This window comes from Mobula birostris, chromosome 13 (genome assembly GCF_030028105.1).
Source record: "Mobula birostris isolate sMobBir1 chromosome 13, sMobBir1.hap1, whole genome shotgun sequence".
Taxonomy (NCBI): Eukaryota; Metazoa; Chordata; class Chondrichthyes; order Myliobatiformes; family Myliobatidae; genus Mobula; species Mobula birostris.
Window position 1 is genome coordinate 91,660,564 of NC_092382.1, and position 72,089 is coordinate 91,732,652.

The window sequence follows — 72,089 nt, forward strand, 5'->3', positions numbered from 1 at the left end:
ATGTTGTTGGCTGGTGCCCAAGATGGAACTGACTAAATTCACAACCCTCTGCAGCTCTGTAAATTGTCTTTCCAGGACCTCTTTGCTTTTGCTTTCTATGTCATTGGTACCAATATGTACGAAGACATCTGTCTGCTCTCCATCCCTCTCCAAAATGTTGTGGATGCAATTCGAGACATTCCTGACATCTGGGAGGCAACATACCATTCTGGTATCCTATTCACGTCCACAGAACCTCCTGTCTGTTCCCCTGACTATTGAGCCCCCGATCACTACTACTCCCCTCTCCTCCCCCTTCCCCTCCTGCACCACGGACCCATGCTCAATACCAGTAACCCGGTCTCTGTGACATTCCCCTGGGAGGTCATTCCCCACAACAGTATCCAAAATGGTATACTTATCATTGAGGGAAGTGTCCACAGGGGTGCTCTGTGCTAACTGCCTATTCACATTTCCATTTCTCCTGACAGTCACCCAGCTACTCACCTCCTGCAATTTCAGGGTGCCTACGTCCCTGTAATTCTGATCGATTATCTCCTCACTCTCTTGTACAAGCTGAAGGCCATCCAGCTGCTGCTCCAGATCCCTAACACGGTCTTCAAGGAGTTGCAGCCACATGCACTTCACGCAGATGTAGTTCCCTGGGAGACTGCGGGTCTCCCAAGACTGCAACATCCAGCATGAAGAACACACAACAGCCATTTACAACACTAGGTACAGTAAAAGAAAACAAAAATGGAACCTTAATGGAAGCTTACCCAGAGCCAATGCCTGTTGATGTAGAAAATTGGAGGATCATCTCTTTTCAATGAATTCATAAGAATAAATACTCATCTCTCTGTAAGGTCCAAATATCTGGAAGATTTTCAACAGACCAAACCAAAATGAAGACAAAAGTTAGGGAAATGACTACAGAGAAGCACAAATCAGGGGGAGGGTGCAAGACCATCCCAAAGGCACTGAACATACCTTGGAGCTCAGGGCAGTCCATCGTGAAACCACAGCTACACTGCACAAGTCCAGCCGCCCCTCAGAACCTAGTCACTGGAGAAGAATGGCACTTGTAAGAGAGGCTCCTGTCAAGCCAACAAAAACAATGTTTAAAGTACATTTACTATCAAAGTATGTATAAATTATAAAGCTTGAGGTTTGTCTCTGTACAGGCAGCCACAGAACAAGAAACCCACAAGAAAGCCAGAACAAAAATACAAACCAACACTCAGGTCACAGAGAGAGAAAAAAAAGACACAATTCGTGCGAACAATAAAAGCAAGCAACAGCATTCAGAATGAAAGTGAGTCCATGGACACAAAACCAGAGCAGCCCCACAGCCACAGTCTCAGTCCATCACACGACGGGGTTCATAGACACGAAGCCCAGAGCAGCTGGAGCCGGCCCACAGCCTCAGTCTCAATGCAGCGGAGAGCAGAGCAAATGTTGTGGAGCAGCGAACAGAACCAGCCCAACCCTCACCTCCGGTCCCAATACCCTGTCTTTTCAAACCATCTGGCCCAGTGTTTAAATCATCCAATCTCCAGACCCAATACCCTGTCTTTTCAAACCATCTGGCCCAGTGTTTAAATTGTCCAATCTCCGGTCCCAATACTCTATCTTTTCAAACCATCTGGCCCGGTGTTTAAATTGTCCACTCTCTGGGTCGTGACCCACACTGTGGCCGGGACCCTGTCACATCGATACCATAAGATACAGAAGCAGAATGAGGCAGTTTTACCCATTGAGTCTACTCTGCCATTTCATCATGGCTGATCCAATTTTTCTCTCAGCCCCAATCTCCTGCCTTCTCCCCGAATCCCCTCCCAATCAAGAATCTATCAATATCTGCCTTAAATATACATAAATATTGGGCCTCCACAGCTGCCTGTGGCAAAGAATTCCACAGATTCACTTCTCTCTGGCTGAAGAAATTCTTCCTCATATCCGTTGAAAAAGGAATATGATCCCCTTATTCTGAGGCTGTCTCCTCTGGTCTTAGACTCTCCCACCGGAGGAAACATCCTCTCCATATCCACTCTATCAAGACCTTTCACCATTCAATAGGTTTCAATGAGGTCACCATTCATTCTTCTGAATTCGAGTGAATACAACACCAATGCCACCAAACGTTATTTATATGATGAGCCATTTAATCCTGCAGTCATTTTTTTGAACCTGCTTTGAACCTTCTCCAGTTTCAGCACATCATTTCTAAAGTAAGGGGTCCAAAACTGCTCACAATACTCCAATGGAGGCCTCACCAGTGCTTTATAAAGTCTCCACATTACATCCTTTCTTATATTCTAATTCTCTTGAAATGAAAGCTAACATTGCATTTGCCGCCTTCATCACAGACTCAACCTGCAAATTAACTTCTATGGAATCCTGCACAATGACTCCCAAATCCCTTTGAACCTCAGATTTTGAACTTCCTCTGCATTTAGAAAATAGTCAATCCTTTCGTTCCTTCTACCGAAGTGCATGACCATTCATTTCCCGACACAATATTCCATCTGCCATTTCTTTACGCATTCTCTTAATCTGAGTCCTTCTGCAGCCTTTCCACCTCTTCAAAGCTACCTGCCCCTCCATCTATCTTCACATCGCTTGCAAACTTTGCAACAAAGTCATCAATTCCATCATTCAAATCAATGAGATAAAATGTAAAAAGACTCGGTCCCAACACAGATCCCTGACTGATACGGCATGTACTCTACATTGCCAATAGGCCACGCACTCAGATTGATCAGACCTCACTCTTAGTTTAGGTGGATGGGCTCCGAAACTCCTCCGCTCCGACTTTACTCTACTCAGCATGCCTCGACCTCACTCCGACTATTTCTCCTCAAATATGACTCGACCTCTCTCCAAATCTGTCTCGCACTCACACAGCTCAACTCTCGAGTCAGCCTTGCCTTTGCTCGCTTCTTCATTATTTACGGTGATCTTTTATCACAATTTTCCACAGAAGAAGTGTTATTAATAAAGAATTTGGTTGTATGTATCGCTGTATAAACCACAGGGAAGCTGTTGCATGCCTTCAGTAGAGCCACCTTAAACTACAAGCCACCCTGTCACTCTGAGTGAGCTGCAGAATTCAGTGGCTGCAACTGGAGGGGAATTTCATAGAAACATAGAAAACCTACAGGCCCTTCCACCACAAAGTTGTGCCGAACATGTCCCTACCTTAGAAATTCCCAGGGTTACCCATGGCTCCACAATCTCTAGAGCCTTCCACATAAAAGGTACTTATGGAAGAGCGACAAGGAAGAAGCCTTGGCTTTTAAATAAAAACATATCCTTGCCCGCAAAGCAAATAAAGACATCCTATATTGTCAATATTACCAGCTGTTGGAGATGGTTCAGCTAGCTGCAGGGCAAAGGGGGATGAATACTTTTGATCTGCAGACATTTCAGTTTTAGAATTGTTATTTTTCCATGCTTTACGATTTTCCCCATTTTTTCGGCTATGCTCTGAAAAAAAAGGAGCATGTGATTCACAAATAAAAATTCTCAGTTAAATTGATCAAAATTCTTCATTTATGTGAACAAGGTGTTGGGGGCTGAATACTTTTTCAAGGCACCGTAGAAAGACAGATAGATACATAAATAAATATTACTGAGAACATGGGATGTAGATTCCTTGAAAGTGAGTCCACAGGTTGTGGAATCAATTCCGGATTGAGGTGAGTGAAATTATCCTCACTAGACCAGCAGCCTGATGGTTGAAGTGTAATAATAGTTCCTGAACCTGGTGGTGTGAGACCCAAGGCTCCCATTCCTCCTGTCCAATGGAAGCAGTGAGTAGAGAGCATGGTGTGGATGGTGGGGGTCACTGATGATGGATGCTGGTTTCTTGTGTCAATACTCCTTGTAGGTGTGCCCAATGGTGGGGAGAGCTTCTCCTGTGCTGGACTGGGCAGAATCCACCACTTTTAACAGGCTTCTCCATTCTTGTGTACTAGCGTGGGACTGGAACAAATCAACCTTAAAAGGCTGAGGGACATTTTCTGCTCCTGGTGTGTTGTCTTCTTGCATAATGAGATGCAGGGGCCTCAGGAAGTAACTCCAGAGCACAGTGTCCTGGTTTCGTTCCATACCCTGATCAGTAGATTAAATGACCACAGAAAACTGCCTCTGGGGGAATGTGGAGGCAATGACATGGGATCAGCATAGGATCGGTGTCAATGGTGCTTGATGGTCAGCACGTACCCAATGGGTCAAAGGGCCTGTTTCTGTTTTGTACTACTCTGTGACCCTCTCTCTCTCCCCTTTCAACTCTACTGCCTTTCACTTTCTCACTCTCCCCATTCCCCACAACACCTCACATTGTGCCAATGCTTCCAGTTTTGACCTGTGAACTTCAGAATCAGATTTAATGTCACCGGCAGATGTCACGAAATTTGTTAACTTTACAGCAGCAGTACAATGAAATAGAGGATAAATAGATATAAGGGAGTGAAAAAAACTGACAGTAATTATATAGATGTCTATTAAATGATTAAGGTAAAACAAGTAATACAAAAGAAATAGAGATTAAAAAGTAGTGAGTTACTGTTCATGGGTTCCCTGTCCATTTAGGAATCATATCATTTCAGGGAAGCAGGTGTTCCTGAATCGCTGAGTGAGTGCCTTCAGGCTTCTGTATCTCTTCCCAACAGTAACAATGAGAAGAGGGCACGCCTTGGGTGGTGAGGATCCACAATGATGGACGCTGCCTTCCTAAGGCACTGCTCCATGAAGATGTCTTGGAGACTACAGAGGCTGGTACACATGATGGAGTTGACTAATTTTATCAGCTTCTGCAACATAGTTTGGTCTTGTGTGGTGGCCACCCCACGCCAATACCAGATAGTGAGTCAGAATGCTCTCCTCAGAACATTTATAGAAGTTTGAGTGTTTTAGTTGACAAATCAAATCTCCTCAACTTTCACCAAATGTGACCAGTGTCTATGATGTGAAAACCCCTCTGTTCTCAGTCTGTTTGTATCCAGTGGCAAACAGGAGAACAAAACAGGGCAGAATTAACCAGAGGGATGTTCCTGTTGCAACTGTAATGGCCACAGAAGCAAGAGTGAATAATTTGGAATGTTTTGCAGAGAAACTGAATATTCAGCCCCACAAACTACATGGCATCTCTCTCACCCTCTCTCACACCAACCACCCCCCCACCCCCCCTTTCTGTCTCACTTTCCCTGTATCAGCTCACCACCCTATTCCAGGAACTCCTCTCAGTTCTGTCTCTGGGTGAATTTGCATCTGTGGCTTTCAACACGTGATACCTGCGTGAGTGAAATAAACAGTCCTTTGTTCACAATCTGTGTGTTTTTTGTTACCTATCATTTCCTGTTGTTTGCCTCCCACCCTTCTTAAAGAGTGGAGTCACATTTACAATTTTCCATTCCTTCAAAACCATCACAGAATCTAGTGATTTGAAAGATCTCTACAATCCTCCACAATCACTTCAGGCACCTCTTTCAGGACCCTGGGGTGTAGTCCATCTGGTCCAACTGACTTATACTTCTGCTTAGCAATAGCAATGACACTCACTTCTGCTCCCTGACACTTGAATTTCTGGCATATTGATGGTGTCTTTCACAGTGAAGACAAATACAAAATACTTACTAAGTTTGTCCTCCTTTCTTAATTCTGCATTATGACCTCTCCAGGGTCACTTTCCACTCTTGTCTCTATTTTACTTTTTGCATACCTGAAAAAGCTTTTGCTTTCTTCTTTTATATTACTGGCTAATTAACCTTCATATTTCATCTTTTCTTGTTATCGCTTTTTGATTGCCTTCACTAAGTTTTTAAAATCCTCCAGCTTCCCACTAATTATCTCTTTATTGTTGTCCTCTCTTTTGATTTTATGCTGTCTTTGACTTCCTTTTACAGCCACAGTTACCTCATCCTCCCTTTACAATGTTTCTTCATCTTTGTATTTATCTATCCTGTACCTTCCAAATTAATCCCAGAAAATCCAGCTCCTGTCTCTATATTTCCCTTTACTCCACTGTAATACAGATTCATCTGATTTTAGCTCCTCCCTCTCAAACTGCAGGGTGAATTCCATCATATTATGATCACTGCGTCATTACACAACACCAAATCCAGACTTGCCTTTTCCCTGGTGTGCTCAAACACGAACTGCTTTAAAAACCCGTCTCACAGGCATTCTACAAATTCCGTCTTTTGGGATCAAGCACCAACATGATTTTTCCAACCTACCCGCAAATTGAAGTCCCACATGGCTATCATTACATTGCCCTTTCTAGCTCCTGGTGTAATTTGTCATCCACATCTTAGTTACTGTTGCTAGGCCTGTATAAATTGAATTGAATTGACTTTTTTCTTACATCCTTACATTTTTACATGAGGAGTTACATTAAATCTCTGTCTAAATGTGCAATTTATAGTAGTTTATAATAAATATTATGTGCAATATAGTCAATATAACACAGAAATACAGTTATGTCAGCATGAATTGAGCAGTCTGATGGCCTGGTGTCCCAGTGTCTTTTGGTCCTGGCTTTTATGCTGCGGTACCGTTTCCCGGATGGTAGCAGCTGGGACAGTTTGTGGTTGCGGTGACTCGGGTCCCCAGTGATCCTTCAGGCTGTTATTACACATCTGTCTTTGTAAATTTCCTGAATAGTGGGAAGTTCACATCCACAGATGTGCTGGGCTGAAAGAGGTGCTGTTGTGACTTTTTCACCACACAGCTGGCGTGTACAGACCACATAAGATCATCAGTGATGTTTATGTCAAGGAATTTAAAACTGTTCACTCTCTCAACCCAGATCCATTGATGTCAATAGGGGCTAGACTGTTTCCATTCCTCCTGTAGTCCACAACCAGCTCCTTTGTTTTTTGCCACATTGAGGGAGAGGTTGTTTTCTTGACACCACTGTGTCAGTGTGATACAACTCTCAGAGTCTTCTTACCATTGCAGATTCTTAATTTTACTCACAAGGGTGCCACATATTCTCAATCCTATACAAACTCCCTCTCAGAATTCAATTCCCACCCCAACTTTCTGCTTACCCTCCTGTCCATTCGATACAATGTGTATCCTTGCATGTTAAACTCCCAACTATGATTTTCTTTCAACCACAACTCAGTGATGCCCACGATGTCATACCTGAGCATTAAAAGATAACACTTTCAGTGCTGTGTTCACCACCCTTTTCAATTTTACCCCCATGTTACCAGAAGTTAAATTTATATCCCTTTCTGGAGACTTTTGTCACCTCTCCTGCACTCTCCTTCCCTTTTACTTCATCCTCACTCGTCCAAACTGTTGAAATGTTGAACCTGTTATTGAGTTTAACGACAAACTTCACCCAATCCCACTGATTGCAATTTTGACATGTCATCAGCCTAAATTCCACCAGCATGTTGGTTTTGGCAGCAGAGGTGAAAAATCACTAGACCTGGTTTATACAGGAGCAGATAAAGCCATTCCCCACCCCACATTCAATTGACTGCTTCTCTTGCTGCTTCTCCCTACGTGTTCTACGAGCCACCCTTTCCACCATGAGGAGATAACTGGTGACCCTGACCGAGTCGTTGCCACAGCTCCAGGATTCTCTCTCCTCTGCATGCAATGGGCCTCTCCAACACTTGAGCCTCAGCTCGATCCACACTTTCAATCACTGATCCTTTGCCTTCCTCACGTCCAGCAAGGATCGGACAATAGCCTATCTGCAGACCACGGAACCCACCATCCTGGACACCCTGGCACCACAGTTCCTGCTGCCGCCCGCTAGGACCTCGATACGATCAGATGCCGCCAGATTACGAATCTCTCCGAATCCATCCCTAGCCCCGAAGGCTTTAGACATCTCTGCACCAATGACACTAATATCACCAACTCCAGTTCCAATGTTCCCCAGAGGATTCAGAACCGGTTTCCACTGCCGTCAATGCTGGTTCCAATGACCCTGGACACCTTCAAACTGCTAATTGCAAAACCTCTGATCCGACTCTAGCCTGGACATTGACAACGGCACCTCCAGGCCGAGACTTTACACGCTGCCACTGGAACCCCAGTCTCCCCTTCCCCCACCACCACTCTGCAATCCCGGGTCTCTCAGGCTCCACTATCAACTCTTGGGTCCATGGAGCCTCCATCTTCCTCCAACCCCACCCTCCCTGGACACCCCAACCCTCCTCTCTGCTCAGTCACTACCAACCCTCTTCCCCCTCCAATCCCAGCTCTCATCCGTGCCAGATATTCACAATTCCCTCCGGCCTTCTCCTCTCTGAGGCAGAACATTCTGTCCTCAGTAAGGGCCTCACATTTGTTCCCTTGCACCCACACCTCAGTGAGTTCCATGCCCACCGTGACGTTGAGTCTTCTTCCATCGCCTCCATCTCCGTGCCTACGTCTTTGGCAAGGACCCTCCAGCCCTCAGTAATGACCCCGTCTCCCTTCTTCAACCCTCCTCCTCTTCCTGGACACCCCACTCTGAGCTTCTGCCTGCTCTGCATTTTATAGCTAACTGCCTGTGAGACATCAACCATCTCAACTTTAACCCTCTTCACTCCAATTCTAACCTTGCTCCCTCTGAACGCGCTGCTCTCCCCCCTCTCCACACTAATCCTAACCTCACTATTAATCCCGCAGATAAGGGGGCGCTGTAGCAGTCTCGTGGGCTGACCACTACCTTGCTGAGTCCAGGAAACAACTCTCAGACACCTCCTCTTACTTACCCCTTGAACAGGACCCCACTAAGGAGCACCAGACTGTTGTCTCCCACACCATCACCAACCTCATCGACTCTGGGGATCTCCCATCCACTGCCACCAACTGAATAACTCCCTTAACCTGCACCTCCTGTTTCTACCTCCCACCCAAGATCCACAAACCTGACTGTCCAGGTAGATCCAGCGTTTCAGCCTGTTCCTACCCCACTGAACTTTCATCTGCATAACTTGACTCTTGTTTTATTCCCCCTTGTTCAGTCCCTTCCTACCTACATCCATCACACTTCACGTGCTCTTGATCTTTTCAATGTCTTTAAGCTCCCTGGTCCTGATCATCTCATTTTCACGATGGATGTCCAGACCCTACACACTTCCATTCAGCATCAGGTGGGCATTAAAGCTCTCTGCTTCCTTCTGCACAACAGAGTCAACCAGTTCCCCTCTACCACCACTCTCCTCCATCTGCTGGAACTGGTCTTCATCCTCAATAATTTCTCCTTCGGTTCCTCCCACTACCTTCAAACCAAAGGTGTAGCCATGGGCACTCACAGGGGTCCCAGCTGTGCCTCCCTTTTTGTCGGCTACATTTAACATTCTTGTTCAAAGCGTACACCGGTATTGCTCCCCAACTCTTCCTACCCTACATCGATGACTGCATTGGTGCTGATTCCTGCACCCGTGCTGAGCTCGTCAACTTCATCTTTGTGCTTCCATCTCTGCAGATAGTTGACCAACTGATATCTTTTATAAACCCACTGACTCTCACAGCTACCTGGACTATACCTTGTTCCAGCCTGTTACTTTAAAAAATACCATCACCCTTCATTCCAGAACTACTGAGATGTCTTCCTCCTGCAAAGAAAAGGGGTTCCCTTCCTCCTCAATCAACGCTGCCCTCACCCACATCTCTTCCATTTCGCACACATCTGCCCTCACCCCATCCTCCCGCCGCCACACCAGGGATAGAGTTCCTTTTTCCCTCACCTACCGTCCCACCTGCTTTCACGTACAGCACATAATTCTACGTAACTTCTGCCAGTTCCAACTTGACCCCACCACCAAGTTAATCATTCCCCCTCCCGCCACCCCCCCCCCAACTTTCCACAGGGATCACTCCGGACACAACTCCCTTGTCCTCTCATCCCTCCCCACTGATCTCCTCCTGGCACTTATCCTTGCAAGTGGAACAAGAGTCACAACTTCCCCTACACCTCCTCCCTCACGACCATTCAGGGCCCCAAACAGTCCTTCAAGGTGAGCTCACATTGCACCCGTGAGTCTGTTGGGGCCATCTACTGTATCCGGTGCTCCTGGAGTGGCCTCCTGTATATCAGAGAGACCCAATTAAAATTGGGAGACTGCTTCACTGAGCAGCCACGCTGCATCTGCCAGAAAAAGCAGGATTTTTCCAGTGGCCACCCAGTTCAACTCTGCTTCCCATTCAAACATGTCAGTCCATGGCCTCCTCTACTGTCACGATGAGGCCACAATCAGGTTGGAGGAGCAACATCTGTCTGGATAGCATCCAACCAGTTGGCATGAACATCGATTTCTCGAGCTCCTGGTAATTGCCCCCACTCCCCTTCACCATTCCCTTTTCCCTCTTTCACCTTATCTCCTTACCTGCCCATCACTGCCTCAGTTGCTCCTACCCCCTCCCTTTCTCCCACGGTCTTCTACCCTCTATCAGATTCCCCTTCTCCAGCCCTTTATCTCTTTCATCAAACTTCCCAGTTCTTTACTTCACCTCCTCCCCCTCTCCCTCTCCCGGTTTCATCGATCACCCACCACCTTGTACTTCTTCCTCCACTCCCTCCACCTTCTGAATTGGACTTCTCTTCTTTCTTTTCAGTCCTGATGAAGGGTCTCAGCCTGAAACGACAACTGTTTACTCTTTTCCACAGATGCTGCCGGACCTGCTGAGTTCCTCCAGCATTTTGTGTGTGTTGCTTTGGATTTCCAGCATCTGCAGATTGTCTCGTGTCTGTGAGTCTTCTCCTGCTCCTATTTCTATGTTCTGACATTATTCGTTGTACAAGATGTTGGTAAGGCCAGATTTGGAATACTATGTTCAGGTTTAGTCACACTGCTACAGGAACAATATCATGAAGCTGGACGGAGTGCAGAGGAGATTTACCAGGATGTTGCCAGGACTCGTGGGACTGAGTTATGGACAGAGGTTGATCAGGTTGGTACTTTTTGTTTTGTCCCCGTTGGAGAGTAGGAGAATGAGTGGTCATCTTATAGAGGTGTAGACAATCATGAGGGACATACACTCAGTGGTGGAGGGGTCTCGGGAGGTAATTCTAGAGCAGAGGGTCAAGGTGGACAGTGCTGTAGACTAATTCAGGATAATAGGGGCAGGGATGGGACAGCAGTGATATCTCAGTGGGGAGTAAGACCAGAGGAAATGTTCACCCTCCCAGTCTCAGCTCCATCTCTCACCTCAGCCTGGTTTCCATCTGTTGTTCAATGTTCCCCGGTGGCTCCTCACCAGACGTTGCCTCTGCCTCTGACACGGAGAGTCCATCGCTCTCAGTCTGACACCTTCCTGTAACAGACCCATCATCAGTGGACTCTGACCATTGGGACTCTGCCCACCTCACACCCTCAGATTTGTCCCTCACCCTCGTGAGCTCCCTCTCAACAAACCATCCCTCACCTAAAGGGAGCTCCCTCACAACACACCTTCGCTCACCCAAGGGAGCTCCCTCACACCAAGGGTGAGCTCCCTCTCAGCACACCGTCCCTCACCCAAGGGAGCTCCCTCACACCAGAGTGTACCAGTACCTCCGAAGCCCCCTCAAGATTGGTCCTCAGACCCGGCTATCTCTCACCCTAGGGATATCCCTCATGTCAGATGGTCCCTCTATCTCAGGAGCTCCCTCAGGTCAATTGCTCACCCAAGGGTGCTCCTTCACCTCAATCTATCCCACATCCTCAATCCTTACCTCACCCGAAGGAGTTCCACCACTTCAGCCTATCTGTCTACCTCAGGAGAACCTTCAGCCCATCCCTGGAGCTCCTTCAGCTGAGATGTTCCCTTTGCCACCTGAGTTCCCTCCGTCCATCCCTCACCCTGGAGTGTTCCCTCACCTCAGACCCATCTCTACCTCAGGAGCTACTCAGAACATCACTCATCCTAAAGAGCTCCCACCTCAGCTTCAGACCCTCACTTACTGAAACTAACCTCACCCTCAGACCCTCCCTCACTGAGACCCTCCTGATCCTCACAACCTCCCTCCCCGAGACCCTCCTCAACCTCATTCCCTCCCTCCCCGAGACTCTCTTCAACCTCAGACCCTCCTCGTCCTCAGAACCTCCCTCAACTTCTGACCTTCCCTCACCATCATATTCCCTCACTGAGACTAACCTCAATCTCAGACCCTCCCTCGCCGAGACCCTCTTAACCCTCAGACCTTCCCTCGCCGAGACCCTCCTCACCCTCAAACCCTCCCTCACCGAGACCCTCCTGACCCTCAGACCCTCCCTCACCGAGACCTTCCTCACCCTCATTCCCTCCCTCCCCGAGACCCTCCTCAACATTCCCTCCGTCCCCGAGACTCTCTTCAACCTCAGACCCTCCTCACCCTCAGACTCTCCCTCACCGAGACCCTACTCGCCCTCAGACCCTCCCTCGCCGAGACCCTCCTCACCCTCAGACCCTCCCTCACCGAGACCCTCCTCACCCTCAGACCCTCGCCGAGACCCTCCTCACCCTCAGACCCTCCAAACAGACACTCCGACACCCTCAGGCGGAGCTCGAACCTCGGGCAGGTTAATCGACCAATGACGGACGGAGGAAGGCGGGACTATCAGGATTGGCGTTCTGACTGACCAATAAAGAAACGAGGAAGGTGGGTCTCGCGCGACGGGGAAACGAATCGACCAGAGGCGGGGGGAGGAGCTCGCGAGCCGATGGTGTCACCTGAGCAATAACGGTGCTCAGAGTGGGCGGGGTTACCTGAGCAGTGACGCAGCCGAGTGCGCGCGGCGAGCAGGCGGATTGACCAATGACAGGACGGAAGGTGCGGCTCGCGCGGCGGGGAGATGAACTGACCTGTGACCTCAGCCCGGTGTCCGACACTGACACATTGCCGGTGCGGGGGGATTTATACCGTGAACTGTCCCTCTCTCACCCTCTCTGTCCATTATATTCCCGTGAACTCAGCCCGGTGTCCGACACCGACACATTGCCGGTGTGGGGGGATTTATCCCGTGAACTGTCCCTCTCTCACCCTCTCTGTCCATTATATTCCCGTGAACTCAGCCCGGTGTCCGACACTGACACATTGCCGGTGTGGGGGGATTTATCCCGTGAACTGTCCCTCTCTCACCCTCTCTGTCCATTATATTCCCGTGAACTCAGCCCGGTGTCCGACACCGACACATTGCCGGTGTGGGGGGATTTATCCTGTGAACTGTCCCTCTCTCACCCTCTCTGTCCATTATATTCCCGTGAACTCAGCCCGGTGTCCGACACTGACACATTGCCGGTGCGGGGGGATTTATCCCGTGAACTGTCCCTCTCTCACCCTCTCTGTCCATTATATTCCCGTGAACTCAGCCCGGTGTCCGACACCGACACATTGCCGGTGTGTGGGGGGATTTATCCCGTGAACTGTCCCTCTCTCACCCTCTCTGTCCATTATATTCCCGTGAACTCAGCCCGGTGTCCGACACTGACACATTGCCGGTGTGGGGGGATTTATCCCGTGAACTGTCTCTCTCTCACCCTCTCTGTCCATTATATTCCCGTGAACTCAGCCCGGTGTCCGACACTGACACATTGTCGGTGTGGGGGGATTTATCCCGTGAACTGTCCCTCTCTCAACCTCTCTGTCCATTATATTCCCGTGAACTCAGCCCGGTGTCCGACACTGACACATTGCCGGTGCGGGGGGGATTTATCCCGTGAACTGTCCCTCTCTCACCCTCTCTGTCCATTATATTCCCGTGACCTCAGCCCGGTGTCCGACACCGACACATTGCCGGTGTGGGGGGGATTTATCCCGTGAACTGTCCCTCTCTCACCCTCTCTGTCCATTATATTCCCGTGACCTCAGCCCGGTGTCCGACACCGACACATTGCCGGTGTGGGGGGATTTATCCTGTGAACTGTCCCTCTCTCACCCTCTCTGTCCATTATATTCCCGTGAACTCAGCCCGGTGTCCGACACTGACACATTGCCGGTGTGGGGGGATTTATCCCGTGAACTGTTCCTCTCTCACCCTCTCTGTCCATTATATTCCCGTGAACTCAGCCCGGTGTCCGACACTGACACATTGCCGGTGTGGGGGGATTTATCCCGTGAACTGTCCCTCTCTCACCCTCTCTGTCCATTATATTCCCGTGAACTCAGCCCGGTGTCCGACACTGACACATTGCCGGTGCGGGGGGATTTATCCTGTGAACTGTCCCTCTCTCACCCTCTCTGTCCATTATATTCCCGTTAACTCAGCCCGGTGTCCGACACTGACACATTGCCGGTGTGGGGGGATTTATCCTGTGAACTGTCCCTCTCTCACCCTCTCTGTCCATTATATTCCCGTGAACTCAGCCCGGTGTCCGACACCGACACATTGCCGGTGTGGGGGGATTTATCCTGTGAACTGTCCCTCTCTCACCCTCTCTGTCCATTATATTCCCGTGAACTCAGCCCGGTGTCCGACACCGACACATTGCCGGTGTGGGGGGATTTATCCCGTGAACTGTCCCTCTCTCACCCTCTCTGTCCATTATATACCCGTGAACTCAGCCCGCTGTCCGACACCGACACTTTGCCGGTGTGGGGGGATTTATCCTGTGAACTGTCCCTCTCTCACCCTCTCTGTCCATTATATTCCCGTGAACTCAGCCCGCTGTCCGACACCGACACAGTGCCGGTGTGGGGGGATTTATCCTGTGAACTGTCCCTCTCTCACCCTCTCTGTCCATTATATTCCCGTGACCTCAGCCCGCTGTCCGACACCGACACATTGCCGGTGTGGGGGGATTTATCCTGTGAACTGTCCCTCTCTCACCCTCTCTGTCCATTATATTCCCGTGAACTCAGCCCGGTGTCCGACACTGACACATTGCCGGTGTGGGGGGATTTATCCCGTGAACTGTTCCTCTCTCACCCTCTCTGTCCATTATATTCCCGTGAACTCAGCCCGGTGTCCGACACTGACACATTGCCGGTGTGGGGGGATTTATCCCGTGAACTGTCCCTCTCTCACCCTCTCTGTCCATTATATTCCCGTGAACTCAGCCCGGTGTCCGACACTGACACATTGCCGGTGCGGGGGGATTTATCCTGTGAACTGTCCCTCTCTCACCCTCTCTGTCCATTATATTCCCGTTAACTCAGCCCGGTGTCCGACACTGACACATTGCCGGTGTGGGGGGATTTATCCTGTGAACTGTCCCTCTCTCACCCTCTCTGTCCATTATATTCCCGTGAACTCAGCCCGGTGTCCGACACTGACACATTGCCGGTGTGGGGGTATTTATCCTGTGAACTGTCCCTCGCTCTCTCTGACCATTTACTTCTGAAAGAGCAGTTGAAATTGCTGTGGAATGGAAACAGCATAGACACAATCATGTCGCAGTCAGAAATGAAATGAAATGTGATCAACTTTGCAACGACAAAAGAGAACTGTCCTGGCTGAATAAAAGTGTGTTACTGGTGTGACAAGTACTCACGTACATCAGCCCGTTGTAGGCTTAAAGGTAAAATTTGCAGAAATGCAAAGAAGAGCATGAAACATCGGACAGTAGAGCACAGCAGCTGGCCCTTCAGCTCTCAATGTTGTGTCGAACCAGCTGAAAACTAAATCAAAAACACCCAAAAACTAATCTCTCCTTCTTACACAATGTCTTTATCCCTCATATCCCCTCTGAACCTATGCCCTCTCATCTTCAATGTCTGCCCTCTGGTATTAGACATTTCAACCCTGGGAAACAGATGCTCCCTGTCTTCTCTATCTCTGCCTCTCATAATCATATAAACCTCTATCAGATATCCTCTCAGCCTCTGACGCTCTGTAGAAAACAACTTAAGTTTACCCAGCCTTTCATGTTAACACATTCCTTCCAAACTAGACAGCATCCTGGTAAACCTCTTGTGCAACCTCTCCAAAGCCTCAACATACTTCCTTTATTGGGACAAGTAGAACTGCACACAGTACTCCAGATGTGGCCGAACCAGACTTTATACACACAGCACTGATCTCCTGGTCCTCCATGTCCTTTCCCTTGGTGAACACTTGAGCAATGTACTGATTAACACCTCACTCACATTCTCCGCACTCAAACAAATGTTCCCCCCTTTATCCTGGAGTGGTCCTTCCCTCTCCTTAGTTATCCTCTTGCTCGATGTATGTATAGGATCCCTTGGAATGCTATTTTCCAAGGACTTTTCATGGCCTCTCCTGGCTTTCCTAAATCCCTTCTTTAGTACTTTCCTGCCCTCTTTATACTCCTCATATGCTTCATTTGATCCTGACTTCCGAAAGTTTACATACTTTTCCTTTTTCACCTTACCTGAATACGACACCTCTCTGGATATCCAGACTCTCTTCTCCTTCCATTCCTGTCCTCCTTTCAAACAGGAACACACCTTTCCTGGACTCTGTGTAATTGATCTTTAAACACCCTCCACGTGCCTGATGTGGACTTGCCAGAAAAATGGATTTTCCCAATTAACCCTTCTTAGCTCCTGCCTAATCCCCTCGTAATTTGCCCTCCTATTTAACCCTCCTGGAAGGACCGTACCTATCCTTATCTATAGCTATCCTGACAGTTAAGGAGTTGTGGTCACTGTTCCCTAACTGGTCACCCACTGAAAGGTCAGTCACCTGGCTAGGATCATTACCCAACAACAGGTCCAGTACAGCCCCTCCTCTCGATGGACAGTCCACATGTTGATTTAAGAAACCCTCCCGGATACAGTTGACAAATTCTGCCCATACAAAGATCATGCCAGACAGAGAAAAACAAATGGACTGCACAGGGAAGGACAAAATGTAAATAGTGCAGTTGTAGTTACAAAAAGAGCATGAATCTGCACGATGAAAATCCGATCATCACGAGAGAGACACAGGAACACACACAAAATGCGGGAGGAACTCAGCAGGTCAGTCATCATCAATAAAAAGCATTATCCGTCGATGTTTCAGTCCTGATGAAGGGCCTTGGCCTGAAACATGGATTATTTACACTTTTCCATAGATGCTGCCTGACCTGCAGAGTTGTTCTAGTGTTTTGTGTGTTGCTTTGGATTTCCAGCTTCAGCAGACATTCTGGGGGAGAGTGACACAAGACTGGGCACCCTTGAGATTTTCAATGTGAAAACCGATAATAGACAAGCAATGTGGCTTACACCAGGACTCAGAAAGATGGACAGAACTGGACCACTCTCCTACACAGTGGAGATTGCGTCCGATATCATCTGCAGGCGACCCATCAATCAGTTGGGGAGAGCGGAGTCAACTCTTACAACCATCACGGAGGGCCCCCAAACCTGAGATTGTTTCACAGCCACAAGTCTCACCTGCCAAGTGTAGTGATCCCTCAGTCAGGAAAGACATTATCCCATCAGAGTAAGAAAACATCCATCCATGGTGATTCAATCTTTAGCGATTAAAATTTAGGCCAATTTAAAACTTACTGTGCTGTGGATGTCTGTCTATAGTAGTTGTATTATATAGTTTACTGTGTACATATAGTTGAGATGCACTCTGCCTGAATTGGAGTTTATCACTAAGCAGGTAGGAATGGTGTGTATTTAATATTTCAGTAATATGTATTGTAAATATATTGTAGATTAAACATTCTTGTTTGTTTAAATAATTTATTACGGATTATCTGTAAAAATTAAAGTATTGCATATGTCATGAGGCTGCCACGATACGTGTGTGCCCCGCTTAAAGTAAAAAACAAAACAAAGTTCGACTCACATTCCCACTCCCGTGTCATTCTTTTAAATAGTTTAATGTCTTGCAGTTACAAAACACAGCAGGTACCCATCTCCACTCATCCCCTCTACCAGCTCCTGATCCGTAGCTTCCATGCTGAAGCAGTTCAAGTCTCTTCCAAGTATTCGATAGGTTCTGTTCGGAATGATTCAGGAATTGTGGAATTATGTGAGAGTAGCAGATATTAATTCAATCCAGAACCAGTCTTCAGTGCTTAATGGAAATCGCAGGCAAGGTAATCAGCTTGAAGATATTTTTGCTCTCTTTTTGCACGACTTATTTTATATTCTGTATATTTCATATTGTAATTTATAGTATTTTCTGTCTTACACTATACTGCTGACACAGAACAATTTTCATGACATAAGTCAGCATTATTAAACCTGATTCAGATTCTGAAAAGAACAGCTTTGCAATCAAAGTTCAAAGTAAATTTATTAACAGAGTACATATACATCACCATATACTACCCTGAGATTCATTTTCTTACAAGCATTCACGTGAAAATAAAACACGATACAATTTATGAAAATCTACATGTAAATAAAGACCGACAAACAACCAACGTTGAAAAGAAGACCAAATGTGCAGAAATGGTCTCCTTTCTCTGCAAGCTGTTTGGGAGTGTTCATCTATTTTGTGTCTTTATGATATTACTTTTAATAACAGTGATAAATGAACGTAACATCACAACTGAAGTAAAATAGAAATACATTCTTAATTCAAGTAACTGTGGATCATTGGAAATACAGAAACAATTACAGAGACACGTCCCAGGAATCTGAATGTGTCTTTCATTGCTTGGATTAAACCCATTATTACATTCAATTGCTGAGAAATAAAGAAAGATGAAAGAATCATATGTTAGTGATAATAAACCTGATTCTCAATGACAGATACACAGTCTAATTGATGCTAATAATATTTGATTGATATTTTTAATCTAGGATTCCCCACCACCATCACACAACCCAGTGAAACCTCACACTCCCCAGCATAACCCATGAACATCTCACACATCGTCCATCACTCTGTGATACGTTGGAGGAACACAATCTGAGATCTTCATTCTCAGTTATTTCCCTTGTCGCATTTGCTCTTGGACAGGATGTGCTTGCAGGGGAGCTGTTCCCTCAGTATCTCACGCACCTGTGGACCAGGGATATCGATGGTGAGGGACGGGTGAAGAAACACGGTTAGATCGCACTGTGTGGGGGATCAGGACAACAGAGACACCCTCCTTTCATCATCCGCAAAATCCATCACTTACCACCAGGAGATTCCTTTCTTCACAACAAGAACTACATTCTCCAACACCAGGAAAATTCAATTCCTCAGAAATCACCGTCAATCCCTCTCCAAACCCTATCCCCTCACCAGGAAAATCTGCTCTTCCAAACATCCCATAACAAGGATCCACCTTCTCTCAGGATCAGAGAAATTCCCCCGCTCCAAAATAGGGATAGACCTTCCCCAAAAATGGAATCAGCTTTTCTATTCGACCTGAGAAAACCCTCCCCTCACACCCTCACACTCTCAGAATGTCCCTCAACCCCTCAATCAGGGGATTGTCCTCATCCCTGGAACAGGGAATTCTCCTCACCCCGAGACCAGGAAATGCCTCTCACCCCTCTCGGATCAGGGGATTCACCTCACCCGCAGAGAACAGAGAGTGCCATTCACCTCCCCCACACCCCTCGTACCAGGGAATTCTCCTCATCACCTGAGACCAGGTGATTCCCGCCTCTCACCCCACCCTGTCCAGGAAATTTCCACCCTCCTCGGACTAGGGGATCTCCTTACCCCGAGAGCAGAGAATGCCTCCCATTCCCCTTGGACCAGGGAACACCTCTCAACCCCCTGAGACCAGCGGATTTCCACCACGCCCCCACCTCAGACCGAGGGATTCTTGTCACCCCCCACCCCTCAAAACCAAGAGATTTTCCTCACCCTGAAGATAAGGGGATTCTTCCCTCCCTCAGACCAGGGGATTTCCCCATTCGGACTCGGGGATTTCCTCTCCCTCAGACCAGGGGATTTCCCCCTCCCTCAGACCAGGGGGTTTCCCCATTCAGACTCAGGGATTTCCTCTCCCTCAAACCAGGGGATTTCCCCATTCAGACTCGGGGATTTCCTCTCCCTCAGACCAGGGGATTTCCCCCTCCCTCAGACCAGGGGATTTCCCCCTCCCTCAGACCAGGGGGTTTCCCCATTCGGACTCAGGGATTCCCCCTCTCCCTGAGACCAGGGGATTCCCTCTCCCTCAGACTCAGGGATTTCCCCATTTGGACTTGGGGATTCCCCCTCTCCAGACCAGGGGATTTCCCCATTAAGAGTCAGGGATACCCCCTCACAATTCAGACTCAGGGATTTCCCCATTCGGACTCAGGATTTCCCCTCTCCAGACCAGGATATTCTCAACCCCTCAGACCAGGAATTCCACTCACCAGCTCCCAAAACCAGGCAACTTCCTTTCCCTACCACACGGAAACCCACCTCCTCACAGACCTGTGAAACCGATTCTCCGGTGCAGTGTGTCGCTGTCTCCCAAACTGAGACCACACGTATCTCCCTCTTTCCCAGACAGTTCTGACAAAAGGTCTCTGAGCTGAAATGTTAACTCCCTAACTAATGGAATCACGTCCCCTAAACCTGTAAACCCTCAGATCCCATAAATAGACGGTCCACAGAATGGGAGATAAACGTTCCCAGAAAACAGGCACCAGAGGAAAACGTTTCCCCAAACCAGGGGAACCTCTGCTGTGCAAAATGATGGGGGTCCCCGAGCAGGAAAGTCACAAAGTGACCGCTGGCTCCGAATGGTCGTTAGGACCATGGGGGAGATGCAAAGCTGAAGGGACATGAGTGGAGATGATTGGTCGGTGGGAACTCGTTGCCAACAGAGGAGGAAGCTGGGCTGGGAGCCGACTGTCCAAGGCTATGTACATGCCCGGATAAGGAGCACGCAATGTACTGAGGAATAAGGGATTTAGAGGAATGGTGAGACCATGAGGGGACAATGATAACCGTAAATAGTTTGTCTTCAGAAGTCGTGTATAATGGGTGGAGGTGGGGGAGATGGGAAGATGGTGTTTGTCAGGTGGTGGGGCAGTCCCCATTCACACTGGGGGTACTTAGGGCAGAGACTGATCAGTCAGAGGGTTTGGCTTTCAGGGAGAAAGTGCCAAGGCAGAAACATATTCATGGAGCAGACTTGATGGGCCCAATAGCCTAATTCTGTTCTTATATCCTACGTTGGGTGCTGACTGAGGACGGGGAGTCTCTGGTGACTGAGATGTAACCATTTCAGGGTTTGAGTGTTTCACTGTTCATCGGGAGGGGATAGTCACTGATTATTGACCTGGATTGACCAAAGCCATATGAATCAGAACCTCCACCTCGGGGAATGAATGTGGACGACATCTCTCACCTGACGGAGGTAGGCCTCTTGCTCCTGGGGGTTTCTCAAGTTGTTCTGCCCAAGGAACAGCACTTGGACACTACTGATCATCTTCTCACACTCATCGGACAGGAGGTCGTTCACTGGAAGATTGAGAGAAATATTCAGTCAGAGCAGACCCAGAGACAGCAAACTCACACGGTGTGATGGGTGCTTGGGCTGGAGCGTTGGTGACGGTAAGCGCAGGGACCCAGGCTGACCCCAGGTTCTCCTCCTGCCCATCGTTCCAGTAACCAGTCCCTTCCCCCATCCACCACCGGCCTCTCTGTGCAACGTGTAAATTCACTTGGCTTCCCCTGGCTGGATTTTAATTCAATAAGAAGGGAAGAGTGTGTGTTAGCTGAAGCCAGTAAAGATTGACATGGTCAATAATACAAAGAAGAACAAGTTTTTCAAAGCATCGCATGGCATATAGAACTGAAGGGGAAAGAGTAACCCTATCCAACGGAATGTGGATCGAGGAGTAACTGGACCCCAAGTTCTCATGGAAAGTTGGATATTGTGGGGGGTTTTCACTCTCAGAGGGAGAGTAATGACATCCAGAGAGGGATCTAGATCTTTGGGTGATGGAGCACTACAGTACAGAAACAGGTCCTTCAGCCCATCTAGTCCTTGCCAAACTATTATTCTGCTTTGTCCCATCAACCCCCACCAGGACTGTGTCCCTCCAAGTCCCTCCCATCCATGAACTTATCCCACTTCTGTTAAATGTTGAAATCAAACCCAGATCCAACACTTCTGCTGGCAGCTCGTTGTACACTCTCACTATCCTCCGAGTGAAGAAGTTCCCACTCAGGCTTCCCTCAAATACATCTGTATTCCCAGATTCCTCTGTTCTACTGTACCGTTCCCTGTGTAAGAGTTATGGATCTGTATTCCCAGATTCCTCTGTACCACTGTACCGTTCCCTGTGTAAGAGTTATGGATCTGTATTCCCAGATTCCTCTGTTCTACTGTACCATTCCCTGTGTAAGAGTTATGGATCTGTAATCCCAGGTTCCTCTGTTCCACCGTACCGTTTCCTGTGTAAGAGTTATGGATTTGTATTCCCAGGTTCCTCTGTACCACTGTACCGTTCCCTGTGTAAGAGTTATGGATCTGTATTCCCAGATTCCTCTGTTCTACTGTACCATTCCCTGTGTAAGAGTTATGGATCTGTATTCCCAGGTTCCTCTGTTCTACTGTACCATTCCCTGTGTAAGAGTTATGGATCTGTATTCCCAGATTCCTCTGTACTACCGTACCGTTCCCTGTGTAAGGGTTATGGATCTGTATTCCCAGATTCCTCTGTTCTACTGTACCATTCCCTGTGTAAGGGTTATGGATCTGTATTCCCAGATTCCTCTGTACTACCGTACCATTCCCTGTGTAAGAGTTATGGATCTGTATTCCCAGATTCCTCTGTTCTACCGTACCGTTCCCTGTGTAAGAGTTATGGATCTGTATTCCCAGATTCCTCTGTACTACCGTACCGTTCCCTGTGTAAGAGTTATGGATCTGTATTCCAAGATTCCTCTGTTCTACTGTACCATTCCCTGTGTAAGAGTTATGGATCTGTATTCTCAGATTCCTCTGTTCTACTGTACCATTCCCTGTGTAAGAGTTATGGATCTGTATTCCCAGATTCCTCTGTACTACCGTACCGTTCCCTGTGTAAGAGTTATGGATCTGTATTCCCAGATTCCTCTGTTCTACCGTACCGTTCCCTGTGTAAGAGTTATGGATCTGTATTCCCAGATTCCTCTGTTCTACTGTACCGTTCCCTGTGTAAGAGTTATGGATCTGTATTCCCAGATTCCTCTGTTCTACTGTACCATTCCCTGTGTAAGAGTTATGGATCTGCATTCCCAGATTCCTCTGTACCACGGTACCGTTCCCTGTGTAAGGGTTATGGATCTGTATTCCCAGATTCCTCTGTTCTACTGTACCATTCCCTGTGTAAGAGTTATGGATCTGTATTCCCAGATTCCTCTGTACTACCGTACCGTTCCCTGTGTAAGGGTTATGGATCTGTATTCCCAGATTCCTCTGTTCTACTGTACCATTCCCTGTGTAAGAGTTATGGATCTGTATTCCCAGGTTCCTCTGTTCTACTGTACCGTTTCCTGTGTAAGAGTTATGGATCTGTATTCCCAGATTCCTCTGTTCTACTGTACCATTCCCTGTGTAAGAGTTATGGATCTGTATTCTCAGATTCTTCTGTTCTACTGTACCATTCCCTGTGTAAGAGTTATGGATCTGTATTCCCAGATTCCTCTGTTCTACTGTACCATTCCCTGTGTAAGAGTTATGGATCTGTATTCCCAGATTCCTCTGTACCACTGTACCGTTCCCTGTGTAAGAGTTATGGATCTGTATTCCCAGGTTCCTCTGTTCTACTGTACCATTCCCTGTGTAAGAGTTATGGATCTGTATTCCCAGATTCCTCTGTACCACTGTACCGTTCCCTGTGTAAGGGTTATGGATCTGTATTCCCAGATTCCTCTGTTCTACTGTACCGTTCCCTGTGTAAGAGTTATGGATCTGTATTCCCAGATTCCTCTGTACCACTGTACCATTCCCTGTGTAAGAGTTATGGATCTGTATTCCCAGATTCCTCTGTTCTACTGTACCAATCCCTGTGTAAGAGTTATGGATCTGTATTCCCAGATTCCTCTGTACTACCGTACCGTTCCCTGTGTAAGGGTTATGGATCTGTATTCCCAGATTCCTCTGTTCTACTGTACCATTCCCTGTGTAAGGGTTATGGATCTGTATTCCCAGATTCCTCTGTTCTACTGTACCATTCCCTGTGTAAGAGTTATGGATCTGTATTCCCAGATTCCTCTGTTCTACTGTACCATTCCCTGTGTAAGAGTTATGGATCTGTATTCTCAGATTCCTCTGTTCTACTGTACCATTCCCTGTGTAAGAGTTATGGATCTGTATTCCCAGGTTCCTCTGTTCCACTGTACCATTCCCTGTGTAAGAGTTATGGATCTGTATTCCCAGATTCCTCTGTTCTACTGTACCGTTCCCTGCGTAAGAGTTATGGATCTGTATTCCCAGATTCCTCTGTTCTACTGTACCATTCCCTGTGTAAGAGTTATGGATCTGTATTCCCAGATTCCTCTGTACCACGGTACCGTTCCCTGTGTAAGGGTTATGGATCTGTATTCCCAGATTCCTCTGTTCTACTGTACCATTCCCTGTGTAAGAGTTATGGATCTGTATTCCCAGATTCCTCTGTACTACCGTACCGTTCCCTGTGTAAGGGTTATGGATCTGTATTCCCAGATTCCTCTGTTCTACTGTACCATTCCCTGTGTAAGAGTTATGGATCTGTATTCCCAGGTTCCTCTGTTCTACTGTACCGTTTCCTGTGTAAAAGTTATGGATCTGTATTCCCAGATTCCTCTGTTCTACTGTACCATTCCCTGTGTAAGAGTTATGGATCTGTATTCTCAGATTCTTCTGTTCTACTGTACCATTCCCTGTGTAAGAGTTATGGATCTGTATTCCCAGATTCCTCTGTTCTACTGTACCATTCCCTGTGTAAGAGTTATGGATCTGTATTCCCAGATTCCTCTGTACCACTGTACCGTTCCCTGTGTAAGAGTTATGGATCTGTATTCCCAGGTTCCTCTGTTCTACTGTACCATTCCCTGTGTAAGAGTTATGGATCTGTATTCCCAGATTCCTCTGTTCTACTGTACCATTCCCTGTGTAAGAGTTATGGATCTGTATTCCCAGGTTCCTCTGTTCTACTGTACCATTGCCTGTGTAAGAGTTATGGATCTGTATTCCCAGATTCCTCTGTACTACCGTACTGTTCCCTGTGTAAGGGTTATGGATCTGTATTCCCAGATTCCTCTGTTCTACTGTACCATTCCCTGTGTAAGGGTTATGGATCTGTATTCCCAGATTCCTCTGTACTACCGTACCATTCCCTGTGTAAGAGTTATGGATCTGTATTCCCAGGTTCCTCTGTTCTACTGTACCATTCCCTGTGTAAGAGTTATGGATCTGTATTCCCAGATTCCTCTGTTCTACTGTACCGTTCTCTGTGTAAGAGTTATGGATCTGTATTCCCAGATTCCTCTGTTCTACCGTACCATACCCTGTGTAAGAGTTATGGATCTGTATTCCCAGATTCCTCTGTACCACGGTACCGTTCCCTGCGTAAGGGTTATGGATCTGTATTCCCAGATTCCTCTGTTCTACTGTACCGTTCCCTGTGTAAGAGTTATGGATCTGTATTCCCAGATTCCTCTGTACTACCGTACCATTCCCTGTGTAAGAGTTATTGATCTGTATTCCCAGATTCCTCTGTTCTACTGTACCATTCCCTGTGTAAGAGTTATGCATCTGTATTCCCAGATTCCTCTGTTCTACTGTACCGTTCACTGTGTAAGGGTTATGGATCTGTATTCCCAGATTCCTCTGTTCTACTGTACCATTCCCTGTGTAAGAGTTATGGATCTGTATTCCCAGGTTCCTCTGTTCCACCGTACCGTTTCCTGTGTAAGAGTTATGGATTTGTATTCCCAGGTTCCTCTGTACCACTGTACCGTTCCCTGTGTAAGAGTTATGGATCTGTATTCCCAGATTCCTCTGTTCTACTGTACCAATCCCTGTGTAAGGGTTATGGATCTGTATTCCCAGATTCCTCTGTTCTACCGTACCGTTCCCTGTGTAAGGGTTATGGATCTGTATTCCCAGATTCCTCTGTTCTACTGTACCATTCCCTGTGTAACGGTTATGGATCTGTATTCCCAGATTCCTCTGTTCTACTGTACCATTCCCTGTGTAAGAGTTATGGATCTGTATTCTCAGATTCCTCTGTTCTACTGTACCATTCCCTGTGTAAGAGTTATGGATCTGTATTCCCAGGTTCCTCTGTTCCACTGTACCATTCCCTGTGTAAGAGTTATGGATCTGTATTCCCAGGTTCCTCTGTTCTACTGTACCGTTCCCTGCGTAAGAGTTATGGATCTGTATTCCCAGATTCCTCTGTTCTACTGTACCGTTCCCTGCGTAAGAGTTATGGATCTGTATTCCCAGATTCCTCTGTTCTACTGTACCATTCCCTGTGTAAGAGTTATGGATCTGTATTCCCAGATTCCTCTGTACCACGGTACCGTTCCCTGTGTAAGGGTTATGGATCAGTATTCCCAGATTCCTCTGTTCTACTGTACCGTTCCCTGTGTAAGAGTTATGGATCTGTATTCCCAGATTCCTCCGTACTACCGTACCGTTCCCTGTGTAAGGGTTATGGATCTGTATACCCAGATTCCTCTGTTCTACTGTACCATTCCCTGTGTAAGAGTTATGGATCTGTATTCCCAGGTTCCTCTGTTCTACTGTACCGTTTCCTGTGTAAGAGTTATGGATCTGTATTCCCAGATTCCTCTGTTCTACTGTACCATTCCCTGTGTAAGAGTTATGGATCTGTATTCTCAGATTCTTCTGTTCTACTGTACCATTCCCTGTGTAAGAGTTATGGATCTGTATTCCCAGATTCCTCTGTTCTACTGTACCATTCCCTGTGTAAGAGTTATGGATCTGTATTCCCAGATTCCTCTGTACCACTGTACCGTTCCCTGTGTAAGAGTTATGGATCTGTATTCCCAGGTTCCTCTGTTCTACTGTACCATTCCCTGTGTAAGAGTTATGGATCTGTATTCCCAGATTCCTCTGTACCACTGTACCGTTCCCTGTGTAAGGGTTATGGATCTGCATTCCCAGATTCCTCTGTTCTACTGTACCGTTCCCTGTGTAAGAGTTATGGATCTGTATTCCCAGATTCCTCTGTACCACTGTACCGTTCCCTGTGTAAGAGTTATGGATCTGTATTCCCAGATTCCTCTGTTCTACTGTACCGTTCCCTGTGTAAGAGTTATGGATCTGTATTCCCAGATTCCTCTGTTCTACTGTACCATTCCCTGTGTAAGGGTTTTGGATCTGTATTCCCAGATTCCTCTGTTCTAATGTACCATTCCCTGTGTAAGAGTTGTGGATCTGTATTCCCAGGTTCCTCTGTACCACTGTACCGTTCCCTGTGTAAGAGTTATGGATCTGTATTCCCAGATTCCTCTGTTCTACTGTACCATTCCCTGTGTAAGAGTTATGGATCTGTATTCCCAGATTCCTCTGTACTACCGTACCGTTCCCTGTGTAAGGGTTATGGATCTGTATTCCCAGATTCCTCTGTTCTACTGTACCATTCCCTGTGTAAGAGTTATGGATCTGTATTCCCAGATTCCTCTGTACTACCGTACCGTTCCCTGTGTAAGGGTTATGGATCTGTATTCCCAGATTCCTCTGTTCTACCGTACCATTCCCTGTGTAAGGGTTATGGATCTGTATTCCCAGATTCCTCTGTACTACCGTACCATTCCCTGTGTAAGAGTTATGGATCTGTATTCCCAGATTCCTCTGTTCTACCGTACCATTCCCTGTGTAAGAGTTATGGATCTGTATTCCCAGGTTCCTCTGTTCTACTGTACCATTCCCTGTGTAAGAGTTATGGATCTGTATTCCCAGATTCCTCTGTTCTACTGTACCATTCCCTGTGTAAGAGTTATGGATCTGTATTCCCAGATTCCTCTGTTCTACTGTACCGTTCCCTGTGTAAGAGTTATGGATCTGTATTCCCAGATTCCTCTATTCTACCGTACCGTTCCCTGTGTAAGAGTTATGGATCTGTATTCCCAGATTCCTCTGTACCACGGTACCGTTCCCTGTGTAAGAGTTATGGATCTGTATTCCCAGATTCCTCTGTACCACGGTACCGTTCCCTGTGTAAGGGTTATGGATCTGTATTCCCAGATTCCTCTGTTCTACTGTACCGTTCCCTGTGTAAGAGTTATGGATCTGTATTCCCAGATTCCTCTGTACTACCGTACCATTCCCTGTGTAAGAGTTATGGATCTGTATTCCCAGATTCCTCTGTTCTACTGTACCGTTCCCTGTGTAAGGGTTATGGATCTGTATTCCCAGATTCCTCTGTTCTACTGTACCATTCCCTGTTTAAGAGTTATGGATCTGTATTCCCAGGTTCCTCTGTTCCACCGTACCGTTTCCTGTGTAAGAGTTATGGATTTGTATTCCCAGGTTCCTCTGTACCACTGTACCGTTCCCTGTGTAAGAGTTATGGATCTGTATTCCCAGATTCCTCTGTTCTACTGTACCATTCCCTGTGTAAGAGTTATGGATCTGTATTCCCAGATTCCTCTGTTCTACTGTACCATTCCCTGTGTAAGAGTTATGGATCTGTATTCCCAGATTCCTCTGTTCTACTGTACCATTCCCTGTGTAAGAGTTATGGATCTGTATTCCCAGGTTCCTCTGTTCTACTGTACCATTCCCTGTGTAAGAGTTATGGATCTGTATTCCCAGATTCCTCTGTACTACTGTACCATTCCCTGTGTAAGAGTTATGGATCTGTATTCCCAGATTCCTCTGTACCACTGTACCATTCCCTGTGTAAGAGTTATGGATCTGTATTCCCAGATTCCTCTGTACCACTGTACCGTTCCCTGTGTAAGAGTTATGGATCTGTATTCCCAGATTCCTCTGTACCACTGTACCGTTCCCTGTGTAAGGGCTATGGATCTGTATTCCCCGATTCCTCTGTTCTACTGTACCATTCCCTGTGTAAGAGTTATGGATCTGTATTCCCAGATTCCTCTGTTCTACTGTACCATTCCCTGTGTAAGAGTTATGGATCTGTATTCCCAGATTCCTCTGTTCTACCGTACCATTCCCTGTGTAAGGGTTATGGATCTGTATTCCCAGATTCCTCTGTTCTACTGTACCATTCCCTGTGTAAGGGTTATGGATCTGTATTCCCAGATTCCTCTGTTCTACTGTACCATTCCCTGTGTAAGAGTTATGGATCTGTATTCCCAGATTCCTCTGTTCTACTGTACCGTTCCCTGTGTAAGAGTTATGGATCTGTATTCCCAGATTCCTCTGTTCTACCGTACCATTCCCTGTGTAAGAGTTATGGATCTGTATTCCCAGGTTCCTCTGTACCACTGTACCATTCCCTGTGTAAGGGTTATGGATCTGTATTCCCAGATTCCTCTGTACCACTGTACCATTGCCTGTGTAAGAGTTATGGATCTGTATTCCCAGATTCCTCTGTTCTACTGTACCATTCCCTGTGTAAGAGTTATGGATCTGTATTCCCAGGTTCCTCTGTACCACTTACCGTTCCCTGTGTAAGGGTTATGGATCTGTATTCCCAGATTCCTCTGTTCTACCGTACCATTCCCTGTGTAAGGGTTATGGATCTGTATTCCCAGATTCCTCTGTACTACCGTACCATTCCCTGTGTAAGAGTTATGGATCTGTATTCCCAGATTCCTCTGTTCTACCGTACCATTCCCTGTGTAAGAGTTATGGATCTGTATTCCCAGGTTCCTCTGTTCTACTGTACCATTCCCTGTGTAAGAGTTATGGATCTGTATTCCCAGATTCCTCTGTTCTACTGTACCATTCCCTGTGTAAGAGTTATGGATCTGTATTCCCAGATTCCTCTGTTCTACTGTACCGTTCCCTGTGTAAGAGTTATGGATCTGTATTCCCAGATTCCTCTATTCTACCGTACCGTTCCCTGTGTAAGAGTTATGGATCTGTATTCCCAGATTCCTCTGTACCACGGTACCGTTCCCTGTGTAAGAGTTATGGATCTGTATTCCCAGATTCCTCTGTACCACGGTACCGTTCCCTGTGTAAGGGTTATGGATCTGTATTCCCAGATTCCTCTGTTCTACTGTACCGTTCCCTGTGTAAGAGTTATGGATCTGTATTCCCAGATTCCTCTGTACTACCGTACCATTCCCTGTGTAAGAGTTATGGATCTGTATTCCCAGATTCCTCTGTTCTACTGTACCGTTCCCTGTGTAAGGGTTATGGATCTGTATTCCCAGATTCCTCTGTTCTACTGTACCATTCCCTGTGTAAGAGTTATGGATCTGTATTCCCAGGTTCCTCTGTTCCACCGTACCGTTTTCTGTGTAAGAGTTATGGATTTGTATTCCCAGGTTCCTCTGTACCACTGTACCGTTCCCTGTGTAAGAGTTATGGATCTGTATTCCCAGATTCCTCTGTTCTACTGTACCATTCCCTGTGTAAGAGTTATGGATCTGTGTTCCCAGATTCCTCTGTTCTACTGTACCATTCCCTGTGTAAGAGTTATGGATCTGTATTCCCAGATTCCTCTGTTCTACTGTACCATTCCCTGTGTAAGAGTTATGGATCTGTATTCCCAGGTTCCTCTGTTCTACTGTACCATTCCCTGTGTAAGAGTTATGGATCTGTATTCCCAGATTCCTCTGTTCTACTGTACCGTTCCCTGTGTAAGAGTTATGGATCTGTATTCCCAGATTCCTCTATTCTACCGTACCGTTCCCTGTGTAAGAGTTATGGATCTGTATTCCCAGATTCCTCTGTACCACGGTACCGTTCCCTGTGTAAGAGTTATGGATCTGTATTCCCAGATTCCTCTGTACCACGGTACCGTTCCCTGTGTAAGGGTTATGGATCTGTATTCCCAGATTCCTCTGTTCTACTGTACCGTTCCCTGTGTAAGAGTTATGGATCTGTATTCCCAGATTCCTCTGTACTACCGTACCATTCCCTGTGTAAGAGTTATGGATCTGTATTCCCAGATTCCTCTGTTCTACTGTACCGTTCCCTGTGTAAGGGTTATGGATCTGTATTCCCAGATTCCTCTGTTCTACTGTACCATTCCCTGTGTAAGAGTTATGGATCTGTATTCCCAGGTTCCTCTGTTCCACCGTACCGTTTCCTGTGTAAGAGTTATGGATTTGTATTCCCAGGTTCCTCTGTACCACTGTACCGTTCCCTGTGTAAGAGTTATGGATCTGTATTCCCAGATTCCTCTGTTCTACTGTACCATTCCCTGTGTAAGAGTTATGGATCTGTATTCCCAGATTCCTCTGTTCTACTGTACCATTCCCTGTGTAAGAGTTATGGATCTGTATTCCCAGGTTCCTCTGTTCTACTGTACCATTCCCTGTGTAAGAGTTATGGATCTGTATTCCCAGGTTCCTCTGTACTACTGTACCATTCCCTGTGTAAGAGTTATGGATCTGTATTCCCAGATTCCTCTGTACCACTGTACCATTCCCTGTGTAAGAGTTATGGATCTGTATTCCCAGATTCCTCTGTACCACTGTACCGTTCCCTGTGTAAGAGTTATGGATCTGTATTCCCAGATTCCTCTGTACCACTGTACCGTTCCCTGTGTAAGGGCTATGGATCTGTATTCCCCGATTCCTCTGTTCTACTGTACCATTCCCTGTGTAAGAGTTATGGATCTGTATTCCCCGATTCCTCTGTTCTACTGTACCATTCCCTGTGTAAGAGTTATGGATCTGTATTCCCAGATTCCTCTGTTCTACCGTACCATTCCCTGTGTAAGGGTTATGGATCTGTATTCCCAGATTCCTCTGTTCTACCGTACCATTCCCTGTGTAAGGGTTATGGATCTGTATTCCCAGATTCCTCTGTTCTACTGTACCATTCCCTGTGTAAGAGTTATGGATCTGTATTCCCAGATTCCTCTGTTCTACTGTACCGTTCCCTGTGTAAGAGTTATGGATCTGTATTCCCAGATTCCTCTGTTCTACCGTACCATTCCCTGTGTAAGAGTTATGGATCTGTATTCCCAGGTTCCTCTGTACCACTGTACCATTCCCTGTGTAAGGGTTATGGATCTGTATTCCCAGATTCCTCTGTACCACTGTACCATTGCCTGTGTAAGAGTTATGGATCTGTATTCCCAGATTCCTCTGTTCTACTGTACCATTCCCTGTGTAAGAGTTATGGATCTGTATTCCCAGGTTCCTCTGTACCACTGTACCGTTCCCTGTGTAAGGGTTATGGATCTGTATTCCCAGATTCCTCTGTTCTACCGTACCATTCCCTGTGTAAGGGTTATGGATCTGTATTCCCAGATTCCTCTGTACTACCGTACCATTCCCTGTGTAAGAGTTATGGATCTGTATTCCCAGATTCCTCTGTTCTACCGTACCATTCCCTGTGTAAGAGTTATGGATCTGTATTCCCAGGTTCCTCTGTTCTACTGTACCATTCCCTGTGTAAGAGTTATGGATCTGTATTCCCAGATTCCTCTGTTCTACTGTACCATTCCCTGTGTAAGAGTTATGGATCTGTATTCCCAGATTCCTCTGTTCTACTGTACCGTTCCCTGTGTAAGAGTTATGGATCTGTATTCCCAGATTCCTCTATTCTACCGTACCGTTCCCTGTGTAAGAGTTATGGATCTGTATTCCCAGATTCCTCTGTACCACGGTACCGTTCCCTGTGTAAGAGTTATGGATCTGTATTCCCAGATTCCTCTGTACCACGGTACCGTTCCCTGTGTAAGGGTTATGGATCTGTATTCCCAGATTCCTCTGTTCTACTGTACCGTTCCCTGTGTAAGAGTTATGGATCTGTATTCCCAGATTCCTCTGTACTACCGTACCATTCCCTGTGTAAGAGTTATGGATCTGTATTCCCAGATTCCTCTGTTCTACTGTACCGTTCCCTGTGTAAGGGTTATGGATCTGTATTCCCAGATTCCTCTGTTCTACTGTACCATTCCCTGTGTAAGAGTTATGGATCTGTATTCCCAGGTTCCTCTGTTCCACCGTACCGTTTTCTGTGTAAGAGTTATGGATTTGTATTCCCAGGTTCCTCTGTACCACTGTACCGTTCCCTGTGTAAGAGTTATGGATCTGTATTCCCAGATTCCTCTGTTCTACTGTACCATTCCCTGTGTAAGAGTTATGGATCTGTATTCCCAGATTCCTCTGTTCTACTGTACCATTCCCTGTGTAAGAGTTATGGATCTGTATTCCCAGATTCCTCTGTTCTACTGTACCATTCCCTGTGTAAGAGTTATGGATCTGTATTCCCAGGTTCCTCTGTTCTACTGTACCATTCCCTGTGTAAGAGTTATGGATCTGTATTCCCAGATTCCTCTGTACTACTGTACCATTCCCTGTGTAAGAGTTATGGATCTGTATTCCCAGATTCCTCTGTACCACTGTACCATTCCCTGTGTAAGAGTTATGGATCTGTATTCCCAGATTCCTCTGTACCACTGTACCGTTCCCTGTGTAAGAGTTATGGATCTGTATTCCCAGATTCCTCTGTACCACTGTACCGTTCCCTGTGTAAGGGCTATGGATCTGTATTCCCCGATTCCTCTGTTCTACTGTACCATTCCCTGTGTAAGAGTTATGGATCTGTATTCCCAGATTCCTCTGTTCTACTGTACCATTCCCTGTGTAAGAGTTATGGATCTGTATTCCCAGATTCCTCTGTTCTACCGTACCATTCCCTGTGTAAGGGTTATGGATCTGTATTCCCAGATTCCTCTGTTCTACTGTACCATTCCCTGTGTAAGGGTTATGGATCTGTATTCCCAGATTCCTCTGTTCTACTGTACCATTCATGTGTAAGAGTTATTGATCTGTATTCCCAGATTCCTCTGTTCTACTGTACCGTTCCCTGTGTAAGAGTTATGGATCTGTATTCCCAGATTCCTCTGTTCTACCGTACCATTCCCTGTGTAAGAGTTATGGATCTGTATTCCCAGGTTCCTCTGTACCACTGTACCATTCCCTGTGTAAGGGTTATGGATCTGTATTCCCAGATTCCTCTGTACCACTGTACCATTGCCTGTGTAAGAGTTATGGATCTGTATTCCCAGATTCCTCTGTTCTACTGTACCATTCCCTGTGTAAGAGTTATGGATCTGTATTCCCAGGTTCCTCTGTACCACTGTACCGTTCCCTGTGTAAGAGTTATGGATCTGTATTCCCAGATTCCTCTGTTCTACTGTACCATTCCCTGTGCAAGACCGAGCCTGCTTTCCATTCCCAAAGTGCAATCATGCTTGTCTGCATTAAATTCCATCTGCCATTTTCCCCAGCTCATCCAGATTCTGCTGCAGATATTGATAGCCCTCCTTGCTGCCCACTATGCCCCCAACGTTGGGGTCCTCCACACACTGGCTGATTCAGTTTACCTTGGTCTCTCACAGAACATTGAACAGTAAAGCACAGGAACAGGCCACTCAGCCCACAATGTTGTGCTGGACCAGCTAAAAGTAAATCAGAAACACCCAAAATATAATCCCTCCTTCCCACATAATGTCCAAATCCCTCCATCTTCCTCACACCCATCTGTCAATCTAAACGTCCCTTAAAAGCCTCTAATGTATTCATCTCTAACACCATACCAGGCAGCGCATTCCAGGCATCTACCACTCTTACCCCTCACATCCCCCCTGAACCCCCCCCTGAACCTGCACCCCTCTCACCTTCAATGCCTGCCCTCTGGAGTTGGAAATTTCAACCCTCGGAAACAGATACTCCTTATCTGCTCCATCTAAGCCTCTCATAATCTTAGAAACCTCTGACAGATCTCCCCTCAGCGTCCACTGCTCCCATCCAAACCCCTTGCACTAAGAAGGCCCCAGTTTACATGAGGGAAGTTGAAATCCCCCATGACAACAACCCCATTATTTTTACTCCATTCCTTCACTTGATTACATATCTATTCCTCAATGTCCCGGTGGCTAATTGGGGGTCTGTCGTACCATCCCATCAGTGTGATTGCACCCTTCCTATCCTGAGTTCTACCCACATGAACAGTCTCTGACCCCTCCATTATGTCTCCCGAGTGCAGCTGTGACGTTGTCAGAACTTCTCAGTGCCAACTTAAATGTGAGCAACTTCTCCTTCATGAGCACAAAATTTTGCATCATCGAAAACCCTCTTTGTGTAATCCATGCCTTGCTTGCAGAAGAATTCTACCCCTCCTGGCCCTCTCCCTAAACATCTGTATGCCACTTCCACGGGACAGACAGAGCAAGGCCTCCCCCCAGCCCTGGGCTGGAAGTGGTGGGTTTGGGGGAAAGGGAATGCCAGTCGCTGTTTGGGGAGATGCTCCTTACAGATCCCAACCACCCGAAGGCCAGGTGCATCAGAAAGGGTCCCTGTGATCAGGAGTAACAGACAGTCCCCTGTCAGAACTCCGTGGTTACCTGGGATCATCTCAGAGGCTTTGCATGCAGCATCCGTCGGCTTCTCCTGCCCGGCGTCAGGGCTTGTCCTCCTACCCGGATCTGGGAAGAGAGAAGGTCCAGGTGAGAAATGGAGTTTGGAGGATTGGTCCAGGGCTGATACTGCTTCTTGCTGCTACGTCCACACACCAGTCAGTTCTGTTCTTCCACCACACTCCCCCCGTCTCTCCACCAGGCTCAGTTCCATCACTGTTACGTCCACACAGCAGTCAGATCTGTTCTTCCACCACACTCTCCCCATCTCTCCCCCGTCTCAGTTCCATCACTGGTATGTCCACACACCAGTCAGATCTGTTCTTCCATCACACTCTCCCCATCTCTCCACCAGGCTCAGTTCCATCACCGCTACGTCCACACAGCAGTCAGATCTGTTCTTCCACCACACTCCCCCCGTCTCTCCACCAGGCTCAGTTCCATCACTGCTACGTCCACACAGCAGTCAGATCTGTTCTTCCATCACACTCCCCCCGTCTCTCCACCAGGCTCAGTTCCATCACTGCTACGTCCACACAGCAGTCAGATCTGTTCTTCCACCACACTCTCCCCGTCTCTCCCCCGTCTCAGTTCCATCACTGGTATGTCCACACAGCAGTCAGATCTGTTCTTCCATCACACTCCCCCCGTCTCTCCACCAGGCTCAGTTCCATCACTGCTACGTCCACACACCAGTCAGATCTGTTCTTCCATCACACTCCCCCCGTCTCTCCACCAGGCTCAGTTCCATCACTACTACGTCCATACACCAGTCAGATCTGTTCTTCCACCACACTCCCCCCGTCTCTCCACCAGGCTCAGTTCCATCACTACTACGTCCACACACCAGTCAAATCTGTTCTTCCATCACAATCCCCCACCCCGTCTCTACCCCCATCTCAGTTCCAGCACTGGTACGTCCACACACCAACCAGTTCTGTTCTTCCATCACACTCCCCCACCCCGTCTCTCCACCAGGCTCAGTTCCATCACAGCTACGTTCACACACCAGTCAGATCTGTTCTTCCACCACACTCCCTCCATCTCAGTTCCATCACAGCTACGTCCACACACCAGTCAGATCTGTTCTTCCATCACACTCCCCCCATCTCTCCACCAGGCTCAGTTCCATCACAGCTACGTCCACACACCAGTCAGATCTGTTCTTCCATCACACTCCCCCCGTCTCAGTTCCATCACTGGTACGTCCACACACCAGTCAGATCTGTTCTTCCATCACACTCCCCCCGTCTCTCCACCAGGCTCAGTTCCATCACTGGTACGTCCACACACCAGCCAGTTCTGTTCTTCCATCACACTCCCCCCGTCTCTCCAGCAGGCTCAGTTCCATCACTGGTACGTCCACACACCAGCCAGTTCTGTTCTTCCATCACACTCCCCCTGTCTCAGTTCCATCACTGGTACGTCCACACACCAGCCAGTTCTGTTCTTCCATCACACTCTCCCCGTCTCAGTTCCATCACTGGTACGTCCACACACCAGCCAGTTCTGTTCTTCCATCACACTCCCCCTGTCTCTCCAGCAGGCTCAGTTCCATCACTCTGACACCCTGCATACACAGACTCCTGCCCAAGTCCCCTATTTGCTCATTCACAACCTCCTCTGTCATTCAAAAGGACAGGCACTTAGGCAGAGGAAGGGGGTGGCTCTCTTGGTAAAAAAATAAAATCAAATCCTTAGAAATAGGTGAATAAAATTGGAAGATGGTGAATCCCTGTAGGTTGAGTTAAGCAAATGCAAGGATAAAGTGACCCTGTTGGGCATTATATACAGGACTCTGAACAGTAGCCAGGATGTGGGGTAGAAATTACAACAGGAGATAAAGAAGGGCAATGTTACGATAGCCATGGGGGATTTCAATATGCAGGCAGATTAGGAAAGTCAGACTCGTGCTGGATTCCAAGAGAAGGCGTGAGAGGGGAACTGGCCATAGTCAATTGAAAGGGGATACTAGCAGAGATGACAGTAGAACAGCAATGGCTGGAATTTCTGGAGCAATTCGGAAGGTGCAGGATAGATAAATCCCAAAAAAAAAAAGTTTTTTTATATAGAGGATGATACAATAATGACTGACAAGGGAAGTCAAAGTCAGCATAAAAGCAAAAGAGAGGGCACATAATAGAGCAAGAATTAGTGGGCAGTTGGAGGACTAAGAAGCTTTTAAAAACCAACAGAAGGTAACTGAAAAAAAACAATAAGCAAAGCAAAGATGCAATATGAAAGTAAGGCAGCCAATAATATAAAAGAAGATGCAAAAACATTTTTCAGATATATCAAGAGTAAAGGAGAGGTGAGAGTGGATATCGGACCGATGGAAAATGACATTGGAGAGGTAGTAATGGGGGACAAAAAAATGGCGGATGAATTTAATAAGTGTTTGCAACCTCGAGTTCCAGCTCAGTTTATCGTCATTCAACAGTACACGTTTACCACCAAATGAAGCAACGTTCCTCCAGACACAGTATAACTCACACATAGATTAATACCGCCACTCGTAAATTCATAAATAATAAGATGCATTTGCGACACAAGTGAAAAAGTAGACAGTATCAAGCTTCGAGTGTGATGTGACCTGGCAGGAGGCAGGGAGTTCAGAGTCTGACATCCTGGAGGAAGAAGCTGTTTTCCATCTCAACAGTTCTTGTGTCAGTCTTTATGATGGAAGAAACCAGCTCTGCACCAGAAATTGGAGCGCGTCACGGGGTAGAAGTGAGTGAACTTGCTAATACTAAGGAGAAGGTGCTTGGGAAGGTGAAAGGGCTGAAGGTAGGTAAGTCACCTGGACCAAATGGACTACACCCCTGGGTTCTGCAAGAGGTAGCTGAAGGCATTAGTAGCGATATTTCAACAACACTGGATCCTGGAATAGTCCTGGAGGACTGGAAAATTGCAAATATCACTTCACCCTTTAGGAAGGGAGGCAGACAATAGATAGGAAATTATAGGCCTGTTAGCCTGACATCACTGGCAGAAGAAAGTGTTCAGTAATAAAGTTGAGGTTTTGGGGAACTTGGAGACACATGATAAAGGAGACCTATGTTAGCGTGGTTTCCTCAAGGGGAAATCTTGCCTGACAAATCCACTGGAATTCTTTGAGAAAATAACAGGTAGAATAGACAAAGGAGAATTGCTGGATGTTGTATATTTGGATCTTCAGAAGGCCTTTGACAAGATGTCACACATGATGTTACTGAACAAGATAGGAGCCCATGATACTATAGGAAAAGTACGAGCATATTGTAGTTAGAAGATTGGCTGACTGACAGAGGGAAAGATTGGGATTAAAAGACCTTTTCTGGTTGGCTACCGGTGACTACTGGTGTTCCATAGCGTTCGATATTGGGACGGCTTCTGTATGAGCCATGTACCTGTTCTCTATCTGCAATGTATTCTGTTTATTATGGTAACTAGTCACATGAGTGGGGACGGGGTAAAAGCGAAGGGAATAAGTTCCGTCTTCATGCTCTGTTTGTAGCAGAAGGGGGGCAGCAAATGTCGTATCTTTTGCTGATCGGTCAATAACACTCAATTACACTGAGCTTACACTTGGGGACTCTTCAGTTTCATTGCTTCAATAAGTTTGCTAATTGCTAATAAAGGATTGAATACATAACCTCGACTTTTGGAGCAATAATTATTTGAGTGACAGCATGTCATGCAAGTATAACAAATACGTAGGGTCGCCAGCAGCGACAATTGTTTTGGTTTGGTTCGACCGTGATGGCTTCTTTTCACGTTATATGTCAATGATATGGATGATGGAATTGATGGCTTTGTGGTCAAGAGCACTTTTGGCCCCTTATCTCAGAAAGTATGTGGTATTGGAGATGGGCCAGAGGAGGTTCACAACAATGATCTCGGGAATGAAAAGGTTGAAGAATGAGGAGCATTTCATTCTTCTGCGTCTGTACTCGCTGGAGTTTAGAGAATGAGGGTGGATCTCATTGAAACCTATTGAATATTGAAAGGTCGGGATAGAGTGGATGTGGAGACAATGTTTCCTATAGTGGGGGAGTCCAGGACAGAGAGGGCACTGCTTCAGAATAGAAGGACGTTTCTTTAAAACAGAAGTGAGAAGAACTCTCGTTAGCCTGAAGGTGGCGAACCTATGCAATTTATTGCTACAGAAGGCTGTGGATGCCAAGTCATTGGGTATATTTAGAGCAGAGGTTGATAGGTTCTTGGTTGGTAAGGTTGTCAAAGGTTATGGAACAAGGCAGGAGAATGGGGTTGAGAGGGACAATGTCCCTACTTGGCAGCCATAACCCTCTTGAGGTTGATCAGATCTGACTCTGATCAAAGTGAAAATTGAAGTCAAAGTAACTCTATTACCACAATACGTAGATGTCACCATATACTACCTGCAGGATCATTTTCTTGCAGCATTCACAGGAAAATAATAAAAATACAACAGAAAGTACGAAAACCTCGACATAAAAACAACAACCAGTGCAACAGAAGACAAAGTGTGTAAATAAAACAAAGATAGACAGATAATGCTGAGAACGTGAGTTGTGCAGTCCATGAAAATGGGTGTGTCGGTTGTGCAATCAGTTCAGAGATGAGGTGAGTAAAGTTACCCACACTGGTTTAGGAGCCTGACGGTTGGTGTTCCTGAACCTGGGAGTGTGGGACCTCAGGCTCCTGGACCCATTTCCAACTTCAGACCCCATTCCTTCGTGATGAACCCTCTCACTCACGACCAGTCAGTCACTTAACTCTCCCCCTTCACAAAGCCCAGCTCTCAACCCTTGTTCCTGACCATCAGACCACCCACGAGCTGCCCACACAAACACCCACAGTGTCTTGTTGTTGAAAGGTACAGCATCTTCCTTTCAATGCCCTCCCACATCACCAGCACCTCAGTGTACAATTCCCTCCACACCTCCGTAAGAGGGACCTCAATGCACGACTGAGAATTGTCCAGACAGGGGACGAGCCACTGACAACAGCGATCCCCACCCCAGGGGAAACCACGTCCAACAGGGAAGATGATGCACACGAGCTACAAGGACATCAGTGAGAGAGGTTGTCCATTCCCCACAGAAACAAGGTCTTGGTACCTGAGGAGGTATCTCCTGCTGAGACAGGGGGCAGTTCCCAGCTGAGTTCATCAGTGTCATCAGCAAACTTAGATACACTGCACTCGGTCCCCTCTTCCAGATCGTTAGTGTATGTTGTGAACAGTTGTGGGCCCTGTACTGACCCCTGCGGTTCACTGCTCACCACTGATCGCCAAGCAGAGTAACACCCATGTATTCCAACTCTCTGCTTTCTATTTGATAACCAATTCTCTACCCATGCTAATACACCATCCCCAACGCTATGCATCCTTATCTCATGAATAAGACTTCTATGTGGCAGCTTATCGAACACCTTCTGGAAATCCAAGTAAATAATGTTCATCTGTTCCCCTCTATCCATTGCGCTCGTCCCTGTTGCCCTGCTTAAACAATAGAACAACATTCACCACATTTCAGGCACCAGTGGCGAGTGGTGAAACAAATATCTCCACAGTGTTTCCTTCAATGATCCCCACCACTGATTCCTGATCTGCACTGTCCAGTTGTGGACCTGTGAATCTTCAGCATCATTTCATCGCCACCCACCTCTTCCCCACCCCCCACCCCCCAAATGGCAGCCCTCCAATTTACCTTTCCCCTCCACTCAATATTCCTCCCACCTCCCCCTTGTTCATTCACGCTCACCATCTCATTTCTCCACTCACCATCCTTGCACCACTCCTCCCCCTGACACATTCCCCTCCATTTCCCAGTTTGCGCTCCCTCCTGCCCTCCTCTACGTTACCAACTATCCTTCCTTCCCTTCCAGTCACCAGTGGCTAATGACAAAGCAAATGCCCCCACAAGGGCTTCCAATTATTTCTTCCCTACTCTTGTACAAAGTCCAAGCCTGGCCCCTGGGAACATATCCAACTCAATATGCTATTAGGCTGCTGGCCTACTGGACCAGCCTCCAGACAAGGAAAAGTGCATCATTTCCTGAGGCCATGAACACTACTCTAATCAGAAGCAGGGTTTGAACTGACCCCATTATTCACATCCACTGGTACCGCACATGTAACAAGTGAACCAGGCTGGGGAACAGCATCTTCCCCCAGGCTGTTAGACTTCTCAACACCCCACTGCCATCCAGCACACATGTAACGCCCTGTCACCCCAAACCCCCTCACTCCCCAATTCACAGATACATTCTCATCCAGCACACATGTAACACTCTGTCTAAATGCCCTGTCACCCCAAACCCCCTCACTCCCCAATTCACAGATACATTCTCATCCAGCACACATGTAACACTCTGTCTAAATGCCCTGTCACCCCAAACCCCCTCACTCCCCAATTCACAGATACATTCTCATCCTGCACACATGTAACACCCTGTCTAAATGCCCCGTCACCCCAAACCCCCTCACTCCCCAATTCACAGATACATTTTCATCCTGCACACATGTAACACCCTGTCTAAATGCCCCGTCACCCCAAACACCCTCACTCCCCAATTCACAGATACATTCTCATCCTGCACACATGTAACACCTTGTCTAAATGCCCTGTCACCCCAAACCCTCTCACTCCCCAATTCACAGATACATTCTCATCCTGCACACATGTAACACCCTGTCTAAATACCCTGTCAACCCAAAACCCATCACTCGCAAATTCACAGATACATTCTCATCCTGCACACATGTAACACCCTGTCTAAATGCCCTGTCACCCCAAACCCCCTCACTCCCCAATTCACAGATACATTCTCATCCAGCACACATGTAACATCCTGTCTAAATGCCATGTCACCCCAAACGCCCTCACTCCCCAATTCACAGATACATTCTCATTCAGCGCACATGTAACACCCTGTCTAAATGCCCTGTCACCCCAAGCCCCCTCACTCCCTAATTCACAGATACGTTCTCATCCAGCACACATGTAACACTCTGTCTAAATGCCCTGTCACCCCAAACTCCCTCACTCCCCAATTCAGAGATACATTCTCATCCAGCACACATGTAACACCCTGTCTAAATGCCCTGTCACCCCAAACCCCCTCACTCCCCAATTCACAGATACATTCTCATCCAGCACACATGTAACACCCTGTCTAAATGCCCTGTCACCCCAAACCCCCTCACTCCCCAATTCACAGATACATTCTCATCCAGCGCACATGTAACACCCTGTCTAAATGCCCTGTCACCCCAAACCCCCTCACTCCCCAATTCACAGATACATTCTCATCCAGCACACATGTAACACCCTGTCTAAATGCCCTGTCACCCCAACCCCCCTCACTCCCAATTCACAGATACATTCCAATCCAGCACACATGTAACACCGTCTTCATGCCCTGTCACCCCAAACCCCCTGACTCCCCAATTCACAGATACATTCTCATCCTGCACACATGTAACACTCTGTCTAAATGCCCTGTCACCCCAAACCCCCTCATTCCCCAATTCACAGATACATTCTCATCCAGCACACATGTAACACCCTGTCTAAATGCCCTGTCACCCCAAACCCCCACACTCCCCAATTCACAGATACATTGTCATCCTGCACACATGTAACACCCTGTCTAAATGCCCTATCACCCCAAACCCCCGCACTCCCCATTTCACATTCTCATACTGCACTAGGCACCTTTCATCTTTTCTTGCTGGTGTTTAATATATTGATATTGCTACTTGTTCTGATATCATGGTCTCAACAACATTATAGTCTTTTACATAAACATGCACCTCGCGCTTTATGTCAACCTCTCTACCTTCAGGCCATGAAACTCAAAGTCTTGGACAAATATTATTGTGCAGCAGTATTTTCTGGATCATAACTCTGTGTGCTGTGTATGGCTGTAGTCAAGTCACTTTTATTGTCATTTCAACCATAACTGCTGGTACAGTACACAATAAAAAGGAACAACGTTCCTCCAGGACCATGGTGCCACACAGATCTCTGCAAAAGTCCTGGGCACATATACACAGCCAGGGTGCCTCAGACTTTTGCACAGTACGGTATTTGTCAATGTGGAGTGGAGACAGAGTTTTTAAATCTGTGGGAGCAAAGGATGTTGTGAGTGGTGAGGATCGAGAGCCGTGGTAGGGATGTGGGAGAGGTGGCATTGAAGGAGTGCTGGGAGGAGGTGTGGGGGGATGTGGGGGGATGTTGTGGAGATGGTGAAGACACACCTAGCCCTAAAACACCAGGCTAAGTCATTTGATTCCAATAATTGGTTTATTGATCATTAGACAATATCTCTCTGGTGCCTCCAGCTCCCTCCCCTCTTTCCCAACCATGATTTCCCTCTCACTGTCCCCTTCCTATTCTCAGTCCACAATGGAGACCCATCTCAGAGTCAGGTTTGTCACAGCTCACGTGAAATTTGATGGGCTTTTTTGTGGCAGCAGTACACTGCAAGACATAAAATTGTGACATTTAAATGACTGACTTCTACACCTTGGCCTCAGAAGAATAACGTTTCGTTTAGATATTTTCATGAGCATGATTGAATGAAAATCAACTTGAAATTGAATCGGCTCATGGGAGTTTCCAGGTTACAGATTTATTGAAAGACACGCTTTCAGGAGACTTGGTACCTGAGGTTGTCTCTGCTGCTGGGACAGAAAATGTTCCCTGGGAAAAATCTCCAGTGGACAAATCTTCAGACTGTTTCCCTGTGGAAGTCCCCGGATCTGGAATAAAGGAATGGAGAAACAGGAGAGTGGAAACACTGAAACAGATCATTAGACAAGACATGAGTTTGAGGAAAAGAAGATGGGGATAGTGAAGGAACCAACGTTATCTGTCTCCCTTCATTGACTCTCCCTCCCAAACCACCATGACTCCAGGTCTCTCTCCTCAGAGAGACAGGGTGAATTTCTGCAACCAAACATGGTGATGAGGGTTCCCTTCAGTGAACCCCGCCACCCATTCCTGAGCTTGCAGACTCCTCTGGGCGGATGGTCAAACCTGGATTTGCTTCTCTGCTTCAAACTCCCCACGCCATCACCCACTCACTTTGCTCACTCTGCTCACTCATCCCATCTCATCCTCTCCAGAGCCTGCCAAACCCAACCCCAATCCTGACCCTATTCATCATGCCACGAGATAATCTTTACACAAAGATACACCATTACTTCAAACCTTCACCCTTCTCCGTTGCCAAGTGGAACAATGCACTCTAATGCCCCACCTTTTCAAAAACTCCCCTGAGCACCGACACTGTGCTCCCCAATATCACTAACCTCCATGGACTCACCAGGTGTCCAGTGAGTTCCCACCCGGCCACTGGGGCCTTGGCCCTCTCGGTGTTTCCCACCACCCCCAATACACAATGATCATAGTCCTATCCCTCATCCATCTAGTCCTAACACTACCCATTTGATCAGCCCAGACGCAGCCAGTGATCCCTGAAGCCCACGTTTCTAATCCCCGTGATACTGACCACGTAACCCTGACACAGGTTCTCAACCCTGTCGTCACTCTCAGTGACGACCCTGTCCACTCCCTCACCCAGATCCTGATCCTTCCTGAAGGTGACTCAGACATCCCCAGTGACCACCCACATCCCTCACTCAGCAAAGCCAAGGGGCTCAGTCCTCATGCTCTGGCCACCAACCCACCTCACCCGGCCCCGTGAACCAGACTCAGACCAAGGTCATTACTACTCACGTTATAATTGTGCAACACCATCCCTTGTAGTGATCCTGAATGGTACCGAAATTTGTCACAGGGAGGAGAGAGGAACCTCTGACTCCATCATTCACACCCCATCCCCTGCAGGTAAACTGATCCCTGAGAAGCTGTATTTTACAGTGTGAGATTGAATCCACACAGACAGAAGATTTCACACCTGGGCTCGTGTCTCCTGCTTGGACAGAGGATGATTTCTGGGTGTGTTCTCCAGACACTGATCCATCGGTCTGTTTCCCTGTGGAACTACCTGTGTGTAGAACAGAGGAACAGAGAGAGTGAGAGAGTGGAGACACTGAAGCAATCATCATGAGTCAGAGGAACAGAGGAATAGGTGCGTGTGGAAACCAACATCACACAGGGTCTCTCCACTGTCTCTCCCAATTCTCTGTCACACCTGATCATTCCCTTCTGTGGGAGTCGGGACAAAGTTCAGGGATTAACAAGGGGATCAGGGTTTCCTTCAATGATCCCCACCACTGATTCCTGACCTGCAGTGTCCAGCTGTGGATCTGTACACATCCAATATCACTTCCTCTCCAGCCACCTCTCTCCCCATCCACTCAATGGCCCCTTCGCAGCCCTCAATTTCCTCTCCAACCTGTCGTTCCCTCCAATCAACTCTCTTTCTTCACTCCCCTCACCCCTCTCTGCACTCACCATCCTCACTCCCCTACAGTCTACTCTGACGGTTTTCCATCCACGATTCTCCACTCTCCCCTCCATTCTCTTCGTTCCTCTCCCCTGCCCACCGCTCCCTCCTGCTTTTTCTTCCCCACTATCATTCCCCCACTCCCGCTTCAGCCCTTACCTGCACTCTCTCTATTCCCCATACCATCCCAAACTCCATCCTCCCATAGCCCTGATTCTCACCTCCTCTTCCCTTCTCCCTTCCCTCCCTTCTCACTCTCTCCTCCCCAATCTCGTCCCTCCACTCCTTTCCCTCCATTCTTTCACTCCTCCCCTACCCTGTCCATTCCTTGCAGTCTCCCAACTTTACTTCCCTCTACCTTATCTTCTCTCTTTCCCTCAGTCCTCCCCGAACCCTGTCCCTAATCTCTTCCGCTCTCCCTCCTCCCCTCCCCTTCACCCTCTCTCATCCTCTGACCTCTCCTCCACTCATCTCCATCCCTCCCTGGGATCACACACAAATTGAACACCCAGATCTGTGGAGATGTGCAGTGGACATTACAGGGAGTAACGGGCTCCCGTTGTACGTGTATTCCCCAGCCCGACACAGAGTGTTGAGCTACAGGGTTCATAGTGCGGCCCCAATTCCTCACCCCTGCTTCAGGACGAGCCCCTCCAGGGATGGGCAGCATTGAGACACACTGGTGCAGTGGGTTATGCATATATAGTCAGAGGGTCACAGAACTTTACAGAACAGGAATAGGCCCGTCGGCCCATCTAGTCCATGCTGACCTGCTATTATGCCTATTCTCATTGACCCACACTTGGAACGCAGCCCCCCAGACCCCTCCCATCCTTGTACTGATCCAAACGTTTCTTCATTGTTACATTCAAACCCACATCCACCACTTCACTGACAGCTCATTCCACACTCTCAGTACCCTCTGAGTGAAGTTGACCCTCAGGTTCCCCCTTAACTATTTCACCTTTCACCCTTAACTTATGACTTCTGCAATTCTAGACTCTTGCAATGTCAGTGGAAAAACTACGCTCTGCCCAATCATCCCTTCTCACTCTGTCCCCAACACACACTGCTTTACCCCACCCACCCACCTCCACAGTCCAACCCCAATCCTGACCTCATTCATCACCATGATACAACCTTTACAATAAAGATCCATCGAACATTAATTATTCACTGATGCCCAAGTCCCACAATGCCCTCTGATGGCCCAACACTACAAATACTGCCTCGTACACTGATGCATCGTAGCCCTGAAAATCCGCCAGGCAACATCTAATATTCAGTAACTGTCCAGTTTATTCCCATCCTCTGTCTGGTCTACAACACTCCAGACATTACCTCCCATCCCAACACAATGACCAGTCTCCAATTCCATCGCCACCCCATCCCAATCCCACCCATTTGATCAGCCCAGTGTCAGCCAGTGATCCCCTGAACCCCACTGCTCCCTGTCACGTCCTTGCTGCCCTTATTACACAATGAACAACACTCAGTAAGTTCCTTCACGGTTACCTGAGCTCGCAGACCCTTGATTTCCTGAAATGTGAAGGTTCCCTGGTCACTGATGCTTGGGTTCCCGAGTTGTGTCCAACAGGGAATCTGTACCTAAATTTGCAGACACAGCTGCTATGGCTGTCAGACCCAGACCAGGTTTACCTGTTGCTGTTCCCTGGGGTTTTGGAGTTGTGTCTGTCTGGGGATCCGTACGTGACCTTGAAGATCCTGCTGTGGTGGTGGTCAAACCTGGACCAGGTTCTCCGGTCATTGATCCCTGGGTTCCTGAGTTGTGTCAACAGGGAATCTGTACCTGAACTTGCCAACCCAGTTGGAGTGGTGGTCAAAACGGACCAGGTTTACCTGTCACTGTTCCCTGGAGTTTTGGAGTTATGTCTGATTGGGGATCTGTACGTGAGCTCGAAGACCCTGCTGGGGTTATGGACATAACTGGACCAGGTTTTCCGGTAGGTGATCCTTGCGATTCCCCAGCTATGTCCGACTGGGAATCTGTAATATGAATATATAGAAAGGAAGGGTAAATTAGTAAATAAGTTTTTCGTTCGATCAGGAAGGAATTCAAAGGCAGGAACAGGAGGCTCAAGTCCAGGTCAAATCACCTATCACGCACATCCAGCAGGTGAATCAGTCAATAAGAGGTTCAATGTCACAGAGCGAGAAACTGAAAAACCCCAATGGACAGGAGACCTGATACCTGAGGATGTCTCTTCTGCTGACACAGAGGACGGTGATGGGGTGGGTTACAGGATGGGTGACTCCAGCCATTATCAATACTCTTCAGAGATTATCTGCCCTGTGTCAGTGGTTGCAGAACCAGTATATGTGATTTGCATCAGCTGCTCATACGACCATCCAGTACCTTGCTCCCATGCCTTCTCGTGACCCTGATTGTCGAGGGCAGGGGTGCTAAGCAGATGCCACACTTAATCCAAGGGTGACCTGCAGGCTAGTGGAGGGAAGGAGCACCCTACACCTCCTTTGGTAAAAATGTATCTCCACCCCGACAGATCTCTCATCTGTCATCTTATTTCAGCCAACCCCATGCTCACCACAACAACGCTCACCACCTTTGGAGAGACAGTGGATGTTGGTGGAATTTGATGCAAGATGGAGAGAAGGATCATCTGAACAAACAACATCATTTCACCAAGACACACATCCAGCAGGTGAATCAGTCTATAAGAGGTTCAATGTCACAGAGTGAGAAACTGACAAACCCCAATGGACACGAGACCTGATACCTGAGGATGTCTCTCCCACTGAGACAGAGGACGGTGATGGGGTGGGTTGTCCTGTAGATGATCCATCGGGCTGATCCATTGTGGAAGCCTCCAGGTCTGGAACAAAGTAACAGAGACATGGGAGAGTGGCAGAGATTAAACAACACAACAGGGACAATAACTCACAAAGATGAAATATTGTGAAAATCCAGAGCAACACACACAATATGCTGGAAGAACTGAGCAGGTCAGTCTGCATCTCTGGAGGGGAATAAACAGTGAATGTTTTGGGCTGAGACCCTTTATCAGCACTGGGAAGGAAGGGGGAAGAAGCAAGAATAAAGAGGATGGGGGGAGTACAGCTGGCAGGTGATAGGTGAATGCAGGTGAATGGGAAGGTGGGCGGGTGAGGAAGGGGGTGATTTGGGAAACTGGGAGGTGATATGTGGAAGAGGTAAAGGGCTAAAGGAGGATTAATTCAATTGGAGAGGGGACAATGGACCAGAGAATAAAGGAATGGAGGAGGGGAGCAGAGGGAGGGGATAGACATCTGAGGAGAACAGAGGGGTTAGGAGTGGAGCCAGAGTGGGAATGGAATTAGAGAGAAGTGTTAGGGGGTAGAAATTACGAGGTTAGAGAAATCAGTGTTCATGCCGTCAGGGTGGAGGCTACCCAGATGGAATATGAGGTGTTGCCCTCCAATCTGAGTTTGGCCTCATCGTGTCAGTAGAGGGGGCCTTGGATAGACATGTGGGAATGGGAATGGGAAGCCGAATTGAAATGGGTAGCCACTGGGAAAACAATTTGAAAAGGAAGTCTCAGATCTGAGGAGATACCAAAACCATCCAGTCCCTGTTCAGCAACTTTCCCTCGTGAATGTCTCTGACCAGTCACTACTCTCAGTCAAAGCCCAGATGCATATTGAGGACTGAAGCAGGGAGAGATGATTCCCATCAATGACCCCCACCACACATACCTGCGCTTGCAGACCCTGCTGGGGTGGTGGTCAAACCCAGACCAGGTTCACCTGCTGCTGATCCCTGGGGTTCTGGAGTTGTGTCTGACGGGGAATCTACACGTGAGCTTGAAGACCCTGGTGTGGTGGTGGTCAAACCCAGACCAGGATCTCCCGTTACAGATTGCTGGGGTTCCCGAGTTGTGTCTGACTGGAAATCTGTAATAAGAAAATATACAAAGGAAGGGTAAAGTAGTAAACAGGTTTTACGCTAGATCAGGAAGCAATTCAATGGCAGGATCAGGAGGCTCAAGACCGGTCAAATCTGTCCTCTGAAATACACACACTCCTCTCTCTTTTGCTCTTTAATACCTCAACCGTTGTCTCTCAAATCCCTCTCCTCACATCTCCCTCTCTCAGCATTCACCCTGTCTGCATCACTCTCTTGTCAGTCTCTCCTTCCTTCCCTCCAGTTGGAGTGTCACTCTCAATGTTCTCCTCATTCAACTCTCCTTATAGTCATCACTCTCTCTTCGGTCACCACATTCCTCCCAATCCAGCATCCCACCTCTCTCCAACCTCCAACAGAGCCTCATCCCTCACAACTCACCAAACCCAACCCAACAGACAGGAGAGAGGAACCACTGACTCCATCATTCACACCCCTCCCCACAATGCACTGTACATCCAGTGGGTGAACTGGTCCATGGGAGGTTCAACCTCACAGAGTGACAGAGACTGAATGAACACAGACAGACTGAGACTTGGTACCTGAGGATGTGTCTTCCACGGGGACAGAGGACAGTTCCTGGGTGTGCTCTCCAGTAGACAATCCTGTAGACTGTTCCAATGTGGAAACCTCCAGGTCTGGAACAGAGTAACAGAGACATGGGAAATGGGCAGAGCTAAAACAACACAACAGGGACAATAATTTGTACAGACAAGGAATTCTGCAGATGCTGTAAATCTAGAGCAACACACACAAAATGCTCAAGCAACTGAGCATGTCAGGCAGCATCTCTGCAGAGGAATAAACAGTCAATGTTTGGGCCAAGTCACTTCATCAGGACTGGAAAGGAAGAGGGCAGAAGCCACGATAAGATGGTGAGGAGAGAACAAACTGGCAGGTGATAGGTGAAAGCAGGTGAGCGAGAGGATATCTGGGTGAGTGAGCAGGATAATGTGAGAAGCTGGGAGGTGATAGGTGGTTGAGGTAAATGGTTGGAGAAGGAGAAATCCAATGACAGGGGACAGTGGACCATGGATTAAAGAGATGGAAGAGGGGAACCAGAGGGAGGAGATGGGCAGGGGAGGAGAGGAGAAGGGTTAAGAGGTGAGCTGGAATGGGAATGGAAAAAGGGAGGGGGAAGAGAAGGGAATCTACCAAAAGTTGGAGAAATTGATATTCTTGCCATCAGGTTGGAGGCTACCTAGATTGGATATGAGGTGTTGCTCTTCGAACTCGGGGGTGGTCTCATCATGTCAATCATGGACAGGCATGTTAGAATGGGAGTAGGACGTAGAATTAAAATGGGACACCACCAGAAAAACAATTGGACAAAGAAGTCTCTGATTTGAAAAGAAACCAAAACCATCCAATCCCTGTACACTAACTCTCCCTCCCAAATTTCCATGACTAAGCACTTCTCTCAGTCAAAGCCCAGATGGATATCAAGGATGAAAGGAGGAAAGATCTTTCCATTCATTGATCCCTTGCTCCATCACAAATACCTAAGCTCGGAGACCCTGCTGAGGTGGTGGTCAAACCCACACCAGGTTCTCCGATCACTGATCCCAGGAGATCCCAAGTGGTATCCAACTGGGCATCTGCTTCTGAGCTTGTAGACCCTACTGGGGTGGTGATCAAATCCAGACCAAATTCTCCAGTTGCTGGTCAGAGGTTCCCAAGTTGTGTCCGATGGGGAATCTGTACCTGAGCTCGTCGACCCAGCTCATGTGGTGGTCAAACCTGGACCAGGTTCACCTGTCGCTGATCCCTGGGGTTCTGGAGTTGTGTTCGACTGGGGATCTATCTATACGTGAGCTTGAAGATCCTGCTGGGGTGGTGGTCAAACCCAGACCAGGTTTACCTATCACTGATCCCTGGGGTTCCCAATTTGTGTCTGACTGGGAATCGGCAATAAGAAGATAAACAAAGGAAGGGTAAAGTATAAACAAGTTTTACATTAGATCAGGAAGGAAATCAATGGCAGGAACAGGAGGCTCAAGTCCAAGTTCAAATCTATCCTCTGAAACACACACTCCCCTCTCCTTTGCTCTTTAATATCTCTACCGTCATCTCTCAAAGCCCTCTCCTCACATCTCCCTCTTGGCATTCACTCTGTCTCATCACTCTCTTGCCAATTTTTCCGCCCTTCCCACCAGTGGGAGCGTCACTCTCACTGATCTCTCTGCTCAACTCTCCTTACACAGTCATCACTCTCTCTTCACTCATCTCATTCCTCCCACTCCAGCATCCCACCTCTCTCTCTATCCCTCTCTCCTGTGTGTTTTCACCCATTTCCTTCTGTCCACGTACTGAATTACATCTGCCTCTCTCCCTCTCTCTCTCTCGGTGGCGGGGAGCGCTTTCTGTCGATCCATGAGTCGGTGAATCTCAGAATAAAAAGTGACGCAGCAGACTGTAAGATCGTCACTGCGACTGTCAGTCTCCCCTTTCACTGTGAAATGGATGAAATCTCTCTGACCCTTGTTAGTGAGAGAGAGCGCCTGTGGCTGTCGAACTGTTGGGTAAACAACAGTTTTTGTTGACTGCAGATCGTGGTGTCTCTTTGGCTGCTTTGATATTGCTTGGTGGGTGGGGGTGTCATTGATGCTTTTTTGCTGAAATGGGTGGGGGTGGTAATGAACGGAGCCATTTGAAACCTCCCTCCTGTATCACTCTCGATCTCTCCAGCCCTCTCTGTTCATTCTTCCCACCCCACTCTCTCCAACCCCCAACAGAGCCTCATCCCTCACGACTCACCACACCCAACCCAACAAACAGGAGAGAGGAACCACTGACTCCATCATTCACACCCCTCCCCACAATGCACTGTACATCCAGTAGGTGAACTGGTCCATGGGAGGTTCAACCTCACAGAGTGACAGAGACTGAATGAACACAGGCAGACTGAGACTTGGTACCTGAGGATGTGTCTCCCGCAGGGACAGAGGTTGGTTTCTGTGTCTGTTTTCCAGTAGATGTTCCTTTAGACTGCTCCGACGTGGAAACCTCCAGGTCTGGAACAAAGTAACAGAGACATGGGAGATTGGCTGAGTTTAAACAACACAACACAGAAAATAGTTCACAAAGATGAATATTCTGAAAATCCAGAGCAACACACACAAAATGCTGGAAGAACTCAGCAGGTCAGGCTGCATCTCTGGAGGGGAATAAACAATGAATGTTTTGGGCTGAGACCCTTCATCAGCACTGGAGAGGAAGGGGGAAGAAGCCAGAATAAAGAGGTGAGGATGAGTACAGCTGGCAGGTGATAGGTGAAGCCAGGTGAGTGGGAAGGTGGGTGGGTGAGGGAGGGGATGATTTAAGAAGCTGGGAGGTGATATGTGGAAGAGGTAAAGGGCTGAAGAAGGACTAATCCAATCAGAGAGGACAGTGGACCAGAGAATAAAGGAATGGAGGAGGGGGACCAGTGGGAGATGATGGGCAGGTGAGGACAGGAGAAGGGCTAAGAGGGGAGTCGGAATGGGAATGGAAATAGAGAGAAGTGGTAGGGGGTAGAAATAACTGTCAGCAGAGAAATCAGTGTTCCTGCCACACACACAAAATGCCGGAGGGATTTAGCAGGCCAGGCAGCATCTATGGGAAAGGAGTAAACAGTCGACATTTTGGGCCGAGACCCTTCAGCAGGACTGGAGAAAAAAAGATGAACAGTCAGATTTAGAAGCTCGGGGGAGAGGAAGGAGAAACACGAGATGTTAGGTGAAACCGGGAGGGGGAGGGGTGAAGTAAAGAGCTGGGAAGTTGATAGGTGAAAGAGGTACAGGGCTGCAGAAGGGGGAATCCAATAGAAGACAGAAGGTCATGGAAAATAAAGGGGGTAGGAGCACCAGAAGGAGGTGATGGGCAGGCAAGTTGATTAGGTGAGAGGGGGAAAGGAGATGGGGAATGATGAAGAATTGAGGACCATTACCAGAAGTTTGAGAAATCAATGTTCATGGCTGTCAGTTCGGAAACTACACGGACACAATATGAGGTGTTGTCCCTCCAGTTTGAGTTTGGCCTCATCATGTCAGTGGAGGAGGCCTTGGACAGACATGTGGGAATGGGAAATCTCCCTTGTGAATGGCTGTCACTACACTCAGTCAAAGCCCAGATGAATATTGAGAACTGAAGGAGGGAAAGATCATTCCTTTCAATGACCCCTACCATGGATACCTGAATTTACCGACCCTGGGTTTCCTGAATTGTGTCCAACTGGGGATCTATACGTGAACTTGAAGACCCTGGTGGGGCAGTGGTCGAACCCGGACCAGGCTCACCTGTCGCTGATCCCTGGGGGTCCTGAGTTGCGTCTGACTGGGAATCTGCAATAAGAAGATATACAAAGGAAGAGTAAAGTAGTGAACAAGTTTTACGTTAGATCAGGAAGAATTTCAATGCCAGGAACAGGAGGCTTAAGTCCAGGTCAAACCTGTCCTCTGAATTACACACACTCCCCTCTCCTTTGCTCTTTAATACCTCTACGCTTGTCTCTCAAACCTCTCTCCTCACATCTCCCTCTGTTGGCATTCACTCTGTCTGCATCACTCTCTCGTCAGTCTCTCCTTCCTTCCCTCCAGTTGGAGCGTCACTCTCACTGATCTCTCTGTCCAACTCTCCTTACACAGTCATCACTCTCTCTTCACTCACTTCATTCCTCCCACTCCAGCATCCCACCTCTCCCTCCATCCCTCTCTCCTGTGTGTTTTCACCCATTTCCTTCTGTCCATGTACTGATTTACTCCAATCCCACTCCGGTCGTTTCTATGTCTCATCAGTCACCGTGCAAATCCTCACAGTCATTCCTCTCTGACCATCCTCCCCTCTCACCTGCACCACTCCTCCCCTCCCTCCTGTGTTACTCCACCCCTCTCTGTTCATTCCTCCCACCCCACTCTCTCCAACCCCCAACAGAGCCTCATCCCTCACGACTCACCAAACCCAACCCAACAGACAGGAGAGAGGAACCACTGACTCCATCATTCACACCCCTCCCCACAATGCACTGTACATCCAGTAGGTGAACTGGTCCATGGGAGGTTCAACCTCACAGAGTACAGAGACTGAATGAACACAGACAGACTGAGACTTGGTAACACAGACATGGGAAATGGGCAGACCTTAAACAACACAACAGGGACAATAATTTGTACGACAAGAATTTCTGCAGATGCTATAAATCTGGAGCAACACACACAAAATACTGAAGGAACTCAGCAGGTCAGGCAGAATCTCTGGTGGGGAATAAACAGTTGATGTTTTCGGCCACGACACTTCATCAGGACTGGAAAGGAAGGGGGCAAAAGCCAGAATAATAAACGTGGAAAGTGTTCAAGCTGGTAGGTGACAGGTGAAGACAAAAGAGTGAGAAGATGTCTGGATGAGAAACATAGAAAATCTAGAGCACAATACAGGTCCTTCGGCCTACAAAGTTGTGCTGAACATGTCCCCACCTTAGAAATTACTAGGCTTACCTATAGCCCTCTATTTTTCTAAGCTCCATGTAGCTAGCCAAAAGTCTCTTAAAAGACCCTATCGTATCCGCCTCCACCACCGTTGCTGGCAGCCCATTCCACGCACTCACCACTTTCTGAGCAAAAAAACCTACCCCTGACATCTTCTCTGTACCTACTCCCCAGCACCTTAAACCTGTGTCCTCTTGTGGCAACCATTTCAGCCCTGGGAAAAAGTCTCTGACTATCCACACGATCAATGCCTCTCATCATCTGATACACCTCTATCAGGTCACCTCTCATCCTCCGTCACTCCAAGGAGAAAAGGCCAAGTTCACTCAACCTATTCACATAAGGCACGCTCCCTAATCCAGGCAACATCCTGGTAAATCTCCTCTGCACCATTTCTAAGGTTTCCACGTCCTTCCTGTAGTGAGGTGACCAGAACTGAGCACAGTACTCCAAGTGTGGTCTGACCAGGGTCCTACATAGCTGCAACATTACCTCTCAGCTCCTAAATTCATGTCCATGATTGATGAAGGCCAATACACCATATGCCAATGGTCCCCAACCACCGGGCCGCGGACTGGTACCGGCCTGCAAAGCATGTGCTACCGAGCCGTGAGGAAACGATATGATTTGACGATATGAGTCAGCAGCACTTTTCCTCATTCCCTGCATGCCCACCGTTGAGCTTGAACGCACGCGAGGTCATTACACATGCGAGGTCATTACCTGCACGTCATCCATGTCAGCGCGGGAAGGCCATCAACTCCTCGAGCTTGCAAATGACGGCGGGCTGAAAAGTATGTTTGACATAATATCTCTGCCGGCATTCTGGATCAAAGTCAAGGCTAAATATCCTGAGATAGCCACAAAAACAATGAAAACGTTGCTTCCATTTCCAACATATCTCTGCAATGAATGCAACGAAAACTAAATTGCAAAATAGACTGGACATAAGGAACCCCTTTCGAGTATCGCTGTCTCCCATCATCCTTCGACAGCACTGTCTTGTTGCAGGGAAACAAGCCCAAGGCTCCCACTGATTCAGCGATATTGGTGTGTTGCAATGATTTTATATGTTCATACGGGAAAAATATGTGCTGTGGGTTTAATATCCAAACGTTACTTAAAATGTTATGATGCTATTGACTTATAAGTGACTTATAATTGACTTATCACTATATTCATGCGAGGAAAATATGCGCTGTGTGTTTAATATCCAAACGTTACTTAAAATGTTATGATGCTATTGACTTATAAGTGACATATATAACCATATAACCATTTAACAATTACAGCACGAAACAGACCATCTCGGTCCTTCTAGCCCGTGCGGAACGCTACTCTCACCTAGTGCCACCAACCTGCACTCAGCCATAACACTCCATTCCTTTCCTGTCCATATACTTATCGAATTTTTCTTTAAATGATAATATCAAATCTGCCTCTACCACTTCTACTGGACGTTCGTTCAACACTTACTTCAAGCTCCCCTGTCCTCCCCGATAATTGACTTATCTCTATATTCATGCAAGGAAAATATGTGCTGTAAGTTTAATATTAAATTCGTTAGATAAACCCTTTTAGAAATGAAATTGAGTGTATTAGCCATTTATCACCTATATTCTGGTCGTGATTGACACCCAACCACACCCCCCCGCCCCCGAACAGTATCGTCAAAACCGATTTGTAGAAAAAAATCGGCATGGCACATACATGCATGTGCACACAGGTGCCCGCGCAAGGCTTCATGATCATGGTAGTCTTTCACGGTCGGCCGGTCCGCAAGAATATTGTCAATAATACACTGGTCCGTGGTGCAAAGATCACAGAATCAACCTGCGCAGCTGTGTCCTATGGACTCGGACCCTATGATCCCTTTGATCCTCCACACTGCCAAGAGTCTTACCATTAATACTACATTCTGCCATCATATTTGACCTACGAAAATGAACAACTTCACACTTATCTGAGTTGAACTCCATCTGCCACTTCTTAGCCCAGTTTAACATCCTATCAATGTCCTGCTGTAACCTCTGACAGCCCTCCACACTATCGACAACACCCCCAACCTTTGTGTCATCAGCAAACTTACTAACCCATCCCTCCACTTCCTCATCCAGGTCATTGACAAACCAGAAAAGTTGGGATATTTTCCAAAATGCAATAAAAACAAAAATCTGTGATATGTTAATTCACGTGAACCTTTATTTAACTGACAAAGGTACAAAGAAAAGATTTTCAGTAGTTTTACTGACCAACTTAATTGTATTTTGTAAACATACACAAATTTAGAATTTGATGGCTGCAACACACTCAACAAAAGTTGGGACAGAGGCATGTTTACCATTGTGTTACATCACCTTTCCTTTTAATAACACTTTTTAATCGTTTTGGAACTGAGGATACTAATCGTAGTAGATTTGCAATTGGAAATTTTGTCCATTCTTGCTTGATATAAGACTTCAGCTGCTCAACAGTCCGTGGTCTCCGTTGTCTGATTCTCCTCTTCATGATGCACCATACTTTTTCAATAGGAGATAGATCTGGACTGGCAGCAGGCCAGTCAAGCACACGCACTCTGTGTCTACAAAGCTACGCTGCTGTAGCCCATGGAGAATGTGGTCTGGCATTGTCCTGCTGAAATAAGCATGGACGTCCCGGGAAGAGACGTCACTTTGATGACAACATATGTCTCTCTAAAATCCTAATATATGCCTCAGAGTCAATGGTACCTTCACATACATGCAACTCACCCATGCCGAGGGCACTGATGCACCCCCATACCATCAGAGATGCCGGCTTTTGCACCTTTTGCTGATAACAATCTGGATGGTCGTTTTCATTTTTGGCATGGAGAACTCGACGCCCGTTTTTTCCGAAAACTAGCTGAAATGTGGACTCATCTGACCACAGCACACGGTTCCACAGTCTTTCGGTCCATCTGAGATGAGCTCGGGCCCAGAGAACTCACTGGCGTTTCTGCATAGAGTTGATGTATGGCTTCCTCCTTGCATAATACAGTTTCAAGTTGCATTTCTGGATGCAGCGACCGACTGTGTTGAGTAACAATAGTTTTCCGAAGTACTCCCGAGTGCCGGTGGCTATAATTGTCACAGTAGCATGACGGTTTCTTAGGCAGTGCCACCTGAGGGCCCGAAGATCATCCTCAAAAAATTCAATCAGGCTCATAAGGCACGCCCTGCTCTTGACAACACCATGCTGACTACTCCTAATCATATTATACCTCTCCAAATGTTCATAAATCCTGCCTCTGAGGATCTTCTCCATCAACTTACCAACTACTGAGGTAAGACTCACTGGTCTATAATTTCTCTACTCCCTTTCTTGAATAAAGGAACAACATCCGCAATTCTCCAATCCTCTGGAACCTCTCCCATCCCCATTGATGATGCATCGCCAGAGGCTCAGCAATCTCCTCCCTCACCTCCCACAGTAGCCTGGGGTACCTCTCATTAGGTCCTGGCGACTTATCCAACTTGATGCTTTCCAAAAGCTCCAGTACATCCTCTTTCTTAATATCTATATGTTCAAGCTTTTCAGTCTGCTGCAAGTCATCACTACAATCACCAAGATCCTTTTCCATAGTGAATACTGAAGTACAGTATTCACTGAGTACCTCTGCTATTTCCTCCGGTTCCATGCATACTTTCCCACTGTCACACTTGATGGGTCCTATTCTTTTACGTCTTATCCTCTTGCTCTTCACACACTTGTAGAATGCCTTGGGGTTTTCCTTAATCCTGCTCACCAAGACCTTCTCATGGCCACTTCTGGCTCTCCTAATTTCCTTCTTAAGCTCTTTCCTATTAGCCTTATAATCTTCCAGATCTCTAACATTACCGAGCTCTCTGAAACTTTTGTAAGCTTTTCTTTTCTTCTTGACTAGATTTATTACAGCCTTTGTACACCATGGTTCCTGTACCCTACCATAACTTCCATCTCATTGGAACGTACCTATGCAGAACTCCACCCAAATATCCCCTGAACATTTGCCACATTTCTTCTGTACTTTTCCCTGAGAACATCTGTTTCCAGCTTAAGCTTCCAGTTTCCTGCCTGATAGCCTCATAATTCCCCTTACTCCAATTAAATGCTTTTCCAACTTGTCTGTTTCTATCTCTCTCCAAAGCTATTGTAAAGGAGATAGAATTATAAACACAAAATAATCTGCAGATGCTGGGGTCAAAGCAACACTCACAACATGCTGGAGGAACTCAGCAGGTCGGGCAGCATCAGTGGAAAAGATCAGTCGATGTTCCAGGCCAGAACCCTTTGTCAGTAGATAGAATTATGATCACTATCTCTAAAATGCTCTCCCGCTGAGAGATCTGACACCTGACCAGGTTCATTTCCCAATACCAAATCAAGTACAGGTACTCTTGTAAGTTTTTCTACATATTGTGTCAAGAAACCTTCCTGAACACACCTGACAAACTCCACCCCATCTCAACCCCTTGCTCTAGGGACATGCCAATCAATATTTAGGAAATTAAAATCTCCCATCACGACAACTCTGTTATTATTACACCTTTCCAGGATCTGTTTCCCTATCTGCTCCTTGATACCACTGTTACTATTGGGCGGCGTATAAAAAACACCCAGTAAAGTTATTGACCCCTTCCTGTTCCTAACCTCCACCCACAGAGACTCCGTAGACAATCCCTCCATGGCGTCCACCTTTTCTGCAGCCATGACACTATTATCTCTGATCAACAGGTCCATGTCCCCACCTCTTTTGCCTCCCTCCCCGTCCTTTCTGAAACATCTAAAACCCGGCACTTGAAGTAACCATTCCTGTCCCTGAGCCATCCAAGCCTCTGTAATGGCCACAACATCATATCTCCAAGTACTGATCCACGATCTAAGCTCATCCGCTTTGTTCACAACACTCCTTGCGCTAAAATAGACGCACCTCAAAACTTCGTTCTGAGTGCGTCCCTTCTCTATCGAGTGAGCATGATGGTGTGAGAAGCTGGGAGGTGATATGTGGAAGAGGCAAAGGGCTGAAGAAAGAGAAATCCAAGGAGAGAGGATAGTGGACAATCGAATAAAAAGATGGATGGGGGGAGCAGATGAAAGAGATGGGCAGGTGGGGAGAAGAGAAGGACTAAAAGGGGAGGCAGAACAGGAATGGAAAAAGAGAGAAGTGGGAGAGAGGAGAAACTACCAAAGGTTAGAGAAATCGATATTCATGCCATAAGATTGGAGGCTACCAAGACGAAATATGAGGTGTTGCTCTTCGAATGAACCTGAGGGTGGTCTCATCGTGTCAGTCATGGACAGTTATGTCAGAATAGGAGTGGGACATAGAATTAAAATGGGTAGCCAACTGAACAACAATTTTACAAAGAGGTCTCTGATTTGAAAAGAAACCAAAATCATCTAGTCCCTGTTCACCAGTTCTCCCTCCCAAAACTTCTGTGACTAGTCAATTCTCTTAGTCAAAGCCCAGATGACTGAAGGAGGGAAAGATCACTCCATTCATTGATCCCTCCCTCCCCACTCACAGATACCTCAGCTCAAAGACCCTGCTGGGGTGGTGAACAAACTTGGACCAGTTTTTCCCCATTGCTGCTACCTGGGGACCCTGAGATGTATCCGATTGGGAATCTGTACCTGAGACCACAGAACCTGCTGAGGTGGTGGTCAAACCCGGACCTGGTTCTCCGGTTGCTGTTCCCTGGGCTTCCCAAGTTGTGTCTGACTGGGAATCTCCAATAAGAAGATATACAAAGGAAGGGTAAAGTAGTGAACAAGTTTTATGTTCAATCAGGAAGGAATTCAACCGCAGGAACAGGAGGCTCAAGTCCAGGGCAAATCTGTCCTCTGAAATACACACACTCCCCTCTCCTTTGCTCTTTAATAACTCGCCCCTTCACTCTCAAATCCCTCTCCTCACATCTCCCTCTCTCAGCATTCACTCTGTCTGCATCACTCTCTTGTCAGTCTCTCCTTCCTTCCCTCCAGTTGGAGTGTCACTCTCAGTGTTCTCTCTGTCCAACTCTCCTCACACAGCCATCACTCTCTCTTCACTCACCACATTGCTCCCACTCCAGCATCCCACCTCACTCTCCATCCCTCTCTCCTGTGTGTTTTCACCCATTTCCTTCTGTCCACATACTGAATTACTCAAACCCCACTCTGATCGTTTCTATATCTCATCAGTCACCGTGCAACTCCTCAGTCATTCCTCACTTCCTCTTTCTGACCAATGGGTGGAGTTAAGATGGCGCTAAGCTCCTTCAAGCTCATCTGCAGAAACAGTTTAAATTCCTCTCTTTACTGTCTCCTTTTCCCCTTTTCATGCTGGCTGGGGTTCTATCAAGGTCTTGATCTGCAACGGCACTGCAACTGTTTTTTATGGCGGATGATCACCCACTCCTGGAGCTCCCCAGCCGACCGTTTTCCCACATTCTCCACGCACGGCTGGGAAGATGGTGCCTCCGGGGTGCAACCCTGTGGATAACTGATTCCAGGCCGATGTTGCCGACTGAGGTGTCGTGGGAAAAGGAACATCAGGATTTCGCTGCGGCGGATGTATGGACGGAGGTCTCTGTGGTTGAGCGATCACACTCTCTCTCTTTCTCTCAGTGGTGGGGAGAGTTTTCTGCTGATTCTTGAGTTGGATAATCTCAGAATAAAAAGTGACGCAGCAGACTAACATCATCACACCGACCGTCAGTCTCTCCTTTCACTGTGAAATGGGTGACATCTCTCTGACCCTTGTTAGAGCGAGAGAGAGAGTGAGTGAGAGTGAGAGATGTATGGATGGAGGTCTCTGCAGTTGAGCGATCACACTCTCTCTCTCTGTCTCGGTGGCGGGGAGTTTTGTCAATTCTCGAGTCTGAGAATCTCAGAAAGAAAAGTGACACAGCAGATTGTAACATCATCACAGCGACTGTCAGTCTCCCCTTTCACTGTGAAATGGGTGACATCTCTCTGACCCTTGTTAGTAGAGCGAGAGAAAGAGAGCCAGAGCGAGAGAGAGCACGCGAGAGAGTGAGAGTGACAGAGTGAGAAAAAGAGAGAGCGAACGAGAGAGAGTGCCTGTGGCTGTTGAACTGTCCGGTAAACAAGTTTTTGTTGACTGCAGATCATGGTCTCTCTTTGGCTGCTTTGCTATTGCTTGATGGGTGGCGGGTGCTGACACATTTTTGCCAAAATGGGTGGGGTTGGAGGGGGGAAGGTTGATTTGTTGATTATTTGTGTGTAGGAGCGGGAGAGGGGCTTTGGGATTCTAATGTCCTTCTGTCATTCATTCTTTTGGGTTCCTCTGTAATTCATGAACACAACCTCACTATTCCTCTCTTTGCACTATTTATTTAGTTTATTTTTGTTTGGAACGTACAGGAATATTTTTTGTCTTGCTCTGTACTGCTGCCAAAAAACAACAAATTTCACAAGGTACGTTAGTGATAATAATCCCGATTCTGATCCTGAATCTCTTACCACTGACCATAAATCTTTGTGTCAGATTTATGTCCTCAAGTTATATTCACCCCTGATCAGAGGTAATATTTCCAGCAGGAGGTCCCACACCACCAGCTTCAGGAACATTTATTACCCCACAACCATCAGACTCCTGACCGGCGTGGATAACTTCACTCACATCAACTCTGAACTGATTCCACAACCGACAGACTCACTTTCAAGGAATCTACAACTCATCATCTCAGTATTATTGAACATTTTATTTCCACAATTTGCCTTCTTTTTCACGTTGCTTGTTTGTCAGTCTTTGTTTTTGTACAGTTTTTCATAAATGCTGTTGTATTTCTTTATTTTCCTGTAAATGACTGCAATAAAATGAATCTCAGGATAGTACATGGTGACAAATAAGTACTTTGATAATAAATCTTACTTTGACTCTGAGTCGACCCTATCTGTACCCCTCGTAATCTTCTTCACATTTTTATATACCCTCAGAATCAGAATAATTATCACCATTTAACATCACTGGAAATTTGTCATTTTGCAGCAACAGCGCAGTGCAAAACTTAAATTTGCTTTAAATTAGTTAAAAATATTTACTCATTTATTGAAAGGTACAGCAGGGTAACGGGTCCTTTCGGCCCAACAAGTCCATGCTGTCCAATTACAGACATTGTGCAAAAGACAACAATCTGTGCAAATTCAAAAAAATTATAGTAATATATGAATAAACAATAAGTATCGAGAACATGAGGTGAAAAGTCCTTGAAAGTGAGTCCGTAGGTTGTGGGAACAGTTCAGTAACGGGGTGAGTGTTGAGTGACATTATCCCCTCTGGTTCAAGAGCCTGATGTCTGAGGGGTAATAACTGCTCCTGACCCTGGTGCTGTGGGTCCTGAGGCTCCTGTACCTTCTTCCTGATGGTAACAACATGAAAAGAGCATGTCCTGGGGGGTGGAGGTTCCTGATGATGAATGCTGACAACGCTCCATGTCGATATGCTCAATGGTGGGGAGGGCTTTATCCGTGATGGACTGGGCCATCAATTATTTAGAGATACAGCACAGTAACCGGCCCAACGAGCCCCACCACCCATGTGACCAATTAACCTACTAACTCAGATGTCTTTGTAATGGGGGAGGAAACCGACACAGTCACAGGGAGAATGTACAAACTCCTTACAGACAGAGACAGTAACAATTAAACAAATAGTGAAAATATCCTGCCTGAACGTCACTCCAAACCTCACCCACCGGACACTTTCATTTCCTCCACCCCTGAGCACCAGGTCTCACCCCCCCTGCTCTGTCACTGAGCCATCTCCACGTCTTCCAGACCGGCCTCCGTCCAAGGCAGGTCATTCTGGATAAGTGGATCACCTCATGTACTCCTGAGATTGTCAGTGGGGATAGAACGGACTCCATCATTCACATCCCACTGAGAAACACAGATAATGACTGGATCAGCTCGCAAGAGCCTGTAGGACACAGAGTTGTGGAATGACCCTCCTCCCCCACTGTCACAGGACTTGCTACCTGAGGATGTGTCTCCCGATGGGACAGAGGGCAGTTCCTGGGTGGTCCTTCCAGTCGATGACCCTTTGGCCTGTTCCCTTGGAGAAATCCCCAGGTCTAGGATAAAGAAACAGAGATGTGGGAGAGGGAAAATCACTGAAATATCATACCTTTCTCCTACAAATGAGACTACTCCAAATTCTTTATTACTACAGGAGACTCCCATCATTCACAGTTGGGATGAAATTCTGGGACTGACCACGGGAATCAGCATTCCCTTCCATGACCCCCACCACCAATTCCTGAGCTGTGGACCGTTCAGCATCCATCATGTCTCCACCCACCTCCCCCCCCCATCTGTTTGTGGCTCCCTCTCAGCACCCCTCCTCCCTCCATATTATACCCCAGACCTCTCTCCCATCCCCACCAACAATCTCCCTCCATTGCCCTTATTCCTCCTCCCTCCTCTTTCTCTCCCCACCGCTCTCCCTCCTCTCCATTTTCTCACTTCCTTCCACCCCAGTCCTTCCCCTCCTAATCCTCCTTTCTCCTCAATGTCCCTTCCCCTCTTCCCCCTGATGATCTTCACGTGGTCCCCATGTGTGACAGGGCAGCCCGGGGGTGGGGGGGGTTCTCTCAGGTCACCTCACTGTAGGAAGGATGTGGAAGCTTTAGAGAGAGTGCAGAATGGATTTACCAGGACGATGTCTGGATTGGAGAGCATGTCTTGTGAGGAGAGGTTGAGTGAGCTCGGGCTTTTCTCTTTGGAGTGAAGGAGGATGAGAGATAACTTGATAGAGGTGTACACGATGGTAAGAGGAATAGAACGAGTAGTCAGCCAGAGACTTTTTCCCCAGGGAGGAAGTGGCTAATACCAGCAGGTGTAATTTTAGGTGACTGGAGGAAAGTACAGGATGGATGTCAGAGATTAAGCTCTTCACACAGAGAGTGGTGGGTGTGTGGAACACCCTGCAAGGGGTGGTGGTACAGACAGATACATTCGGGGCATTTAACAAACTCATAGGCACATGGATGACAAAAACATGGACGGTTATAGGGGAGGGAAGGGTTAGATTGATCTCAGAGTAGGTCTGCACAACACTGTGGGCCGAAGGGCCTGTGCTGTGCTGTACTGTTCTGTGTTCCATGATCTCTGTCTCAGGTCAGACTGGGCAGTTTCATTCTGACCCAGGTGTGAAGGGGGATACGAGAAAGGTGATCACAGACCACGGGCAGGACAGCCGACTGGAAAACTCAGCCCGTGGTGTGTGTTGGTGACTCAGGATGTCCCAGAACTTCCCCACAACTACCACACTGCTGTGTCACTGGGGAACGGTGACCTACCTGTACAGTACACAGCAGTATTCCCGGGTGCCGGCTTCAGCCAATACACAAAGTAACCGGAGCAGTTTTTCACCCTGATCTCCTGGCTCCACTGACAGGAGTCTTCACCCACAGTGAAGCAGACGGTCCTGGTCACCTCCTCCTCTTCCACGTTGGGATGGGGACCTGGAATGAGATTTATAAACACTGTAAAATGTACCCGGTCCCACAGTACGGCAGGGAATGTGAATCAGGACCCACTGTAAATCAGTGGTTCACAACCCACGGTCCGGTCCGGCCTCAGTCAGCACTGAGCTGCTCCCTCTCCCTCTCCCTCTCCTCCCCACCCTCCCTGCAGCAGCACCTTAATCTTCTGAATGAGCCTCCCATGAGGGACCTTGTCAAACATCTGAGGGATCTCACTGAAATCTATCGAATATTGAAAGGCCTGGATAGTGTGGACATGGAGAGGATGTTTCCAAATGTGGGGGAGTCTGGGACCAGAGGACACAGCCTCAGGACACAAGAACCTCCCTTTAGAACAGAGATGAGGGAGAATTTCCTTCACCAGAAGGGAGTGAATCTGTGGAATTCATTACCACAAACGGCTGTGGAGGTCACGTCATTTATAAATGTAAAGTGGCGGTTGAGAGGTTTTTTTGATTTGTGAGGGTGTCATTTGTGACTGTCCCTCATTCACCCACGGTCTTCCCAATGCTCACAAGTCCCATCCATAAGAATCCTCTCCACTGCCTTCCCTACCACTGACGTGAGACTTACTGGTCAGAGAGTCACAGAAAGCTACAGCACAGAAACAGGCCCTTCGGCCCATCCAGTCCATGCTGAACCATTTAAACTGCCTTGTCCCATCAACCTGCACCCGGACCATAGCCGTCCATCTCTCCCATCCATGTACCAACCAAACTTCTCTGACACATTGAAATCAAAATGGCATCCACCACTTGCTCAGGCAGCTCGATCCACACTGTCATTATTCTGTTTCCCAATATTTTCTCCACATTGGAACTGAATGTTAAATCTGTTTTATTTATTTATTTATCTATCTGTTTGGAACTAAAACGTGGAGAATGGGCTTCTGGCCCTTCAGTCACACCACCTCAGCAATCCTCAACAACCCTGATTAACCTAACCTAATCATGGGACAATTTACCCACCTGGTACGTCTTTGGACTGTGGGAGGAAACCGGAGAACCCGGGGAAAACCCATTCATTCCATGGGGAGGACGGACAGAGACTCCTTACAGATGATGCTGGAACTGAACTCTGAACTCCGACACCCCGACCTGTAATAGCGACGCGCTAACCACTACGTTACCATGGCAACCATTAATTTATCCCACTAATTGGTAAACGATGATGTCTGCAGACTCCCCCAACTCCCTGGAGATTGCCCCACCACTGAAATGAGTCTGAGGTCGTTGAAGCTCCTCCAGGTCGTATCCAGAATGGGGTCAGTGGGCAGATCAGTTCTGTAACCCAACTCCAGGAAGTTGGCACTCCTCCACCGGACTCCATGACGATACAGGACCGTAGAGCAGTCTGAGTGACTGTGGGGAGACCTCTCAGGGAGATGGGGTTCTCTGTCCATGCTGGGGTCCTCTGAAGAGATCCGGCTTATCAGTTTGACCCTCCCCCAAAATAACCGAGCCCCACTGATGTAAACTCTGACCCTACCGTTTAACCAGCCTGGTCTCTCCCCGGAGCAGCGATACTGTGGAATGACCGACTCAGGAATCTTCCATCCTCCGGAACTGAAACGACAATCAGAGAGTCAGTCCCTGATCTGCGGGAATTTATTTACTCAGAGAGACATGGGAAATTACACTCACCCCGTCCGTACCCTGTCTCTGGTCAATAACCCCCAATCCTGGGAATTCCCTCTCTGTTGTATCTCTCCCTTGTCTCTACCCCGAGAATGTGGGATCTCCCCTCTCCCTGTACTTACTCCCCATCTCAGTGTAGTCACCGATGATCCCGGTCTCCCTGCATTTCCCATTCACACACCCCTTGTTCCCCTGTTTACATTCCCATCTGCGTCCAGTTTCTCAGTGATTATCTCCTCACTTTACCTGTTAAATCTGTACCATCCCACTTCAAGCTTTCTATCATCCATCCAACGTCCACTGGTACACTCAGTGTTGGAACAATTCGTGCTCCTCCAGGGCTGATCCAGGACGGTGTGGGTTACACACGGATCACCGAGTGTGGAGTCTGTGACTGAGGGACAGAACGACGTTCAGTGTTAATGTACAGCTCACGTACCCCATCCTCTTTCTCCGACAACCAGAACCCTCATCTGCACTTCCACCCTCAGCTCCAATAATTATTTTTATTCATCAATGGGACATGAGTTTCAGAGGCTGAGCCAGTGATTAACTGCCCCACCAGAGGTGCCCTTGAGAAGGTGGTGGTGGTGAGCTGACTTCTTGAACTGCTGCAGTCCTTGATGTGTGGGGACACCCACAATGATTTTCCAGAATTCCAGCATTTTGACCCAGTGACACTGAAGGAACAGCAATGTATTTCCAAGTCAGGGGAGTGTGTGGCTCAGAGGGAAATCTTTCAGTATTTATGTAATTTAAAGGGAAACATCTGGAAACTTCCACAACACCCAACTGTCTATAGACCCTCTCATTATCCCTCCTCCACTCCAGACAACTTTCAACACCCCTCCTCCAATCCAGTCCCCTTTCAACATCCCTCCTCCACTCCAATCCCCTTTCAACACCCCTCAACTCCAATCCCCTCTCAACATCCCTCCTCCACTCCAGTCCCCTCTCAACATCCCTCCTCCACTCCAGTCCCCTCACAACATCCCTCCACCCCAGTACCCTCTCAACATCCCTCCTCCACTCCAGTCCCCTCTCAACATCCCTCATCCACTCTACTCCCCTCTGAACATCCATCCTCCAATCCAGTCCCCTCTCAGCATCCCTCCTCCACTCCAATCCCCTTTCAACACCCCTCAACTCCAATCCCCTCTCAACATCCCTCCTCCACTCCAGTCCCCTCTCAACATCCCTCCTCCACTCCAGTCCCCTCACAACATCCCTCCACCCCAGTACCCTCTCAACATCCCTCGTCCACTCCAGTCCCCTCTCAACATCCCTCCTCCACTCCAGTCCCCTCTCAACATCCCTCGTCCACTCTACTCCCCTCTGAACATCCATCCTCCACTCCAGTCCCCTTTCAACATCCCTCCTCCACTCCAGTCCCCTCTCAGCGTCCCTCCTCCACTCCAGTCCCCTCTCAGCGTCCCTCCTCCACTCCAGTCCCCTCTCAGCATCCCTCCTCCACTCCAGTCCACTCTCAACATCCCTCCACCACTCCAGTCCCCTCAACATCCCTCCTCCACTCCAATTCCCCTCTCAGCATCCCTCGTCCACTCCAATCCCAACATCCCTCCTCCACTCCAGTCCCCTCTCAACATCCCTCCTCCACTCCAATCCCCTCTCAGCATCCCTCCTCCACTCCAGTCCCCTCTCAACATCCCTCCACCACTCCAGTCCCCTCTCAACATCCCTCCTCCACTCCAATCCCCTCTCAGCATCCCTCGTCCACTCCAATCCCAACATCCCTCCTCCACTCCAGTCCCCTCTCAAAATCCCTCCTCCACTCCAGTACCCTCTCAGCATTCCTCCACCACTCCAGTCCCCTCTCAACATCCCTCCTTAAATCCAATCCCCTATCAGCATCCCTCGTCCACTCCAGTACCCTCGCAACATCCCTCCTCCATTCCAGCCCCACTCAACATCCCTCATCCACTCCAGTCCCCTCTCAGGCCGACCAGGGGGAATGCCATACTAAATGTAGTATTAGGTAATGAACCGGGTCAGGTCACAGATCTCTCAGTGGGTGAGCATCTGGGGGACAGTGACCACCGCTCCCTGCCCTTTATAATTATCATGGAAAAGGATAGAGTCAAAGAGGACAAGAAAATTTTTAATTGGGGAAAGGCAAATTATGAGGCAAGGCTAGAACTTGCCGGTGTGAATTGGGATGATGTTTTTGCAGGGAAATGTACTATGGACATGTTATCGATGTTTAGAGATCTCTTGCGGGATGTAAGGGATTAATTTGTCCCGGTGCGGAAGATAAAGAATGGTAGGGTGAAGGAACCATGGGTGACAAGTGAGGTGGAAAATCTAGTCAGGTGGAAGAAGGCAGCATACATGAGGTTTAGGAAGGAAGGATCAGATGGGTCTATTGAGGAACATAGGGAAGCAAGAAAGGAGCTTAAGAAGGGGTTGAGAAGAGCAAGAAGGGGGCATGAGAAGGCCTTGGCGAGTAGGGTAAAGGAAAACCCCAAGGCATTCTTCAATTAGTTGAAGAAAAAAAGGATGACAGGAGTGAAGGTAGGACCGATTAGAGATAAAGGTGGGAAGATGTGCCTGGAGGCTGTGGAAATGAGCGAGGTCCTCAATGAATACTTCTCTTCGGTATTCGCCAATGAGAGGGAACTTGATGATGGTGAGGACAATATGAGTGAGGTTGATGTTCTGGAGCATGTTGATATTAAGGGAGAGGAGGTGTTGGAGTTGTTAAAATACATTAGGACAGATAAGTCCCAAGGGCCTGAGGGAATATTCCCCAGGCTGCTCCATGAGGCGAGAGAAGAGATTGCTGAGCCTCTGGCTAGGATCTTTATGTCCTCGTTGTCCACGGGAATGGTACCGGAGGATTGGAGGGAGGCGAATGTTGTTCCCTTGTTCAAAAAATGTAGTAGGGATAGTCCAGGTAATTATAGACCAGTGAGCCTTACGTCTGTGGTGGGAAAGCTGTTGGAAAAAATTCTTAGAGATAGGATCTATAGGCATTTAGAGAATCATGGTCTGATCAGGGACAGTCAGCATGGCTTTGTGAAGGGCGGATCGTGTCTAACAAGCCTGATAGAGTTCTTTGAGGAGGTGACCAGGCATACAGATTAGGGTAGTGCAGTGGATGTGATCTATATGGATTTTAGTAAGGCATTTGACAAGTTTCCACACGGTAGGCTTATTCAGAAAGTTAGAAGGCATGGGATCCAGGGAAGTTTGGCCAGGTGGATTCAGAATTGGCTTGCCTGCAGAAGGCAGAGGGTGGTGGTGGAGGGAGTACATTCAGCTTGGAGGATTGTGACTAGTGGTGTCCCACAAGGATCTGTTCTGGGACCCCTACTTTTCGTGATTTTTATTAACGACCTGGATGTCGGGGTAGAAGGGTGGGTTGGCAAGTTTGCAGACGACACAAAGGTTGATGGTGTTGTAGATAGTGTAGAGGATTGTCGAAGATTGCAGAGAGACATTGATAGGATGCAGAAGTGGGCTGAGAAGTGGCAGATGGAGTTCAACCCGGAGAAGTGTGAGGTGGTACACTTTGGAAGGACGAACTCCAAGGCAGAGTACAAAGTAAATGGCAGGATACTTGGTAGTGTGGAGGAGCAGAGGAATCTCGGGGTACATGTCCACAGATCCCTGAAAGTTGCCTCACAGGTGGATAGGGTAGTTAAGAAAGCTTATGGGGTGTTAGCTTTCATAAGTCGAGGGATAGAGTTTAAGAGTCACGATGTAATGATGCAGCTCTATAAAACACTGGTTAGGCCACACTTGGAGTACTGTGTCCAGTTCTGGTCACCTCACTATAGGAAGGATGTGGAAGCACTGGAAAGGGTACAGAGGAGATTTACCAGGATGCTGCCTGGTTTAGAAAGTATGCATTATGATCAGAGATTAAGGGAGCTAGGGCTTTACTCTTTGGAGAGAAGGAGGATGAGAGGAGACATGATAGAGGTGTACAAGATAATAAGAGGAATAGATAGAGTGGATAGCCAGCGCCTCTTCCCCAAGGCACCACTGCTCAATACAAGAGGATATGGCTTTAAGGTAAGGGGTGGGAAGTTCAAGGGGGATATTAGAGGAAGGCTTTTTACTCAGAGAGTGGTTGGTGTGTGGAATGCACTGCCTGAGTCAGTGGTGGAGGCAGATAAATTAGTGAAGTTTAAGAGTTCAAGTTCAGTGTTAGTGTACAGCTCACGTTCCCCATCCTCTTTCTCTGCTAACCACAACCCCCATCTGCACTTCCACCCTCAGCAACCCCTGGGCAACAATAATTATTTTTATTCATTGAAGGGACGTGAGTTTCAGAGGCTGAACCAGTGTTTAACTGCCCCACTAGAGGTGCTCTTAAGAAGCTGGTGGTGGTGGTGAGCTGACTTCTTGAACTGCTGCAGTCGTTGATGTGTGGGGACACCCAGAATATTTGGGAGATCCAGGAATTTGACCCAGTGACACTGAAAGTACAGCAATGTATTTCCAAGTCACAACAGTGTGTGGTTTAGAGCGAAACCTCCAGAAACTCCCCCACCCCCATTTTCCATGGCTTCCTCGCAGAACCCCTCCCCCCCTCACCTCACTTCATCCCAGACCCTAGACCTTTATCCCCTCCCCCACCTCCGGTCTGCCTGTACTTTCCCTTCCCCTGATGCCTCCTCTCCACTCTCCTTCTTCTCCCCATGGTCTTCCTTCCTACTGCTCCATTCTCCTTCACTCTTCCCCATCACAGCCTTTACAATGTTTCTGTGCTGCCCATGTGTGGTAGACAGACTGGGTTGGGTGGTTCTCATCACCACATTATAGGAAGGATGTGGAAGCTTTAGAGAGTGTGCTGAGGCTTTTATCACTGGAGCGAAGGAAAATGAGAGGTGACTTGATAAAGGTGTAAAAGATGGAGAGAAATGGATCAGATAGACAGCAGCTATTGTTTTTTTTTTCCTTCCCAGGACGGATGTGGTTAATACCAAGGGCCAAAATTTTCAAAAGCAAGAT

At 47.5% G+C, this 72,089-nt stretch overlaps 1 long non-coding RNA gene across 1 annotated transcript; it reads right to left on the reverse strand.

Moving 5' to 3' along the window:
* Positions 1 to 18,440: 18,440 nt before the first annotated feature.
* On the reverse strand, positions 18,441 to 35,281 carry LOC140207740 (uncharacterized). The gene is made up of 3 exons (XR_011888636.1): positions 35,198 to 35,281; positions 21,094 to 21,206; positions 18,441 to 18,812 (listed from the first exon to the last, which is right to left on the reverse strand). It is a non-coding gene; the product is annotated as an uncharacterized lncRNA (long non-coding RNA).
* Between the last annotated feature and the right edge of the window lie 36,808 nt (positions 35,282 to 72,089).